Below are 72,089 nucleotides of genomic sequence, written 5' to 3' on the forward strand. Positions count from 1 at the left end.
CCAGACTGACAGTGGGCACACTGGGGGGGGGGAATGCTGCCCTGTCACTAAGCATGCGCTTCCATGCCCAGCCCCAGGCCAGGAGGTTTATTCTTTTATAACAAAGGTTAACAAGCAAAGAGAACACAGTCTTAAGCCAATACCTGGTCCCCAGGCTGCTAGGTCACCCCTTCCAGCTGGTTCTCCAGCTCCTGGCAGCACCTTGTCTCCTCCAGCTCTGCTCCCATCTTGGAGTTGTGGAGTTGCCCCTTTACTCCAGAGACCCACCACAGGAATCAGCTCCACTCCAGTGTGACCTCTGCTGACTGGGGCTCAGCCTGTCTCAGTCCTGTCCCACCAGCTGCCTATTAGCTGCACTTTATAGGCCCAGGTGTAGCCCAACCCTCTTCAATTAGCTGGATTGGGCTCCCCTGCTCCAGTCCAGTGGCCCTGGGCTCAGTCTATCCACAGAAATCAGCGATCCTGTGACACAGACACTGAAAGCCTAACCGAACAGGTGCTATATTTTGAGGATTCCAATCCCGGGGAAGAGGGGAACTGGACACAAAGAAAACAACAGATGTAGCAAAGAAGCCATTTTTATCCTTCTTTATTTGTTGAAAATGTCACTTAAAAATAGTTCAAAATAAAAACATTAGAAAATTGAACTTGCATAAGTAGTAACAGTAAATAAATCTACATGACAAAAGATCAAGTGGAAGGCAGCTGACACAGAGCATCCATCTTAAGACAGACTAACCAGAACCTATTTACAAAGTACTGTAAACAAAGTAACTATGGCAACACTGCTATCCGTTTGACATGGCTTCCTTTCCTTTATTTATTTCTTTTATTTTATTTTTGGCTTGTTACGCTCAGTACATGCATCTGTTCCAAAAACGTACTAGCACATCCTCCAGCACATCAAAAATCCTATAAACATGCATATGTACACAGCATGGGTTCAAATAAACTCTAACTAGATGGATATATTTATACCTTTTGCCCAGGACTATAAGTCACAGTCTGGTTTAGTTCACTTATTGATTACAGTTCATGAGCCAAATGTGGCCTGGGTGCGTAAGTGCATGCCAGCCCAGCGAGTCAGAAGACACAGCTGGCCTGCTGCTGGAGCATGGGGTAGATTACTGCCTCTCCTACTCTGGCTCCCCAAAAATCAGTGGAGAAGTTACTCTGACAGGAGCAGCACAGGTAGGGTGACCAGACAGCAAGTATGAAAAATTAGGACAGGGGGTGGGGGTAATAGGAGCCTATACAAGAAAAAGCCCAAAAAATCAGGACTGTCCCTATAAAATCAGGACATCTGGTCACCCTAAGCACAGGGATGTTACTAGGGAAGTCAGAGAACCAGCTTCATGACATCCAGCGACACACCAAAATTTCACACTTCTGCCCTTCAGAAGTGAATGCATGTTAAAGCCCAGTGCCCGTGCAATGGGGCATGGACAGATTGCCATGGCCAGTGTCAGCTCAGTACATCTCAGCTTCACACACTCGATGCCAAAGTGAGAGGAGTCAGAGAGCTGGTCACTTCAGGGACCACCTACCATCGAGAAATAAGGACAGGGACAGTGAATGTTGGCCAAAGCAAACAGGGCCCAAGATTTAAAAAAAAAAAAAAAAAAAAAAAAAAAAATCAAAATCAAACAAACACAATAAAATGAAAACCCATTTGAAAATGCTCTGCCGCTTTGAATCCAGCTTTTCAGCCTAATTGCTTCTCAACCCCAAATGCAATTTGCACCACTCATGTTGAACTTTAATTGCATTAGGAGGGTAATAATTATTCCCTGTAATATTTCCTTCATGAAGAACTTAGAGTAATGTGCTATGATATGTGTCTACATCACTGTGGGACACTGCCCCTTGATATTCATTCTCACCAGTTAGAATACTCCAGACCTTCTGCTAAAATGAATGACGAATTGCTAGCAAGGAAAATAAAGCAACAATAACAAAACAAGGGGAACCCAGAGCCAGATAGTCTACATATGCACACTGTATGTGTTCTTTGATTTAGCAGGTATTTCTGCCAGCAATTTGTAAAAACTGTATACATTCTTACACAGGAGGGAGATTGACCATTGCAGCTCTTGTCAAAGCATAAATGTAAATATTTCTCCTGTTGCAACAGAATATTGTTTCCTATTATAAAGCCCTTTTTGGGGTGGACGGAGTAATTAGTGGTCATTGTCTTTTTTTCATAACCAAGGTGAAGGAACTACAAATGTTTTAAGTAGGGGAAAAAACCTCTAGCAACCCCTTGTCAAGCCAACTGTGCATTCCATAAAGGGGGGAGCACATATGGCAAAGTAAAAGCACTGGGAAAATATAAAACGTATTCACTACATGGAGGTTTAGAAAGTGAAAGTGTAACAGGACCCAGTATCAGAGGTCACGCATTAGAAACAGGCCTTTGGGCAAAAGAGAAGTTAACTGTTATGTTAACCATTTAGCTGCTAAGAGTTTCATCCAATGTGACTTCCTGATGTGCTAATGACAGAAGAAGATCCTACTGCTCCAAGGAGTTAAATTAAAAATGTCTTAAAATGTTAATTGCACATTTTCATCTGTATAAAGGCCACATGGGAACCACACTATTGCAGGGCACTATCTTGCTACAGACAACTAATGTGGGGTGGGGGGAATATTTGGAGGGGAAAACTTCCATTCTTGATTTTCAGAAAACAAGTGCTAGTTGCTTTTTGGTTTTTACCTGACTCCAGCTCAATAACATTTCCATTTAATAAATTAAGTACCGGGCATGTTAAAAAGCATAAAAAGGAAAGCATAAAAAGTGCTTACATTTCCTTTGTAGGAAACCACTGCCAAACCCCTCTTCTGAGTGGCAGTCATTTGCAGACTTCTTATTTGCTTCCAGTAGCAGGTACAATGAGGTATTAGTTGCTGCAGATGAACTGTGAATCTTAGACCCCTCGCTGACCATTTTAGCTGTTGACTATTTAATTGTTTGTGGTATGTGTTATATCCTTATGGAACAGAAACAAACTATTTTTCATTACCACTTTTTTCTTTGTAACAAAAAACCAAACCCCACAACAAAATACAATAAGGAGCAAGAAGAGGCAAAGCATCCAGTTCTGCTTCCCAAGAACGCCTGAGGTCACACGCAACTGCCAGCAGCTTCGTCCCGAATTCAAGCTAAAACCGAGGACTTGCGCCCAGTCTCATCCCTGGCACATTCATCAGTTTGCGTCAATAGCCTTCTGACTAACTTCTCTAAATCTTTTCTTGACTTCAGCTCTTCTTCCAAACATTGTTTCATTTTTTTACTCTCCTGCGGGGGGAAGAAAAAACCTGCTACATTTATTCTTAGCAAAGTTCAAAAACCTTATAGGCCCAAAAGAGCAAAGTATTTAAATATGTGGTTAATGTTAAATGCATGCCTAATGCTTTGCTGAACAGTAATAGACTTAAACATGTGCATAAGTGTTTTGCGGTAGCATGCCTTAATCGTCACCAAAAAGTGGTGGTGGGGGGAAGCCCCCCAAACCCAAACATACCCAAAACAGGGACAATTGACAAAATTTAGTGCTGGTTTCCAACGATTCGCAGACCAGGTCACTTGTGGTTTTGAATAAACTCAGGGTCTGATCCTGCTCAGCCAGAGCTGTGCTGCTATACCGGTCCACATCGAAGTAACTGGGACTTCACATGGGCATAAGCATCCACCTGCAGGAATCCCATTCCAGGACCAGGACTTCAAGGCCCTCTGGTAGTGGAGTGAGTCAAGAAGATCTAGAACTGGGGTGCAGGGGAGGGGAAGGAAGGATGCTTCCCTCTCCTACCCCAACGGGCATTAATGTTTACATCTGTTTATCAAAATTCTATAACAGGAACACTACGGACAATAGAGACTAAAGGACAGGACAATTAAGAAGCCAATATACAGCTGACAGAGGCTAAACCTGCTCTGCACTCGTCATATACGGAGACAAAGCACAGAGCCCCACGGATCCTGCAGCCACTTGGCACACAGAACTCAAGTTGAGGTCAGGGCTTGGCTACACTAGAGAGTTGCAGCGCTGGTGAGGGGGTTACAGCGCTGCAACTTAGGATGTGGCCACACTTGCAAAGCACGGCCAGCGCTGCAACTCCCTGGTTGCAGCGCTGGCTGTACACCCGGTCGAGCCTCGGGTGTAGGGATTCCAGTGCTGGTGATCCAGCGCTGGTCAGCAAGTGTGGACGCCCACCAGCGCTTTTATTGACCTCCGGGGTATAAGGAGGTATCCCAGAATTCCTGTCCACAACAAACCGGAAGAAAGGGAGAGCTCGGAGTTCAGCCAAACTGCTTATTTAAAAAACAAACACAGCTCCTGTTTGCTGAGCGAGCTGAGGCAGGCAGGGGAATTACTTTGGAATGTTCACAGCTGTTTGCTTGAAGAGAGAAACAGCACTCTCACACAGCGGGGGGGAGGGGGAAGTCCGTGTTCAGCAGTTGCTGATCTGGTCTGACGGGTATTTAGCAGTACATAATCTGCATTTAGTGAATGAGAGAGGAGTGGGGGAAGGGAGTTAGAACTTTTGAAATGATTGAAGGTAGGCACAGTCCTTAGAACTTGAAAGGCAGGGAGCTGAGAACAGTGTCAACTCCAAAAATCCATTCTCTCTGTCTCCTCCACGCTCCCTGTCACATTCCACCCCACCCCCCTCTTTTGAAAAGCACGCTGCAGCCACTTGAATGCTGGGATAGCTGCCCACAATGCACCACTCCCAACAGCGCTGCAAGTGCTGCAAATGTGGCCACACTGCAGCGCTGGTAGCTCTCAGTGTGGCCACACTGCAGCGCTGGCCCTACACAGCTGTAACTACCAGCGCTGCAAAACTGTAAGTGTAGCCATACCCTCAGTGTTAAGTATGCCTGTCAGGCAGCTGCAGGATCAGACCCATCATTTTGAAGGCAGCTGAGTTCTCAAACAAAGATCAGCTAATTGATAGAATGTGGGTAGAGCAAGGCCACCTGTTTAATCACTGCTCCTTACTGACAGCACATGCAGAAATACTCTAGTTACCTGCTTTAATTCTTTGACCTGATCTTTCAGTGCATAAACCGTGTCTACCAGACTTCTAGAAAATAAGCAGAAAATTAAGATAAGAGAGCTGAGGTGCAGTAAATCTACATCAGAATGATGTCTGCATACAAATAGTTGGGGGAGGTGCTGGCAGTTTGTATTTTATCTTAGGCTGCTTATTCCAGCAAGGCTATTAACATTTCCTGAGCTAAGTATGTGCCAGCACTTCAGTGCTGAGGGTCCATCCAGGAGACCTAGTTCTGGAGTCTTAGCAGAGGAGCATTTAAACCTCACAGCCATCAAAATGTAACTCTCTTTTCAAATTTTAGAAAATATTGTTTATCTAGGTCTCAACAACAAAACATACAAGGCATCTACATCGAACGGTATGCATGGAAGATGGATGGATGGATGAATCTGTCGGGGCTTGGCAGGAGCAGTAACGATTTTACAAATAAATAACCTGTAAAAAGGATTTACCTTAGCTGTCACAGTGAAAAATCCAGGTGCAGACCCTGAGCTGGTGTACACTGGCATAGCCTCCAATGAAATGGTGCTGATTTACACCAGCTGAGGATCTGGCCTCCAATTTTAAAAAGAAAAGGAGCTAAATACAAATTGGAATCAATCTTATATTCCTTGCCACCTGAAACTCACAGTGAATGTCAAGGGCCATAGTTTGTAAGGATGCACTGGGCATGTTCTGACCTGAGTACCTATATCCTTCCAATGACATCTACACAGAGAAGACATGGCCTTGGTTTTTAAGGTATCACCCAAAATCCACTGGAATTTATCATAAAGTTTAAAGCATAAACACGCAAACAGGGAAACCTCACGCACTTTTCCTCCGTGACAGTCTGACCATTGCTTCTTGTTTCCTCTATGATGATTTTCTCTTCCTCAGGCAGTAGGACCTGGGGTAGGGAGTCTTTACGAGAGCCTATAAACAAGAGTTGCCAAACAAAAAGAAAAACTGAAACCTGCCACAACAGCTGACACCATTTAGAAATCACAAGCCTAATTGTGAACTAGCTCACCCTAGTCTATATCAGGAACACCTCCAGTGAAGCCAATGAGGATAGATCATTGTGAAACTGCTGAAGGCAGAACTGGGTCGATTCATTATTTAGTTTTTATATGACAGTAGCACCCAGAAGCTCCAGGCAGGATGGGATCCCTGTTGTCTACACATGTCCCCTGCTTAGGGTACGTCTATACTACCCCCTGGATTGGCGAGTAGTGTTCGATGTATCGAGGATCAATCTCGTCTGGACGCGATATATCGATCCACTAATCAACGCCCGTACTCCACCACGGCAGGAGGAGTAAGCAGAGTCGACAGGGGAGCCGCAGCAGTCGACTCGCCGCTGTGAGGACGGCCAGGTAAGTTGAACTAAGATACTTTGACTTCAGCTACGCGAATAGCATAGCTGAAGTTGCGTATCTTAGTTCGAACCCCCCCAATAGTGTAGCCCAGGCCGTAGAGGGTTTCTTCAAAGGCCACGTACAACATTCCTCTTTTGAGCTAACTTGCCATTTACACCTTGATAATCCACTAGTTTCTGCACAAACAACGTACATCCAGGAGTAAAACTTTCAACAGCACATGCAGAGGCAGACAGGCCAAGTCCGCTAACAATGAGAGCAGAAGTGACTCCACTAGGTCCCCACAATGCCTACACTGCAGTACGTTAAATACCCACATGGAGTCAGCACCCAATTAGCTGTGGCCATTCTCAATCCAAGCAGCAGGAATACTGAAAGAAGGTACATTATGGGCAATGGCCTAATTCAGCAAAGCACTAAATCACGTGCTTAAATACAAGCATGTGTTTAAATCCTGTTGACTTCAATGGGACAGCAAGTGTTTAAGTGCTTTGCTGAAGAAGGATGGACTTAAGCATGTGCTTAAGTTAACTGAGGCTAAAGCAGTAAATGGCAAGTTGTTGGAGGCACTGCCTGAATCTAAAATTATTTGATTGCTTATAAATTAAAGTATTTGTTTAGGGTAGGAACCATTAGAAGATACATGTTTCATGGGTCCCAATTTAAAAATGTTTCCTCATCTGATAGTTCACCAATTGACTCTGATCTCTCACCAGCACTGATAAATAGCTGTAGTTCCAGAGTTTCACAAAATGTTAGATACTCGGGTTCTCATGAAGCAGCTTGTTCTTAAACATGCGGCTGATCAAGAGATAATATTCAAGCTTCCTTTCAAAAGCTACCTATCAACCTGAGATTAGCATCAGTTTCTCTTACTCACAGCCACAGGCACAAACTAGGTTTGTTTAATTCCTACCAAGTGCTAGTGAAGTAGCTGTGTACTACAACCCAAAGCGTCTGCCATCTTACCTCCTACTTTCTCATCCTCTGTGATAGAAGAAAAAACAATAGCAAATAAACCACTAGATGTATGAAATGTACTTATCTTGATGATTCAGACACCACGGTTTCTTTGCACAAGCTTGATTGCCATATGTTGCAACACTGTTTTTTTCCTAAGAGGTGATGATCATTTCAGATACCTTGTGAATTATGTAATAGGTTTGTGTGTCTACCTGAACTGAGAGTTTGCTGAAAACCTGCACCAGTGCAATAGGCCTCAATAACTTTCAGAATCTGGGCATCCTCTTCTAGTGCAGCAGTACCTGCAAAACATTACAAATATTGGCTAAAAGCAATATATTTTGGCTTCTTTTTTCTCTTTCAAAACCCTTGCAACAAACTCACTTACGAGGAGAGACAGCCGTGCTTGTATGACAAATAGTATTGTCTCTGGGAGTAAGGCAGAGGTGATAGGGACGGAGAGCTTTGTATGTCACAGGAAGGCCAGTTAAGTGGAGTGGTGCCTACCTCTGGCTGAGGTCTGACTAAAGGAATGATGGGGATACTGGATAGCAAGTGCTGTGAAGGGTGAGGTAGCTACTACCCATGGTATGAAGGACTTGCAGGGGAAATAAGTGCACTTGTTAAGAAGCTGCAGGCTTAAAACCCCACTGCCAGGATCCTCGAGAGAGGTACGACTAAGAACCAGGACGTCCTGATTTCTAATTCTGCCTCTGTCACTGTCTCACTCTGTGACCTTGGGGAAGTCACTCATCTCTTTTAGGGTTTTGTACTGCCACTCTTCATCACAGTATCTGATCCCCTTCCACTTAAAAATCAAAAGTTATGTCCTAAGTAGACTTCATGGAATCTCCAACAGATCTCCCTTAGCATGATAAAAACGTTTTTGGGGGGTGGGGGGAGGAGAGGGAGAGAAGGAGAGTTAGATTTTATCAATTTTTTTTGTTGGCAGGGGTTTAGCAGTACAAGAAGAAGCCTGTATTGGGAATATTACTCTTATGTTGGAAAGCTTTTTTGAAGAGAGAGGTTTTGCAGAGTTCCTTAAAGATGGGCAGACACTGAACTGGCCTGATCTCCTCTGAAAGTTAGTTTCATAGCCAGATCCCCTTGACAAAGAATGTTTTGTCCCCAGCTTTCACTGGCTTCCTTCTTGGGCTTTGTGATCTGCATTGTCCTAGAAGAGCACAGCTATTGTGACTTAACCGCTTTGAAGATTATCATCTTGGTCCCTGTTTCCCTATCTGTATGGTGAGGACAATAACTTCCCTACCTTTCTCATAGTGATTTTGTGATGCTTAAATCAATGGTAAAAGTGATATAAATGCTAAGCATTCCCACAAGAGTCTTACAAAACTAAGATAGATGGCAGCTGTGCATGACATAGTGGGAAGCTTATGAGGTATGATGAAGGCTTTCAAAAAATCTCAAAAACAAAGTACCTTTAGTTATTTATGTGCAACACAGGATGCATTGAACAAATGGCTCCGTTTTCATTTAAAATCTCATGCAAATTACTTTGCAAACAGAACTCCCCTACAGAAAAGAAAACACTTACTTTTTCTAATAACAAACTCCTCATCAGATGCTTTTCTTTCCGTTTTCCTTTTAGGAAGAAACTTCTTCATTGTCTTTGGACTCTTGCTGGAATCCTATAGAGAAACAGACTTTCCTTCTAAATAAGAGTCAAAGGTAGCTAAAATAGCAGAGCAATTCAGACTGATGTGGTTCATTGCATTATGCACTAAACTCCTTTGCACGCAATTATAAAGTTAAGGAACTTCACAGCACTTAGCGCTATTCCCTGCACTAGGTTTGTGTGCACAAATCCCAGTAAAAGCAATGGGAACTGTGCATGTATCTCAAGGAAATGACTGAGGAATAAAACACAATCAGATGAAATATAATCTTTTGGTAAGTGACTCACATAAATTCACTAGAAATATCAGTATGATCAACTTTTCTGTGGTCAGTTATAAAATTCCCTATGGAACTGTATACATGTTAATTCCTATATTACATTTTTGTTTATAATATAGAACATATCATAAATGATACAGTGTTTATATATATATACACACTATATCTGTGTGTGTATAATTATAAATACCTTCCCACACACATATGTATGAAATATAGGCATATACACACAGAGTTAGTGTCTGATAAGATTGTAAAGATAAGAAACAAGTTCTTAGTTCTTTTGTTGAGCCACAATCATTCTGATTGATTTTGAAAGCATTTGTATATGACAGGTTATGTGTAATATAAATATCAAGGCTAAAAGATCTAGTAACTATACAAATAACAGGGGTGTCATGTTTTTCATGCAATTCAGCCTTTGTGTCACAGTCCTAAATATTTTTGGTGAACCTGTTCAAAATGTATATACCAATCAGAATTGAGTCATACTGTAAATTATTAAAAGCAGGCACAATTAGGAAAAAGCAAACAGGAGAAGAAGGATCTGCTTAATAAAGGTCACAGCACAAGCATTCTATGTTACAATAAGCCAAAGAGATGTATCTACCCTTACCTTTAAGATATAAGACATCCTCTAAAATGAATATGTAAAGAAAGAGAAGATGAGAGTGAGTGGTCGATGATTTTACTGACCAAGTTCATTTAATCAATAATTCTAAAACAACATTTAAATGTTAGTGTTGCAATTAATGTGTTACAGGGATTGTCACACCCTCAGTATCAACATGCAAAAGAACCAAAAAGAGCATGGTTTCATGCAAAATTATGAATGTTGAAAAATAAATGAAATATGAAATACATGGCAAGCAGGCATTCATATACTCCTAATACAGCAAAAATAGTGATCATGCTTCAATGAGTAGTAGTAGGATGTCAGTAAATACTGCTTATTTATAACCATACATCTTAGAAATGCAATAAATCACGAGAAATCCAACCTCAATATGCAAGCTAAGGCACCGACTCTGCAGCTGCTCTGCATCCACAACTCCCACCCACCCAGACTCGTGGAGAAGCTGTAGGGTCAGGGTCAGGCTCAGGGGTGTTGCTCTAGGCTCAGATTTGTTTCAAGAACAGTAACCCTTTCTTCAAGTCAATGGGGCTGAGGGAACATTTGGTGTCAGGGTGGCAATGTCCCCTGGCGTGCGGTGAACTGTGTTTTCTAAAGTAGAATGGGACCCTATTCTAGCGGAATTATTTTTTTTTCCTCATCAACGTCCTCCTAAATGAGAGACTGCTACAGTGCAAGGCATTGAAATACACCAGAACTCTCCTCCTACTTCACTAGAAATAGAGTGTCCCCTATAACCATCGTCAATATGGCCCAAATCCTCAGCAGGCACACAGGGCTCCCAACACGGTGGAACCACTGTGGATCTGTTGCAGAAGAGGGCAGAAAGATGCCAGGAGATTTTGCAGGGAGGTGTCCACACACGCTGTATCCAATAGGGTCCCGCACCATGGGTTTCTGTGGTATCCATTTGCTCTGAGGACAGTGTGGTGTGGACAGGGGTTGATTGAACCTCTATTTTTCCCTTCCCTAGTGTGGGCTGCAAAGGCCACAGAAACTATTCTAGTCCTTAGGATGGATTAGCAAAGTAGCTCCCTGGCCTGATAACCTGCTGTCATGTGTTCCCCAGCAGTTAGATAAGTTTCATAGCTGAAGTACTGAGGGCCAGATTTGCTCCTACAAGCAGCTCTTACTACAAATGGTTTTGTGGGGTCTCTGGGAAAGACCCACAGAATCTATATGATATGGGTTTTGAGGCAAGATTCCTCCTCCAGGTGCACTCACGCACGTGATGCCCTCTGACCCAACAGAAGTTGCTGTTTGCACAGAAATATGCTGCTGTAAGAAGAAACCTTACAAGTCATGCAAACCAGGTAATTTTTCAAGCTAGGAAATGTGTGTCACACCCCATTACCCCAAATCCGGACATGAAAATTTACCAGTGGGCACCTGCTCTGTAATTTCAAATTATGACTAGAAACAGAACAGGAAAAATGACCCAGTTTACACTGAAATGGCAACACTGATACACAGTGCGTAAGCAGGGTTCTGGGGTTTCCTGAATGCAGCTAGCTATGAGAAAGAGCACAAAAATCTGTGAAATTCCGTCCTACGAACAAGAAACCAATTGAAATTTCAGTGGATGTCTAAAAATCTCCTTTCTTTCCGTCAAACTCTGCACTATCCCCCCAAGACAATAATGAATTTCTTTCAATTGAAGCTCTAAATTCTCTTTTCAGAAATGGATTTTTAAAATCACTTTTATATGTCTCATAACAGGAACCTGACCTGGTCTGATTTCTCATCCCCATTACATGGTTGTATCCATGAGGTGCAGCCTAAATTTTAAAAGGTCTCATTCAAAGCCATTACTGTGCGCCACGTAATTGTGGGAGGTGTAAATTAAGAATGCATTGTGTGGAAGCCCTTTGAATCACTTAGTGTGTGAACAGAAATGTTATGCCTTTAAAAACGGAGCTGAGTACTGGCTTCTAGTGCATGAACAAAGCTCCAGCTGGAGTTCATCTGAATTTACACAGTGTAACACCAAGATCAGAATGTTGCCTTATGTGTTTAAAATTTACGTTTTTTCCTTCCTGCTCAAAGTGGGTCAATCAATTAGTGCACATTCCAGATGAGTCATGTCGGGTCTGGTTCTACTTGGAATTGGGGTTCTGATTTGCAAAATGCAAACAGCTCTGAAAAGGCTTTAAGCTACAAAATGATGCCAGGGAGGGTCCACAGACAGATCCTAGCAAGTGAGGTCCACTTCCCAAGACCCCTCTTCACAATTGGCGCTAAAGAGTACCCTGCCAGGAACCTCAGTAGAGTGAGTCTGAGCTGAATGGCTCATTCCTAGATCCAATCCTGCCAAAATGCATGTGAGGCATGCTGGTAGGGCAGCGTGAGACACATCAACTACCCATGCTGGGCCTGGTCCATAAACATTAAATAAGTAGCTTTTAATTATCAACCTGACATCTTTCCATGAACACTAGCTTCACTTACACATTTTAAATTAAGGTTTGTGTGGGTGGGGGCTGGGAGCTGCCACCAGAACATTGCCCCTTAGCACCAGTGGCAGGCTAATGATTTTGCTGCCCCTAGGCCCTGAAATAATTGTCACCCCTGGCCCCATACGAACTTATTAAACATCAATATTTTTAATATCAACACCAATATTTTCACTTTTTACTTCACTACTACTTTCAACTATTTTTTCTGTTTCACTATTGGCACTAACTGATACGACAAAGAATCTATTTTGCACATTTTTGATATCATTTCATTTTCCCTTTCTTTCTTTTGTATAGCTTTTTTTTTTTTTTTTTTAACTGAGAACTGCTTAATTTCTTCCTTCCGGTCATATTATTAATGTTTAGTATTCTCGTGAGTACGTTTACTAAATGGAGTTGTGCCATCACTGGTGGTTTCAATACGTGCTATGCGTGGTAGAATCGCGGCATCACTGATGCCGTGATTACAAAAATGCTGCTATTATAAATTTCCCGCCCCTGTAAATTTGTCGGCCTAGGCAATAATATGCCTCTGCTTAGCACACAGGGTATTGCTGACATCCACTTTGTGCAGGGGTTCATTGCAGCCTGCCCCTATGCTCTGTGGAGAGTTTTTCACTGTACGGTAGGCTTTACGCACCAGGATTTGACCCTAAGTCACATGGTCATTCTCTTATCACACAACGGTTGCTATGGAATCACCAATAATAAATTCTCTTCTTGAGAAATCTTAAACTGTTTTCTAGACATATAGTCTAACGTGCTGTGTTGCAACTACCCAGTAATAACTTGTGAATGAGATTCAAAGGGCTGTGGTGTCAATAGTTATATTGGTCAACCTATACATTTTTTGGCCGATTTTAAAAAAATCCATTTATTATTGCAAAGCAGTGATTCAGCCTTAGATTAAAATGTAGTAAGTGGACAACAGTTTGTCATGCAAGTATGAAACTGCTTAGTCAACATTAGGGACTCAGAGCAAGCAAAGATTAAGGGGTCTTAAAACCCAATTTAGTTTTCAAAATAAAATTTCTGAATTTTCTTAATTAAAAAAATCATCTCAATTGACACAGTGATGTCTCAACCCTCCTCCTAAATAATTCACTCCTGCAGCCCGCAGACCCCTGCCCACCAGGTTTCAGAATATTGAAGGCCCTTATAACAGAAAGGTGGCTGACACAAGGCTAGGATGTGTCTAGGACCGTGAGACAGTAATGGTCACACCTTTACTGTAACCGGGATGATTGGTGATTCAGCTGTTTAGTCATCTACTGCTACCGGGAACATTACACAATTACTCAGTTTATTCTAAGGGAGGGAAGGATGGTCTTGTGGTTAAAACAGGGGACTAAGAATAAGACCTGGGTTCTATTATGGGCTTCCCCACAACTTCCCGCGTGTCACCTAAGCCCTGGAAACTGAGTTTCCCCAGGGGAATAATATTGACAGGGGATCCGTGATCTAGCACCAAAAATACACGGTGGAGAAATATAATCAAAATTAATGGTGGTTTCCTTCCCATAACTTTCTGTGTTAAGCCCAGTCTGGAGGTCCTCAGGTACGTAAAACTCTCAGATGGAAGTTTTGTCTAAAGACTGCAGGACTGGAATCAGTGGAAAATATTAACTCTTCAATCCTGCAAATACATATGCACTTAACTTAAAGCACGAAACCAGTTCCATTGATTTGGTGGGACATACATGCTGAAAGTTAAGTATTTGCATAAGTGTTTGCAAGATCAGGGTTTTATTTTGTGGAGACCTTTAATTTAAAACCTATCTTCGTTAAAGGTCATTAACTCTACTCCTTTCTACTATAATCATGCAAAACAACTCTGTGCATAAACGTTAAAGATGTCTATGAAAGGCACAATATGCTGCATGTATCCAAGATTACCTCTTTGTAACCTAAAGCCGCTGATGGTCTGAGCGGAGGAGCAGGTCGGAGACAACTTAAGGTCCAGGGTTTAAGGATTTTGGGCGGTTCCAGTGGTCCACGAAGCTGTCCAGTAGAACTAAAAGTCTGAGAAAATACCTGATGAGATTGTGAAAGCTGTTTGCCTTCACACAGAATCATAGAATATCAGGGCTGGAAGGGACCTCAGGAGGTCATCTAGTCCAACCCCCTGTTCAAAGCAGGACCAACACCAACTAAATCATCCCAGCCAGGGCTTCATCAAGCCTGTCCTTAAAAACCTCTAAGGAAGGAGATTCCACCAGCTCCCTAAGTAACCCATTCCAGTGCTGATGTTAAGTGTCTGTAAAATTTAAGTCTCTTGCCTGAAGTCTCCTCACCATTTTAATTAAATCAGATTAATTACAATATGTGAGAGGAAAAAAAAGGACCTTTCTCCATCTGAACTACTATACGATCATGGCTTACCACAAAGATAGCAAGGGAGATTAGAAAAATGACATGAATAGCCAGCTATAGCGTTAAGTGTGAACTATACAGTCACAGGCCCAGAACCATGACCTCAGTGTGAAAAATCCTGTAGCTCTGTAAACTGGTCTGAAATCAACAAGATGAAATTCAATAACGACAAGTGCAAAGTACTTCACTTAAGAAGGAAAAATCAAATGCAAAACTACAGAATGTGGCGTAACTGTCTAGGTGGTAGTACTGCCGAAAGGGATCTGGGGGTTATAGTGGACCACAAGCTGAATAGGAGTGGCCAATGTGATGCAGCTGCAAAAAAGGCAAATATGATTCTGGGGTGTATTAACAGAAGTGTTGTATGTAAGACACAGGAGGTAATTGTCGCATTCTACTCAGCAATGGTGAGGCCCCAGCTGGAGTACTGGGTCCAATTCTGGGCACCACAGTTCAGGAAAAATGTGGACAAACCGGAAAGAGTTCAGAGGAGAGCAACAAAATGATGAAAGGTTTAGAAAACCATTTAATCTTGAGACAAGAAGGCTGATGGGGGACCTGATAACAGGCTTCCAATATATTCAGGGATGTTCTAAAGAAGATGGTGATCAATTGTTCTCCCTCTCCACTGAAGGTAGGACAAAAAGCAATGGGCTTCATCTGCAGCAAGGGAGGCTTAGGTTAGCTATTAGGAAAACCGTTCTAACTACAAGGCTAGTTCAGCTCTGGAATAGATTTCCAAGGGAGGTTGTGGAAGCTTTAAAAACAAGTTGGACAAATATCTGTCAGGGATGATCTAGGTTTACTTGATCCTGCCACAGCAGAGGGGCCTGGATTGAAAGACTTTTCGAGGTCCCTTCCAGCCCAACATTTCTATGATTCTGTGAAACTGGCTAGATACAAAACCATCTGCTTTTGTCACATTAGGTAAGAAGCCTAGTGACAATACTGAGATGCAATCAATTCAGAAAGGGCTGGAATGGTCCAACATACTTACAGAATGAGCACTCCAGGACTGTGTTTTGGATATTGTCCCTTTGGTTAGCCTTTGCAAATGGTCGAGCCATTCGTGCAAATCCTGGCTGCTGTTACATGACACTGTGATTCGTTCTATCATGTTCCCTGAATTAGAGGATTAAATTACATTCTTTACAAAATGGCATCAATTCACCGAAGAGAGAAATTCAGCCCAATTCATTCTGACAACAAGCACCTCCTGTGTTTGCAATGCGATATGGCTGCAAAAAAAGCACTGCGTCCCAGAGGAGGAAGGTGCAAGCCCCTCTATATGTGCCTGTTCCAAAGCCCAACTAAGTCAATGGGAGCTTTTTTCCTAGGGTCAGTAGGCTTTGGGAATCAAGCACTCTGGTATGACTGTATCTGGAACAGTGTACTCAATTCAGGGCACCTCATTGCCGGAAAGCTATTGACAAACTGGGGGGAGTTCAGAGAAGATCAGCAGAAATGACCAGGGTACTGGAGGGATAAACTTGTGAAGATTTATTAAAAGATAAGTGTAGCTTCAGTAAGTAGTAATTAATGGGGGCCACGATAACAGTCTACAAATATTTACAGGGTTCAAATGCTAATGATGCAGCCAAAGTACTGAGCATGGTACAAGGTTGGTCTAACTAGGAGTCACAGGATGAAATTATGAAAGGGAAAAATTTAGATAGAGTATTAGGAAAAGCTTCCTAGCAGTGAAATGTTTTGGGCTGTAGCATGATCTGTCAAGGGACCCCAAGGCACAAGACATTTATAACTAGAATGGACAAGAAATTAGGAAATATAAATCAGGGAACAATGCTGCATTGGTCAGGGATGGACTGGATGATCCAGATCTTTTTCCATTTCTAGCTCTGATGATATTCTGACTCAATGCGCAGAAGTAGTGGCTTGTGAATAAACTGGTAGTAGATTATGGACGTGGCTCCCAACATTTTCACAAGACAGTACCAACTTAAGCAGACCTTGGCTGTACCCTACACTCTCCTCTTTCCTCAGCATACAAGCTACTGGTAAGTCATAATGGAGTCTGAAGCAGCCCAAACCTAGTCATGGCAGATTAAACTGCACACAGATGGATCAAAAGCAGACCCCATTCTTGCTCAACAAGGGAGCTGGACACACACAACTCAGATGTCACTGTAGCATAAGAACAAGAAAAGAATAGCATATCATGCCAGTGAAAGTGTAAAGCATATCATGTAGCAGCAGCTTGGAACTACTTATACAATAGATGCTGCTCCCACTGGACAGGAAATGCAAAAAGTGTAGTGACCTGTGATTTCAAAAGCATGCTCGGTCCCTTCTGTTCCTTCTAATTTTGTCAGCGTCATTCCTGTTAACGGCAGTTTTCCCTACAAAAAGAAATGACAATGATTCAGACTCTACATCTATCATTTTTAGCCAATTTGCCTTTCTCAGAAATCACCACCAGAAATCATTGAAGGCTTCAGAAAACCAGAAAAGATTCCCCTTCAGTCTGTGGATCTAGTTTTCCCTGTCCTTAGCAGGCCAAACACCTCAGTCGTGTAGTAAGCCCCAAAAAACTCATTGCCTGGAGCATCAAATTATGTAAAATGGAAATTATCAGCCTATGGTTAAAAAAAGGTCATAATGAAAGCTTTTAACCAGTCATCATTCAGATGGGGGTGGTACACGCCACGATACCCAGTTTGAAGTTTCTATTTGGGTTCAGAATGGTAAAGCCATGTCAGCATTTATTGTGCATGCACCAAAGTAATTGCTCAGAACTCTCTGAGTATAAGAAAGTGAGATATTTTAATTCAAGGGCACTCATGCTTGTGGAAACTGTCTAACGACTCCCCATGCTGTATGTATGGTAAGCTAGAGTTCTCAGTTTCCTGGCGGTGGGGGGTTAGCACCACAACAGAGGAGTTTCAGAAAGCAGAGGAATTTAATCTGATTACAGACATTTGGTTTCCTTCTTTACGCCCAAATACTTGCAACTTCAAATCAAATGTGCCTACCTGATAGATAAACCCAGTCATCCGAGGGCTTGCAGACAACATTAGCAGAACATTGGAAAACAACATGAAATACCTCTCTTCTTTCTCCTAAAGTGAAAAATACGTCCATTTTACAATGCATCACAAAGATTTTCCTCAGAGACATTAGTATAATGGGCCCAATCCAGTTGCAACAGAAATCAAAGGCAATGTTCCCAATGATGATAACAGGACCAGAACTGAGCCTATTAATTTGAAATTTCCTTACTTTCTTTACTTAATATCCCTTCAGAGACTATAAACATTCATACATGCATCCTCCCAAGCATTAATTTGCCTGGCAGTGAGAAGTACCAATGCTCTACTAGGTAAATACTCAATCAAAACCAATAAGAGCTACTGTAGTAAGAAATTACTCATATATAATACACACCCACGTACACATATATATGTACTAGAATATATAACACATATATTAATATATACACAGAGAGAGAGTGCATTAGAACTACCACGTCTCACTTGTTTATTTAAAACTTAAAGGTCAAAACCTGCCCTGATTCTACCCACAGAACTTCGGGTAACGGCAACAGGAGTAGTGCATATAGATCGATGACAGAACATGTTTGCTTGACAATATGAAACCAGCTTTTTGTTTGAGAGATAAATGCCAGCCAGATAGGGCATGAGCCTGCATGGTGCTGAGCACTCAGGATCTGATCCAGGGACGCATTTAAGCACATACTTAACTTCAAGTACACGAGCAGTCCCATTGACTCCTTAACTTAAAGTTAAGCAGATGCTTAAGTGCTTTGTTGGGCTGGGACCAGAGCCCTTAGCATCTTTCACAAACACGACCATGATAAAGAAAATTTTTAGACTTGAGCGTTCTTTTACCATTTTAGCATTGAGAGGGAGAGAAGGACTTTTGCCATGTTAAACACCTTACCTCACTTGCCCCACACTGTACCATGACCTGTGACATATAGATTACATTGCCCATGGTTTTGATATCCTCCCCTTCCCATCCTGGAATGGACTCTGAAAGGATCTGCAATTCAAGTTGTTTCCTCTTCCTCAGCTCCTGGCACTGTGACTGTAAAGGCGATATCACAGACAAAAAAAAAGTTTTGTTAAAATGAGAACAGGAAAACTTCAGAATCATACCTGCTCTGACCCACCAAGAAGAGATTTTCTGGCAATGCTCCTATCAGTCTGATGGCTAACTCCAAATGCAGTCATTAGTGTGACCACTTACAAGGAGAATGTCTTTCTATAGGGCAGATTTTTAAAAGTATTTAGGATTTTCAAAGGCATCTAGATATCTAAAATGCATTGATTTCAATGGGTGTTAGGTGCATAGGTGCTTTTGAAAATCTAACTAGGTGCCTAAATACCTTTAAAAATCTGGCCCTAACATTCTACATTGTATATTACTTATTTAGGGTCACATGAATCTGGCTAAAGATTATGGTTTATTGTAACTTTCCCTTAATCAAAAGTATCAAAAATCTGGCCTTAGAGGAAGACAGAAAAGACCAGGCCACCACCAATCATCTCAGTGAGAAATGAACAGCATCACTCAGTTTTATATAACAGAATTCAAGCAAGCAGAAAATCTTAAATTTGCTTTATTTTACTAAGTTTGTTAAAGTCACAACAGTCTGATGAATTACAAAGTCAGAAGATATTTTAAAAATGAAAATTAGAAAAAGAGAAAATAAAAGGGCACTGAGGTATATGTTCTTTTGTCAAACCAGCCCTGTATCTAAGTGAAAAATGTACCCATTTTCTAAGCCAAGGTGGCCACACAGAGTGGGAATTGTGAACTTTCTATTTTTGTAGGTTTTTAATGGGAAAACAGCAATTTTGTCCAAACTGTAAATAAAGTGCAAAACTGCATGAAGCAAATCAGCGAATATTTTCCTATTAAATACTGCATAACAGAAACTGTGAATTTTGCGCATCTTGAGTACGTAGACAGAGGAATAGAATAACTTAAAAGGAATCCATTTAAGTTGATCTAAAACCAGAATATCTCGTTATAGTTCAACAGAATGGGCCAAATGCTCGGCCTGTCTAAATGCGTATAGCTCCAATGAGCAAAATGTGTTGCTCTTCTTTCCTGCTGCCTTAGTTGGCACATGGGAACAATTATACAAGATGCAAATGGAAAAGAAAATGAAAAAGCTGTTGAAAAAATTTACATTTAAAAAACCCTAACAACATCATTATACATTTATTTTTATTAATTGTATCTAGGTTCAGGAGTACTGATTATACATACATGATCTCACTCTGAGGGCAAAGGGCCTGGTCTGAAACACTCTGTAGTCAATGGGAAACCTCTCATTGACTTCAATAGGCTTTGGATCAGGCCCTAACTCCTGAACTCTTCATACAGGATGTACACAGGCAAAATTCCCAGTGAAGTCAATGGAGGGCCTGACTGAGCAAGGATTGCAGGATATTGTCCTAAAGCACACAAACTACTCGGTGGGGCTGTGGAAGCATTTCATTATGGAACCTGATATAGGGTGAAGTTCTGATGACTTGGGAGGAAAAATCCTGCAAGGCCAAGCCTTGGCTCAATTTTTACTCAGTCCTCACACTTGCCAAGCTCTGATTTCTTACTCCATTTTAAACTCAGGATTTAAGCCAGTTTTGTACAAATCTTTCAGGGGCTGTGACCCTTTCGCTGTGACTGAAGGAGGAGCCCCTTTTGGCTGTACCCTTAAGGCACTCATTTTTAGAACCAGAGTTTAGTGGTTTCCTTTTGGTTTGCAAAACTTTGTGCCCAAAGTCATGCGGTACAAGTCACATGGTAGGTTTTCTGTGACCCTGATTGGCTGAACCTGCAGTTCAGGAGATGCAAACCCACATAAAACCTACAAAAGTTTTCTGAAATCCCTATAAACTGAAACCACTGTATTATCACCCTGCTGCTATGACAGGACTACAAATAGCATTTTTGTTAGCTTTGTGCAACCCATACACTGTGCTTGGAAGCATACACTTGACTGATCCCTGACTCCATGAAAGTCATGCATGCATTTCTGAAGGCAGAATTTAACTCTTTGACCATCTAACCTCAGACATATAGTAAGTACACTACAGTGATAAGTAAGAGCCCAATCCTGAGATGTGCTGAGCTTCAGCAAATTCCACTGAAGCCTACAAGATTCGCAGATGCTGAGCCCCTTGCAGAATTAAGTGTTTATCTTACCTTATGCACCACAGACAGTTTAACAATAGGACCTAATACATGAATAGCTCAAGTACAAATCTCCTTACATTACTAGCATCTCTAAAGCTTTAAGCCAGTTTGAAGTTAATATAACTGAATTCCTCCCCATTATCTGCTATAATGAATGCAAATTGTTGAGCTTCTAAGCAAATGTAACGTGACACCCTGTTTCCTGTTTTCTATGAAATTTCTCCTCCCTTTCTTCATCGGCATCACTAATCATTGTAAACTTGCATCTTCTCTGATAAGGAAGGAAGGAAGCTGGACCACATCTGGAGTGGTTATAGTGAAAGGTATTCAGTAGCTTAACAGACACAGAACATAACTTCCTTGATAACTGAGGATTAAACCTTTCTGAGTAAAACGGTCAACCATGTGCAAGGTTTTCTTTCTCCTTTCATTTGCCAAAAGGTTCTAAAGTGATTTGGAATGATTAACTGAAATATGTTCACTATTGATTGCTACTGATTGCTTTACTGTTATTTGTAAAGACACAAAGAGACAGTAGACTAATAACTTCTCTACGTATTGCCATTTCACATGGTGTTATAATGTTTATAATATACAAGGACCTGTTTATTATATGTTTATATTATAATGTTTATAATATACGAGGACCTGATCCCAAGTCCATGGATACCAGTGGAAAGAATCCCAATCAAAATCAATGGGCTCTGGATCAGCCCCGGAATGCATCTCTTTATTAGAAGTGGCAGTTGAGTCATATACTTGCGTTAATCCTTCATAGCTCATTTTAATGAGTAAGGAATTGTGCAATTACATGCAGCAAAAATGACAAAGGTGTAAAGGGGAAAGAGATGAAAAGAAACTCCCCACCCACACGTGGCTTCCTTCTGCGGCACACATTTAAAATATGTTTCTTTATCTAGTTAGGTATTACACTACAGAGATCACAATGCAATTGTTGGAACATGCTGCCAGATGGCAAAGTCAGGCAAAATTTCAAATAAGGTGTCTCCATAACCCATCTTTCCATTCTAAAAGACCTTTTCACAAGGAGACAAATGTCAGGCTTGACTCACTCTTTGTGAAACACAGTACAGAGAAGGAGCACTCTATTTTGAGAATCGCCACCTACCACAAGGGACTTGAAAGATGTGAATGCTTTCAAAACATCTTCATGATCCGGATGTGCCTCCTAGTGAAGGAAGAAATCTTGGTTACTTACGAATAGCAACAGCATTTGGAAATGCAGATTTCCCTCATTACTGCCATGGTTTAAAAGCCATGGAAATTCTATATTGCTATATGGACCTGGGCTGCAATCATTCAGCACAGGGAGGATGCAGTATGGCCCAGGGAACTGCACATCCCAGTGGGATGAAGGACCTCCTCAGATTCTATCCTTCACTCTTCTACTGCCTTCGTCATCCTCATGTGATATAAAGCAACTAAGTGAAGTGCTGATGCAAAACTGTTCAACAAAAGAAAAGGGATCAAGGATAGATACCATTTCAGCTCAACCAAACGTTGCTTTTTAAGAAAACTACAGCCCAGTGCCAGATAGTATAGGGCAAAGTTCTGCTCTCTTGTCCACAGAACAGATCTTGACTCTCGTATGAAATAGTCCACCGCATCACCTCCCATGTATGGAATTCCCATTAAAGTCAGTGGAGCTCTGCATATGCACAGAGAACAGAAGGCTAGAGGGGCAGAGATCAGGGCAGGACACTGCCCTTAGTCTGTGCCTCCATCACTGTATGCATATGGCCATTCTGATATTGAACAGACACACACAACTCCCATCAACTTCCACTGGAGTAGTTCACACAGATCTGTGGGCAGAATTTGGCCTATACATTACACAATCTTTATAACCAGACTCCAGAGCCCAGTCGCTGGACATAGTAGCTGGCCCAGTCATGGGCAGTTGGGCCCACAACAGTGCTTAAATTGTAACAAAAGAGGTGCTGGGACTCACACAAATAGGTGCCAAGGGCTCAAATAAAATGTTTTTACTTTCATAACTGATGCAGCAGGCCCAGAGGCTCAGTCCTGGCAAGCTCCAGCACAAATTAAGCTCACAACATACTGCCACTCCCACTTCTATCACATTTGCTTAAATCAAGGGTATATACACTCATACAGGTATGAGGTTCATATAAGGTGCAGCATGTATAAACCCACTCACCATGTTCATAATCTAGAAACCAACAAAAATAGGTGACCTGTGTCTGACCAACCTTCCAGCTCTTCTCTCACCTTGGTTAGGGTGTTGACCACAGCCGCTGTGGACATGCAGTCAGAGGAGCATGGGCAGTAGTCAGTGAAAGCATTAGGGGAGTTTCTCTTTTCCTCGTTTCCTCTCTAGCCTGGGCCCTACACTAGAAACATTAGCCGTTGCTGACATGCACAGCTGGGATGGTGCTGGAAGGAATGTAAGGGCAAAGTGCAGACCAGATCAAGCCCTGTTTAGCCCAGCTATAGAAAACACGGCTGAGCTTTCCCTGGAGCTGATGTAACATGGAGAGACCCCAGTCATCAGCAGGCAGGATTGAACCTGGGACCTCTGAAACGTCGTGCATGAGCCTCTACTGCATGAGCTAAAAGCCACGTGTCGCTTAGCTAAGGCTGTAGCAGACTCGTCAGTCTCTAGCGGGGGACAGGGTGCCACACCGAGCAGGCAGGGGTTACACCTAGAGGATCTCCCAGTCAATCGCAAGCTCCGGCAGCGCAGTGATGCTGCCGCTAACACAGGCTCCCTGCCTGCCCAGGCCCCACGCTGCTCCCGGAAGTGGCCAGCCTGGCTCCACAGCCCTGGGGGTGAAGGAAGGCGTCTCCCTCCACGCACTGCTCCTGCCTGCAAGCACTGTCTCCGCAGCAGCCATTGGCTGGGAGCAGGGAGCTGGGGTTAATGGGTGCTGCAGGGGTGATGCTTGCAGAGAGGGGCAGCATGCGGAGCCACGTGCCCTCCCACCCCCAGGGGCACATTGGCCCCTTCCGGGAGTGGTGTGGGGCCAGGGTGGGCAGGGAGCCTGCATTAGCGGCAGCCACACTGAGCCACAGACTGGGAGCCTCCAGAGGTAAGTGCTGTCCAGTGGGAGGCCTCACCTCAACCCCCAGCCCTGAGCCCTCTCCTAGAGCCAACATCCCATATCCCCTCCTGCACCCCAAACCCCAGCCCTGACCCCAACCCAGAGCCAGCATCCTGTACTCCCTCCTGCACCCAAACCCTCGGCCCCAGCCACGACCCCCCTCCCAGAGTCAGCACCCTGTACCCCCTCCTACATCCCAACCCCGTGCCCCAGCCTGATGAAAGTGAGTGACGGTAGGGGAGAGTGAGTGACAGAGAGAGGGGGGCATGGAGTGAGTGGGGCAGGGCTTTGGGGAAGGGGCAGGGCCTTGGGGAAGGGGCGGGATAGATCCTGGGTTGCCCTTAAATTCAAGAAGTGATCTTGGGCATAAAAAGGTGGGAGACCACTGGGTTACACAGATTTAACTGGCCTGGGCAGGAACAGGGTCAGCAACCAGATGGATTATCTGTACTAGGCCTTTCAAAGTTTTGAACACAGCGGCTCACCTGAACCTAGGTTAACAATGGTAAGACATTTTTAGGACACTTCCCTGGTGTGAACAAGCTTCTAGCTGCCCATCCAGAGCTGAGCTATATTTTGCATTAAAAAGTCTGGATAAAATGTGTCCTCTGGGACTGAATCCTATCCCAGTGCGGTAACCAGGCGACCGGATCTCCCCTCTCTCACCCCTCTGCTGCTGTCAGCATTCGATAGATTTTGCTAAGGCCAAATTTCCAAATAAGCCAGTGACATGGGGGCTTGTGGGGAACTGCAGAAGCTTTCCAAAAATATAAGTATCTTATTTAGCAAGCCTCAAAACTGAGCCTTCTTTGGGCATTTCTCAGAGCCCTGCCCTGGTGCCAAGACCCTCTGCTGCCTCCTGCGTTCAGCCCACTATGGTGTGGCCCACCATGACTGCCACAGAGCACCACAGCTCCTCGCCAATTCACCTACTGCTGAAAGCACACGGGACAGCAGCAATTCCCCAAGCAGCCACGTGGGAGCTGCCTTGGGCAAACCCTCCGGAAGAGGGGCCTAACGCTGGAGCCTCCCTAGACCCTTCTCCAGAAATCCCCACCCCCCAACGGGTGAACAGCCTCTCCCATCCACCCTCTAGGGGCCTGCTCCCCATCTGGTGCCACCAGGTCTGCTTGCGCCTCAGCAGTTTTCCCGGGGTAGCTCCTCCTGGCCTTCACTAGCCCCGTTTCCACTCTTCCTCTGCCCCACCCTGGTTGCATCCCCTCCTTCCTCATTGTCCTCTCCCCACTGTGTGCGCCTGCTGCCTGCAGGGTCCTCGCTTGCCACTGGGAGGGTCTGTTCATGGATACACCGGGTGCCTGAGCAGAGCAGCTGCCTCAGTGGTATGAGCGCACTTGTGCTAGGAGAAGCTCGGAGCAACAGCAGAGCAGCCTTTGGTTGCTACGCTGGGAGCAGTGGCCTCTTGTGGCCACAGACAAGAATTGCAAACAAAACATCTATTTTGGTCCAGCTCCTCAAGGACACAATATGGGGACCCAGGACAGAGGCCAAAATCTGTCCTGCTCAAAACGAGACTGTTGGCCAATCTGCTGCCTTCCCCTCTTCACCTCCTATCTCATTAGCCTATGTACCCAGTACTTTCATAGCCCTCACTGCCACGGTGTCCAAGAGCCCCCTGCCTTCCCATATCTCCCTCCTGCTGCTGCAGTGTCCAGAGGGCAGGGCTCAGGGTCACGACGCTCCATGGGGAAGATGCTGGAGGATGAGCAGCTGAAAGCTTGTAGCTTTGAGGAGGGAGAGCTGATGCACTAAGTCTCTACATGGGTGACAGCCCAGCGGCTGTGACCCAGTTGGGCCCTGCCCTCACTGCTCAGCTGACCCGTTAGATTAGAGCACTTTGAACCTGATTACGCATCATGATTAGACGCAGCTATAAGGCTTGAGAGTAAGAATGGCCCAGCAGTTAGGCTGCTAGTCTCCGATTTGGAAGACCCAAGTTTAGTTCCTTGTTCTGCCACAAATTTCCCGTGTGACCTTGGGCCAGCTTCTAATTCCTCTGTGCCAGAAGACTGGGGTAATGGCACTGTCCTACCTCACAGGGGCGTGTGAGGAGAAATACGTTGAAGCATGTGGGGTGCTCAGTTACTACAGTAGTGGCTCCCCTGCCCCCCTAGACAGAAGGACCCCGGGTGCAAGCAATTCTCAATGCAGTTTTTTTGGCAGCACAAAACCCCACTTATGATCTGCCCGGCAGACACTATGTTTCATTTACCTCCATGTGCCGCTCCAGTTCTTGGAGAAGGGTGACGTACTTATCCAGTCTCACGAAGGGTTTGCTGAGGCTTGTTGTCAAGATCAAAATCCCTGGGTTGGACGCGCCCTGGTTCTCCATAAACTTCTCCAGTTCATCACTATAAACAGAGACAAGGAAAGTTCACCAGCCTTTAAGGGTCATGTTTCACTAATGCCTTCACTGCCCAAATAACGGTGGCCCAGCTTCTTCTACATTTGCCAGCTGATGCAAACACAGGGGGCCAGAGAGGGCCGGGATGGGGTTCTGGCAGATCAAAGCCACTGCTCCCCAAGGAGAGCTTGTGGGGGGCGGGAGAATCATGCCTCTGGGAAACCCTGGTGCTATGCAGGCATGTGCATGCTGTGCAACCACCACAGGTAGGTACAGCCACCTCCACACACTAGTGCACTGGCCAGCTCTGCAGGGGTAGGAAACCAAGTTCCTCTGGGGTGACTTGAGTCCCAGAAAGACTAGGAAGAAGCAGTATCTGTGCTCCCCCCACTGCAGCTGGCCCTTGCACGGAGTCCCCAGTGAGAGATGGCTCCTAGCACCCTCCCCCCCACATAGCTGTGCCAGGACACAGACACAATGCAGGCCCAATGTACAGTTCCGGAGAATACATTTGTAATGACAGTTGCTCATGTTAGATGGCAAGTAGGGACTGCTGTTACAAGCTGCTGTAGCGTAGGCATGCCAAGTACTGTCAAGGCTCTGCCTACCACTAGGCCTCTCTCCTGTGGCATGAGGCCTGGGCACCCTGGATCCACTTGCTGCTGGGTGCCTGAACAACCCACTGGGAGTGGTAAGCAGGATTTCCTTTCTAGAGAACACGCTTTACAGAGATCACTAAGTTACCAGTGACCACTGCTGGAAGACTGTGTCCACAATTCAAGAACAATGTTGCTATATTGGAGAGGGTTCAGAGAAGAGCCAAAGAACGATTAAAGGGTTAGAAAATGCACCTTACAGTGACAGATTCAAAGAGCTCTATTTAGCTGAACAAAGAGGAGTTGAGGAGTGACTTCATTACAGTCTATAAGTACCTCTATGGGAAACAAAGACTCTTCAATCAAGCAGAGAAGAGTCTTTGTTTCCCATAGAGGTACTTAACATAAACATAACCCAGCAGACACAATCCAATCTAACACAATTCAATGGCTGGAAGCTGAAGCTAGAAAAATTCAGACTGAAAATAAAACGTAAATTTTACCCAGTGAGGCTAATTAAACTTTGGAAGTTGTTCCAAGGGTCGTGGTGGATTCTCCACCACTGGCCATTTTTAAATCATGATTGGATGGTTTTCTGAAAGTTCTGCTCTAGGAATTATTTTGGGGAAGTTCTATGATCTGTGTTTTACAGATCACAATGGTCTGTTTTGGCCTAGGCACCTACTAATCATGCACAACATGCTCAGCTTTGGCTCACAACACTTTGGAGAGCACATTTTGTGTGTATCAGCATCTTCACCAACACAGACCAGTTAAATGCACATTTGAAACATTCTCTGGCTAATGAACTGAATGAAGGAGTCACTCACAATAGCCAGGACTGTAATTAGGCTAAATTACAGTCAGATGTGTTAAGAGAAACATTTGAAAGGCCTTGGGCTGAGGTCACTGCTTTCACAGCTGTGTGCAGGAGAGCTAAGCAGCACTGGGGGGGAACGCAGCCGTAGCCTGCCAGCTCAGAGGACTCTCTTAGTTCTCAGTTTACAGTATAAAGCTACGGCACATGCAGGTGTCTGCCCAGGAGTCACACCTTGAATGAGAATGTTGCCATGATTAGTGAAATAATGTACAGAACTGCGTGGCCTCTTTGTGGTTTGCTGAGCAAACCTCTGTTTCAAGCCTCTTCAGGCTGTATTTTGGGCCTGATCCTGAGAGGTTTGGAGCACTCTCAAGTAAGTGAATGCAAGTTGAAGGTGTCTGAATCTCACAGGATCAGACCCCTGATATTAGCGTGTCAGTGTCATGTGGGATGCTTGTGTGTCCTTGCAGTGGAGGCAGGTGAGCACAGGTTGATCTGCATGGTGGCAGGTTCCTCTGCACACACACGGGGTCTTTGGAAAGGCTCCGTGCAAACATGTTGCCTTTGGATCCTGTTGTCGAGATCCCAGGCAAAGGCCCTGGCTGGACTTGGCATTGTTAAAAAACGGATGGTTTGCCCTTTTGACACAAGTCGTTCCTGACCTGTGTTGGGTTAGCACGTTAACAGCGGAAGGGTGGTTAGCGCAATACGTGAGGTACAGAGATCGGAACTGTGGCATCAGGTTCATAAAACAGCCTCCCACTCTCTGCTGGTTCTCGGGAAGCCTGCAAATATAAGCAGCAACATCTTCAGAGCATGTCATTGAAACAGGAGTTAATGAGCCAGGTCCTCAGACATGACAAAGCATCAGTGAAATGGACACACTGTATTTCATAACCAGCCGTCAGTGCTAGCTGTGGTAGAAATTCAGCTATGTAGAGCAGTGGTTCTCAACCAGGGGTATATGTATCCGTGGGAGTACGCAGAGGTCTTCCAGGGGGTACCTCAACTCATCAAGATATTTGCCTAGTTATAAAACAGGCTACATAAAAAGCACTAGCAAAGTCACTACAAATTAAAATTTCATACAGACAATGGCTTATTTATACTGCTCTACATACTATACACTGAAACATAAGCACAATATTTGTATTCCAATTGATTTATTTTATAATTATATGGTAAAAATTAGGAAGTCAGCAATTTTTCAGTAACAGTGTGCTGTGACACTTTCGTATTTTTATGTCTGATTTTGTAAGCAAGTAGTTTTTTAAGTGAGGTGAACGTGGGGGTCGCAAGGCAAATCAGACTCCTGAAAGGGGTACCGTCGTCTGGAATGGTTGAGAGTCATTCATGTAGCCCACAATAAGACAGAATTCAGAATTCTAGCTGGGGTGCTGTAACTTTAGCTGGTCAAACACTCCATAGCTGAGGACACACATGGAAGTGCCTCTCAGGTCTCTGCTGTGGCAGCTTAATGAAGTGTGAGTGTTCTCTCTGACATCTCTGGCCTGTTGCTTTGGGCCAAAGGAGCCCCTGTCCTGCATGGCTCCTTCCCTCAGAAGCTCTGTGCAGTACTTGAATAGGAGATGAGAAAGAAAGCCCAGAGTCTGAAATGATTCTGCTATTTTGACAAGCTTCCCTCCACCCCATCCCATTAGTCAGCTTTCTTTTTCTCTTTTCAGCTATCCCCAGTAAGAGGGATGAGACAGAACTATCCACTTCTCCCAGTTCCAGCCCAGGCTCTGCCCTGGTCACATTGACAGCTGGGGATGGTACATTTGCTTGGGATGAAAGGAAAAGATTTAGGTTGATACTGTACAAAAAGGCTTATGAGAGTTAAACACCTAGTTTCCCCTGACTTCCAGTGGGACTTGGTATCGGTCTCCTAAAGGCAAATGCCAGTCTTAACTTTCTGTTTATAAGCAGAGCAGTTCAGAAGACACCGCAGAGGTACACATGTCACTATTTCTATTACCTTCTCTTACCCTCTAAGCACTGATGACAGCCTTCTCTAGCTCCTCTTTCTTCTATATTAAAACAAATGTACAGACAGTAGCTAGGAGCAAGGTTAATAAATAGGCCTTTGTATTATTTTTAACCACAGGTTAGTAACTCATCACCCTTAATTGCAATGGCAGGTGCTTACTTTGCACATTCTTCCAAGGCTTGATTCAGTGTTAGCTGAAATGAACATATTTCTTCAACATTTCCCAGTAAAGATGCAATATCCACCACACTTAGCCTGAAAGAATTAAAATACTGAATAGTACTTGATAGGTACTTTGCAATGATTCAAAACAATTCTCTTATTAAAAAAACAAACATCTGAGAACGTCTCCATATAACCTGTGCAAAATATGGGTGATTTAAAGTATTTGTTCCAACAGAAACACAAATTAATGTAATGAAATACAAACCAAAATTCATGATACACAAATAATACCTTATAGAAGATGTTTGCTATCAAGGATTAACCGAATTGTATTTTAATCCTGTAATTGTCTCACATTGTTTAATTGTTCTCATCGATATAGACAGGATTTCTTCTGGAGGCAGAGGAGGATGTAGACACAGAGATACGGGCAGAATAGTATTCACAGGCAGGCCAACCCTGACTCATGTTGCAAGATCGGAGCGTTAGATTGTAATCTCTTCCAGGAACGGACTTTGTACAGCATCTAGCACTTAGGAGCTATTGCACACGAATTACAATGACAATGTCTGTGCTCCCTGCACTTCCTACTAGTCTTCCCATCATCATCTCAGCACCCTCGGTCATTTCAGCCTTTCTTCCCTTTGTGCTCTCTACAGTTTTGTGATAAATCAGACTTCTAGATACGATTGTTACAGCAATATGAGAAAGTCACACCACCTAGTGTTGTGCCCCTGGATCCCAGGATAAGAACTGTGACTAAGAAGGCCAACATGCATCCTGTGGAGAAGAAAGGCTGGGGTCTTGAGACTTTTCCATTGCTGAATTTATCCACACAAATATTTCCAAAGGTTTGACGAATCTAGACACCATGTGACTTAAAAAACAGAAACTTTGTTCCCATAGAAAATATGAAGGGCTTGAGATTCTGCCCTCAGATCTCTCCAAACTGGAAAAAGGCTGTGTTTGACCTCTCTCTGCACTTATAACCTACTGGAGTTCTACTTTCTCCTCACAGTATGCAGTACCAAAATCCAGAGATACCGCTACTCCACGGGTACAACTGCACAACTTCTAAAGAGGGGGTGGCTGGCTCTACTAGATGGAATTATCCAAGCATGCATGTTGTGCCTATTTATGCTACTACCTAGGACAAAGGACTATAAAGCCAATGCAGTAAGCATAAGAGACAGGTTACTGAAACTGGAAAAATTTATGCACAGTGAGACTATTGATGTGTAGGCAACCGAGAGATATCTATATGCCAGGGCTTGGACAAATGAAAGACAAAGGTTTGATAAAATCCTAAATTTGTGATTGGATGTAGATGGAATCTGAAATTTTCACATAAGCTTTTCTCATGATAATGATGGAAAACATTTTGGTCTATGTCTTATTTCTGCACCTAGACCCTGACAATGACCCTCTGTTGTCCATACATCACTTTGGCTATCCATAACTACAGGATGATGTGTAGAGAACAAGAAAACACTTCAAGCAGATCAATGTACAGAGAGCGGGGCAATGCTTACTAGTTAGCAAGTTCAGAATAAACTAACCATAGTTAATGCAATTCCCAGATCATAGCCTGGTCTAAATAATGTCCACTGAAGAAATGACTAGGAGGTCCCACCTGAAGTTGAGCAGCCAAAATAAGGCACATTGGAGGAGAATACACATGAGAGAACAATTCCATGTATGAGCCTGTAGTGATCATATCTATCAGAATCGCATATTTAATAATCCATCGCACAATCAGATGTCTATGCAAAAATGCAGGAAAAGGAAGAGTCAGAAGCTATCACAAGCTTTGTTTTCCTGATGATTCTGAGGTTTTGCATGAGTACCTTTAAAGAGCAGAATTGGTCCCTAAATATTCAAAACTGAAAAGGCTTTGAAGTGTTGTGTCATCACAGACTGACTTGGGTCTTACTTGTCATAGGATTGGAGGGGTCTCAAGTAAGTTCCCAGAAGTGACTGTAGTTCCTTAGCATAGTCACGTTCTGTTTCCAGAATACTTTGCAGTACCTACAGTGAGAGAGAGAACAAGGAGCAGATCTCAGCACTAATGACTAGGTGCGTGACTACATCAGCTTCCAACAACAGAGCAACCTGGAAACATATTTTAAATCCACCTCTGACTTTAAAACACATGCTAATGCAAGACAGAAACTGTGCAAAACAGGAATGAGGTTTCAAATTACAGATTTGATCTCAGAAGGTGCAGAGTGTCCCAGGAAAGCAGTAAAAATAAGCCTTAGAAGCTGCTCCTTCTTGACTTCTCTTTTCTGTTATCCAGGGCCGGCTCCAGGCACCAGCACAGCAAGCAGGTGCTTGGGGCGGCCAATGGAAGGGGGCAGCACGGTCGGCTCTTCGGTGGCAAGTCCCTCAGTCCCTTTCGGAGGGAAGGACCTGCCGCCGAATTGCCACTGAAGAATGAAGCAGCGGCACTGCGGCAGTAGAGCTGCCGCTGAAGTGCCGATCGCAGCTTTTTTTTTTTTTTGCTGCTTGGGGTGGCAAAAACACTGGAGCCGGCCCTGATGCTATTGGAACATAATGTAAATGCACAGGCAGATTAGGTATTTGCTCCCACAAAAGGCCATTTGCATGCATAAGTGGCTATTTGGCTATGCCAACACTGACTGGGGAAGCATGCAGGCACAGTAACTACACACAAATCACATGCCACTGGACTAGTGCTAGATGAAAACAGTGCAACTGCAAGAGTAGACAGGAATAAGCCCAGTTCAACACAGTTTCAGCCCGGAGCACGGTTCAGTCATCACTTGCTGGTTGGTTCACGCCTCGCCTGCCTACCTTGGCAGTTAATCTCTTTTCAGCACTGGTGCAGCAAGACCCACTGCAGTCACCCTTTGTTAGTGAAACAGCAGCTTTCTTACTGTAGATCAAGCTCTAGAGACAGATGAGGCTGTTCCTAGTCGAGGTTTTCAGCACCTGGGCATGGGCTGTTTCAGTTGGTTTGTACAAAATATATTTTGCCACACTGACAAATGCATTTAACCTCTGCCAGTCTGTATGTCCAAATGCAGACGTTTTAACTCTCTCTTATGCCATGGGGCAATGCTTATTTTACCTCTCAGTTTAATTTGCCTTGCTCCATCACAAACCCGATTACTTTCTGACATATGAAGGTACATAATTTACATCAGGAATAATAAAATGGAACAAAGGCAAATTATGTTTTTTTAAATACCAATCTCGCAACTTACTAAACTTCCATCTTCACTCTTCCGTCTGGGCTCTCTGTTTTCAGTCTCTCTCTCTCACGCACTGTAGCATCTTATATGTGTAGTTCATCATCTCAATAGCCAAGCAGATATCTTGAACCAGTGAAGTCTCAATAGTTAAATTTAAACACAAACTGCCAGATCCTCAACTGGCATAAATTAAATTAGCTCCAAGGACTTCAGTGAAGCTGCAACAATTTATATCAGCTGAGGACCTGGTCCAGAGGATAAAAATAATACTCTGTTTATTAAAACACATGATCAGTGCTTTAAAACTTACCACTGTATAATAATTCTTTGTAAGTTGAGGGCTTTCCTGTCCTTTTAATGCTTTGGGAGAGAGTGGTTTATCTGAACAAAAAAAAACAACAAAAAACCCTGTAAATTATAAAGCAGAACTGCTATCATCCTATCAGGAAAATCCACATCTGTATCTTGTCCAGCAGACTGCAAAAAGTCACATAGTCACAGAAAAAAGAGAAGCCCAATTGCAGGGATTTTTAAATGAAACCTGAAGCAAAGGGAATGCATGCATGAAACTGACAGCTGTGTAAATCTGGACAGAACTGCAACACAGCCATTCTATGATATTTACAAGTTTTTTTTCTAAAATAACTGGCAACCGTGCAACAGCTGGGGGGTTTGCAGCAGGGGTTTTGCTTCAGCCAATCCGCAGAATTCAGATTTCATACTCCTAACTCCGGGGACTTCTGAGTTTCTGGGTTGCTGTGGAGGATCTCTAATTCATGATTTATTTAAACAAACCTCAATAAGTAGTTGCAAGTTGAGGTTCAACCCTGCAGTCCTTTGAAAGGCAAAATCCTCACTGAAATTAAGGGAGTTTTGAGTGAATAAGGAACAGCCCAAAGCTGAAAGGCTCAAAGTTCAACCTACAGTACATCTTTCTCTTCCATCCATTTGCTAAGATGACTCACAGTAGCCCCTTTTATCCATTTGGTCTGTCCCCTCCCCCCACACCTCCCAGTCACTGTTGCACGGCTCTTTTCCCTAGAAAAAGCTAACTATGCCAACAACGTGCAGGGATAAATTGCTGTGGGTTCACAAGGAAGAGAACAATACCTCTGCCTTAAGCTGCTCTTAACTTTCACGGCCTAAAAAACCACATTATGACTGTGCAATTCATGCTAATTGCCAGGAGGCGTTTCCATTTGGGGCATTGTTTCCTCTGTCTAGAAGAACGGGTTTGATGGTATGCCCTGCTCCTCCACCTGTACAGGTAATCAGCCCACACATGGGCTGCCCACGGGCTCATTTCTGCATTCCTTTGGTGTACCAAGCTCCCCTTGGTGTTAGTGGGAACTCTGAACATATAGGAAGAGCTTGAGAGTTGCCAGGCAGACTAGACAGTGGTATTTTGTCCTGTGTGCGCTCTTCTTGCAGTCTCCAAAGCACACTCACAGTCACACAGACAATAGGGGAGAAGCTGAAGTTGATAAATTGAGCATATTTCAGACTGCAGCTTGTTGTATTTTCTATTTACTGCCCTTGCAGCATTTCCTGTCTCCTCCACAGAGGGTCCCCGTGCATCACTTAAAGCATTTGATGATGCTTTACTCCACACCGGCAGATATTATGGCCCCAAAATATACTGAGGATACAGGGCGAGCGCAAATAGCATCATGCAACTGAAGCACTGAAAAAAGGTAGAGCAGCTCTGTTGTGCAGATGCAATCAAACTGCAACGGTAACTGAATCAATGAGAGTTAATGTCTGTGTTCTAACATCTGCTGTCGTGTTATTTAGAGACTTTAATTATAAACCTGCAGCAAATTTATCTACAGCCTCTATTAACTTGGCCTAGGGGGCTTTGGTTCAGGTCCTTTCTGAGCTTTAACTTGCTTTAGGCTCTGAGGGCTCTAGGTAGGAGGACCAGATAGGAAATGTGAAAAAAGGGGTAGGGGTAATAGGAGCCTATATAAGAAAATGACCCAAAAATCGGGACTGTCCTTATAAAATCGGGACATCTGGTCACCCTAGAGCCTCTAGGGGACAGGGGTGCAGGTGTATCTACTGACTTTTTCCGTCGGGATATCAGAGTCCACGTCTTCGCAGACGTCACAGGTAAAGAACGTAGGCCATTTTAGTGCCTTCCCCTTCTGTGCAGACTGCAAACCCTCCATGAAGCCTGGTACAACGAGCAGTGCCTGCGTGACACGAGAGTGTCTGTGCAGGGTCAGCCCTGCAAGACGTTAGCAAACAGTGGGCACAGGCCCTGCCCAGAGCTTCTGGAACTAAGGGCGCTGGGGCTGCTGCAACCCCCAGGGCTTGAAGTGGTTTCCATCCTATCAAGGATTTAGTTTGGTCCATTGGCTCTCTGTATAAATTGGGCCTGTCCATGCTGGGCCATTGTCAAGCCTGTGCAGAGGGCCAGCACAAGGTTCATCTATCTCCAAAATAGGGAAAAATCCATGGTAACAGCTGGTGCTCACCTCCAAAATACTGGCCACAAAGGGCCTGGTTCACTCCACTAAAGTCAATGGGAAGATTTCAGTTGACTTAATGAGAATTGGAGCAGGCAGGTGCCTAAATATGGATCTAAGGGCTTAACTTTAACTCCCATCTTTGAAAACTTTCCCCGCTATTTAAAAATCTGCTGAAACCAGATTCCAAAACTCAGCGCACGAGGAGGGAAAGCAGCTCCCTGAAACCACCTCCACCTCCACTCAAATGTCACAAGCCAGTCTGCAGTTACCTGGCGAACAGGTAACTGCTGCCTGCTTGACAGCCCAAACCTGCCCCCTCCTCCATATGCCTGGAGGCCCTTGCCAAACACAGCCAATCCCTTCTGCATGCCCAGCTCTGGAAGGGCTCCTGGCATGAGCACATGAACCAGGGCGCTGGGACTGGAGGGTGTCAGGAGGCAGGGTGAGGTTACAGGTTCAGCAGCTACGTGGATTCTCTAGTCCATCTCCACCCCCAGATATGGGGGAGGGGAAGGGGAGCAGGGCCTAGAGTAGCATACAGGCTACTTATTACTGCTGCTCTTGCCCTGCAGCCTTTGCCCAGTGAATTCCTAGCTCCCCATGGAGCTACTTGAGTTGGGCGCTAGAGGGAGGATTGGAGGTGAACAGATTTACAGCTCAAAAGGCTGTCATGCTCCTCTTGGGCTCACTGGGAGATTAGCTCCAGTGTGGCCCCCTCCTCTTACTTTATGAAACCTTCATTTTTCTGCTTCACGTGACTGACATTTGTTTGCCCACCACGGCCTTCCCTGATAGACTCATTCTTTGAAAAAGCTGCAGCAGCAAGTCTCACAGTCTTGGTCAACTGACTTGGGCTCACGGGGCTCACACTACTCAGCTAAAACCAGCAGTGCAGACGTTCCCGCTCAGCTGGAACCTGGCTCTGAGACCCAGCCAGGAGGGTGGGTCTCAGAGCCCAAGCAGGAACATCTACACTTCTAGTGTTAGCCCCATTGTACAAGCCCGACTTAGTTGACCCAGGCTCTGAGACCCGTTGCCCCTGGGGGAAGGGGGAGTTGCAGTGGAGACAGACCCTATGACTCCACTGTAAAATCTTGGTGCAGCTGTTACGTTTTCCTTAGACAAAGGGAAATAGCGGAAGGACTGATCTTATGGCCATGTTTATATTACTGGTTGTAACTTGGCATGTATCAAAGCGATGAGTTCTCTGTATCACTACTTGCACCAGTAGTGATATAAACTCATAGATACACGGAGGCAGTGTTGGTTAGTGGACCAGGCACTGAAATGGGAATAAGGAGACCTATTTCCAGCTCTGCCACTGACCTGCTGGGTGACTTTGGGCAAGTCACTTCCTCACTTAATGCTCAGCCCCTCCCTCCCACAGTCTATTTACATTGTAAGTTCTTCAGGGCAGGGACTGTCTCTAACTATACCTATGTCCAGCCCCTAGCACAATAATATACTGATCTTGGTTAGGGCTTCTAGACCCTGCTGTAATCAACAATAATAATTGAAAGGTAAAACTTTGTTTTCAAAAATACAACATTCGTCATCACAAAGTGGCTCCAAACGCGTAACAGATCTAACATGGGGAATTCTATTTAAATGGACTTGAAACCACAAGAGGGCAGTTAACCAGGATGAGTTCTGACGTCATGATTGTTGCATAATTATGAAAAGTTAGATTTCTGAATATTTACAGGAAATTCAAGGCAAAACTGAAAGGAGTTAAGATTTCATCAGACAGGTTCTCTTCTCTTATGCTGCCTGCAGCTGAAGATGCATCTAGATAAAGCATACTATGTGAAATCAGCCAGAGCTCCATATAAACAAAGGAATCGTTCCCTATGGCCATGTAGTTATTGCTGCCTTCCACGCTGAAATTGTGAGCGTTCACGATACTGCTCCCAGGAATGGCTACATCAAAAGGAAAATATGCACCAGACACATAGAAAGGTCCTCAACAGAAAGCGAGCTCTGTGATTAGAAACTGGAGAGACCAATTGGCCCCACTTAAAATTGAAGGCAAATGCCATGGAGTCAACACAGCATGCTCTTCCTGTTTCTAAAGCCAGGGAAGCTACTCTGCTCCCACTCTGTGCTGTTGGGGCTGTGCAGTTTCAGATGGAGTGCTGGCTTGAGGTGGGTAAAAGCTGCAGAGCAAGGCATGCAAAGAGCGAGGCTGTCTCCTTCTATCCCTATTCCGGTCACTATTTCTGGTACAGCACTGAGCACGCTAACAGTGCTTAACAAACAACTGCAATTCCTGAAAGGCGTCAGGGGACAAACTGCATTATCCTGTTATTAAATGAGCCACTGAAGATTTGCTTACCGGCAGACTTGATTTCTTTGACATAGTTACTGGGGAACCAGCCTGTTTTTCCATTCAATGTACCTTCCCACCAGCCCCCTTCTTCAACTCTGGTGACATAAATAATGTCTCCTTTATTCACCGAGAGCTCATCTTCATTGGTCTGCTTAAAATTGAATCTGGCCTTTACCACCAACTGATAACTACCATTTTCGACCATCTCCTAAGGAAACAAACATTAAAGAGTATTAGAAACCAATTCAAGGGGTAACCAAAATTATACTAAGGTCATGAGGATACTATTCTTTGCATTTTTATGTCACCAATAATATCACCCCTTTATCTAAAACCTTCCATCAGAGGATTATAATGTCTCTTACAAGCAATAATTAACCTTCACAATAGCATGAGAGGCAGATAAGTATTAGTCCTTTGACTTGCTCAAGATCATATAGCAATCCAGTTGCAGGGCTGGGAAGAGAACTTAAACTCTGATTCCCAGTCCCTCTGCTCTCATCACTAGAATGTGTTCCCTCTGTCTATGATAGATCAATGGTTGTCACCATTAGGCTTGATATAAGATTTTAAATCAAGAGTACCACAGGTTTCGACTGCCTCCTTAACACTCTTGAAGTTATAGATGTTGTCCCCTGTAAATTAGTCTGGGAGCTGCTGGCAGCCGCGCTATGAGATGATAAACGTGAACATGGCCTTTCTGATGGCTGATCTGTTGAAGGAAAAACATAAACTGAAATGTAATCTGTGTTTTACAAAATTGTCTCTATTTCCTCACAATTAAGAGAACAAATAAATGCAGGGAACTATAAAGTCTCCAAATATTTAGGGGCTCAGAGCAGACAGCTGAATGCTGCAGTGCTTATTTTGACTGGAGCAATGACATTAACCATGTAAATAAATAGTTTAAGATGTGTTACATTTTAGCATGATAAGAGATTATGATATGTCATCCTCTAATGACTGACGGAAAACACAGGAAAAATAAATCCCTACAGACAGCTAGTGGAGATTCTTCCTCCGTTCCAACAGACAGAGCTTGCAGTTTTGGAATTTAGTTCTTGGTCTCTATTCTCAATGCCACCTGCATAAGATGTGGGAGATAAGTGGGTGGCTGGTATTTATGGCTTTATTTCATGACCAATAAGTTTACTTGTTTCTACTCTTGCCACTTAAAATATTTGTCAAGTGATAAAAACCTGTTGGTCACTACAGACCTGAGCTCCATTTAAACCAGAGGCATAAGTATTAGAAACTGCTTAACCCACTATCAATCCCATGAACCATCCGGTCCCCTGCACAACAGAATTTTCACTCACATGCTTTCAAGCAGAGAAATCACATTTTAAGAAATTATCACTCTCATTTACCCTCTGCTACTGTGTCACGTTTCCATGTTATCGGAAAAATAATCAAATCATGTTAGTTTCATATGTTGTCATTTGCAAATGAAGCAAAGGCAGATGTTATCATTTCAAGAAGCTGTAAAGTACAGGGGATTTAAAGGCTTGCTGTAGGTACTCTTATTCCATTTAAATATAACATAAGAACGGCCATACTGGGTCAGACCAAAGGTCCATCTAGCCCAGTATCCTGTCTTCCGACAGTGACCAATGCCAGGTCCCCCAGAGGGAATGAACAGAACTGGTAATCATCAAGTGATCCACCCCCTGTCGCTCATTCCCAGCTTCTGGCAAACAGAGACTAGAGACACCATTCCGGCCAATCCTGGCTAATAGCCATTGATGAACCTATCCTCCATGAATTTATCTAGTTCTTTTTTTAACTCTGTTATAGTCTTGACATTTACAACATCCTCTGGCAAAGAGTTCCACAGGTTGACTGTGCGTTGTGTGAAGAAATCCTTCCTTTTGTTTTAAACCTGCTGTCTACTAATTTCATTTGATGACCTCTAGTTCTTGTATTATGAGAAGTAAATAGCACTTCCTTATTTACTTTCCCCATACGTGTCACGATTTTATAGACCTCTATCATATCTCCCCTTAGCCGTCTCTTTCTCAAGCTGAAAAGTCCCAGTCTTATAAATCTCTCCTTATACGGAAGCCATTCTACACCCCTAATCATTTTTGTTGCCCTTTTCTGAACCTTTTCCAATTTCAATATATCTTTTTTGAGATGGGGCAACCACATCTGCACACAGTATTCAAGATGTGGCCATACCATGAATTTATATAGAGGCAATATAATATTTTTGTCTTATTATCTATCCCTTTCTTAATGATTCCCAGCATTCTGTTTACTTTTTTGACTGCTGCTGCACATTGAGTGGATGTTTTTAAGAGAACTATCCAGAATGACTCCAAGATCTCTTTCTTGAGTGGTAACAGCTAATTTAAACCATATCATTTTATATGTATAGTTGGGATTATGTTTTCCAATGTGCATTACTTTGCATTTATCAACACTGAATGTCATCTGCCATTTTGTTGCCCAGTCACCCAGTTTTGTAGCTCTTTGCAATCTGCCTGGGACTGAACTATCTTGAGTAGTTTTGTATCATCTGCAAATATTGTGACCTCACTGTTTACTCCTTTTTCCAGATCATTTAAGGCTATGTCTACACTGGTAACTGAATGACAAAACTTTTGTCGTTCAGAGGTGTTAAAAAACTACACACTCGAAAGATAAACATTTTGCCAATGAAAAGCGCTGGTGTGAACAGCGCTTTGTCAGCATGAACGCTCTCCTTCTGACAAAGCTACCACCGCTCATTGGGCGTGGAAGTTTTTTGTTGGTGGAAGAGCTCTCTCATGGTGACAAACAGCAGCTACACTGCGTGCCACCTTATCTGTGGCAATGTTCATGAATAATTCTACCACTCCTTCTTGACTGAATTATTTTCCTCACCCCCATGTAATCAAATTGCCTGATGCACACAAAGTGAAATCTAATTCTTAGCTCCTTGAATTGTACTGTTGGTAGCAATAACTAACAGGATGAAAACCCACTTTGCAAAGACAGGGTGTTTTTCTCTAAAATGTACTGACATTTGATCAGACTTGTTTCAGCTGTTTTCAGTGTTCTGAGGGTGGGCAAACTGGCAGGACTGGCATGTGGCCAATTTTAGATGTTTTTCCACATGATTTGTTTTGAAAAGACAGAGTACATAAACCACAAGTCTCTATTCCTCAACCTATCCAAGTCATGAACAACAGTATCAAGAACATTATTTGGTTACTGTAGATTTTAAAGTTTTACCTCCTTGTATTACTAGTTCGGGACGTATGTAAATATCCAGGGACAAATGTAAAACTGACTCTGACAGTTTGGCAGTAAAACCTATCATTTATAGTACATCAAATTGACATCCTACTTTACGCCTGCTCCAAAATGGAATGATGCTGCATGTAGCTCACCATATGTTGTCAAAATATGGTTAAACTAGCTGAGTTTTCTGTTCAGAGCTGGATGATACTATTTTAGGCATATCATCAAAGCCTGATAGATCATATTATTATAGCCTGATTTTTTCCCCTAAAATGAAAGCCTAACACTTGATATGCAATGCAGAGAACTCCGGCATTCTACCTTTACACACTATTATGGATAACCAGAGTTACCTTGCACGATAGCATCCATGAAGTCAACATGCATGTGGGCTTCACAAATATACACTGGACTGGGTGTGCAAATGCATTGAGGGCGAGCACAAAGTCCTCTGCATGAGGAAATGGAGCGTGTGGGGAAGTATGTGCTCAGAGCAGCCACTAAGAGGAACCTCTGTTATCCACAGGACAGTCAGGCAGCACCAGGGCAAGCTTCCCTGCACTGTCCCATTAAGATGACTCAGCTCCCAACTGGAGGGACTCCAGGATACGGAGGCGTTTCACCCCAGTGCTCCACTCAGTCCTGGGCCTCTCTGGTGAGACCACACACCTGGAAACCAATCTGTGCCATCTGTGGCAGTGGTTTCTGGGACAAGGTCTCCTGTTTCCTGGGAACTGGGCCAAGCCGCCAAATGGTTTGACATTTTAGAACTATAGCTTTTTACCTCTCTCCTTTTCCCAAAGGTTTTCTCCCTCTGAGCAATTAATTATGTCACAGGCATCAAGCTATACTAACTTTTAACAGAAAAGGCACATGTTCAAACTGATGTTTCTCATGAAACTTCCTCTGATCCCAGTTTCACCGGCCCCTTTGGTAAAGTAAGAACAGTGACTATTACACAGCAGAGCGATGCTCCAACTTTTACAACAACTGTACGAACAAAGTCTTCTGTTACCATGTTCATGCAGGCTCGTGGGGCGACTAGCTTCCAAAGTGGGTGAATGCCGCAATTGTGCTTTGGCACTTCAGCTGCATGAGCACAGATGTGAAGGGAAAGTGAGACAGCTTACCCCCAGCAAGCAGTGCTCATGAAAGCAACAGCACTAAAATTCACAAGACAAAACAGATTTTCACTGTTATGCTGCCTACTGCATTCCAGATAGTTGGTGCCCTCTTCCTTCCCCACCCCCCCGTGGATGCATTTCCGATGCTCTACATGTAAATAGTTTGTATATAGTTTCGGACAGAAAGGTGCTATATCAATGTAGAACTATTGTTATTACACCATAAACACTGTAAGGATTGGTGCTCTGGAAATACCTGAGACATATACAGCAGACAGACAGAGATTATAATAGTCTTGAACGATCTCCCAAATGTATTAGGCAGAAACCTTCTTTCCTAAAACATCTAATTTGCTGGCAAATAGTCCTGTTATTTACATTTTCATAATAAATAATAATAATGATGATAGCTAATGCAACAATCCAGAGTATAGCATATATCTCTAGCTCTATAATTATATCACTTGTTATGAAGTTTGCTGACACTACAGAACTTTTTCCAGTTACATTATGTTTGGTAACATTTCTGCTACCATATCAGACTTTCTTCCTTTCCAATTCTGAGATGTAGGACATATGCTGATGCCATATGGGAACTATTTTGCTTGATGTATGTTGTGTACATCCAAAGGCACTAAGGAATTAATGGGTACAGGAGATGGTTTCAACTGACTGAAAACAGGATCTTTTGTTTCTTAAATGTTTATCTGTTCCTGAAGTTCATCCCTTAGCTGAAATAAATCTTCATTTGTGATGGTCATCATAATTTCAGAAGCCAACCAGTCAATATCAGAGAGGATTCTGAGTTCAGGTGGGGAAAAGCACCAGAGCAGATGAAAACTGAAAACAAAAGATCCTGTTTTCATGCAAATTTGCCTTGCATACCTTCCAACTGACCTGCATTTTGTACTAGCATCCCATTGGCCCACAAGGATCTTCTAAATTGGCCCCATGAGATCTTCTCATTTAATAGGCCAACTGAGAAGATGCACTGAGGATGAATTGCTGATCGTGGGCTTCTCCGACAGCTGACTAACCAGCTGAAGCAGTGGATCAGCTGGAGACCTGGAGGTAAGAACTTGTATTTTCTTATCTAAGAAGAGCAGCATTCAGGAAAGGGAGACTTCTTTTAAAGGGGCATTGTCAGGTCAGCTCAGGCCCAAAAATTAGGTTTTGTATATATGTGGTTTTATAAAACCTCAGCTCAGCAAAAATGTTTCTATAGCATTTGAATTCCAACGAGAAGGTTTCTTCCTTGTACGTCAGCGTTTCCCTGCAGCATTGCACTAGTGACAGCACAACTAACTAGGCAAGAATGGGCATATTGTCCCTTCCCACCCTGAGAGAAATGTGAATAACCTAAGATGCAATTTGCAACATAATAAGGAAATATGAGAGGCTTTAAAGCATGCCATTTGTAACCTTGCAGAATTCTCTGAGACCCGATCCTGCCACTGGGCACAGAGGTCTGCCTGTGTAGATCCAGTTGCAAGATTGGGGCTGTAACTACCTTCCTGCCTCCAACCTCTTTTCAGATCTGTGAAATGTAGCTCTCTCACCAAATCTACCCACTAAGGCATCCTGCTCCTCTCCCTCCTCCCGAATAGACTGTGCCAGGAATGTAATTCCTTCCTACGGTCAGTACGGGGTGCAGAGAGTTCTACCTAATAAAGTTAGACTGTTTCCCCACTCGTGGTGTTTAGTGGTTTGCTTTTGAACCTTCTCACTTTATATCTGATTTGACAGAAAATAAGAATGAGGAAAATGTGAGAGAACTGCTAAATATGGAGAAGGGACAAACCAGATTTGCTCTGCCTGGATGACCTGCTCCTGCACTGACCAGAGCAGACAGTACTGTCAGTGGCACAGTGCATATAGCGGACATCTGATTCCTGATCAGGGACACACACTTCACAGACCTACACAAGGGAAAGCAAAGGTCATTGACACATTGGACTGAGTGTCTGGCAATTCTGTGTGTTTAGACATTTGACAAATGTCCAATGCAGATGGGTCTACTTTTTTGGTCAAACTTTAAAATGTACCATTTAAAATTCAATGCTTGCATTTGTTGGGGCTAGAGTCTCATTTATATTAAGGCCCATTTATGCTGATGCACCTGAAGGTCCATCTATACAGCCAGAACCATGTAAAGGGCCATAATGTAAACAAGATTTTAACCTCCAAAATACCTCTGTCAGGTAGCACATTTCAGTCTTAAATCACTAGAAATGCAAATGTTAATCCCACTGTACCACACGCTCCAGGTGGGCAGTTCTGTCTGCCAAACCTTTGAAAATAATTAGAAATCATGAGTTACTAAAAATAGCAGATCATACTTAGAGATAGTATTTTTTTTTAAAAGATAAAAGTTTTCATACCTTCAGTAGCTTTGTTTACAGCTGCTAAGGTACTCAGCACCTTGGAGAAATTTTCTCCGGCATACAGATCGCGTGCATCAAAGAGCTGTAAAAAAGGAACTATGTCAGTTTAACACAAAACATTTTATAATCCCAGTCTTACTGGCTCCTTCTGGTAAGCAATGACAGTGATTATTAAATGGTCAAAAACCCCTAAGCATCTTTGTGGCATTTCAAATATAGGAAGAGTTTTGGAGTTGATTTGCTCAGCTTCCTTTTAGCTTAGTGGGGTTAAACTGGCAACAGATGTTGGAAAAAGGTGCATGTACCCATTCAGAGCAGGATGCTATGGACATGAAAGGAAGAACTGTGGGACGTTTGCAAATTAGGGTCAGATCTTGCTCCCCTTGAAATCATTCAGAGTTTTGTCACTTGCTTGGAGGAAAGGAATGATTTCATTGCCATTTTAGTTATCTAAGCTAATGGGACTGAGAGTGTAAATACTTTAACAGCGAAGGGGCCAAAACCAGGATGTTCTGCACTTACAACCTGGCATGCAGTACACCTTTACAGTTATCCCAGGCAGCAGGCACTCACTATCCAGTGTATAAGACATTCCATTCAAAAGGATTCATTGCTCCAGTTAGCAGGTGGAAAAAATATATATCAATGGGAAGGGCTTTATTTTCATGCCAGTGACCTGTCGGGTTCAGTGGATCTTCTGGACCTGGCCTATTAGAAACCATCATCACCATAGAGATAAAATTCTGCATTGTAAGTGGCATTCACTGTTACACATCAATCCAGTATAACAGATGAGATGCTTTTGGGGTTTTCAAAGCACTCTAGCTCACTCTTTGATATGGGAGAAATTCACCTTAGTGCAGAGGGTCTGTGCAAATCCTTTCAAACCACTTGAGTGGGGTTGAAGAGGTACAAGAAGCCTTGTGTGGGGACACCACCTGCTCATTCAGAGGTATACTTTGACTGGGGCTAGAGCTATAGTTCTGCAAAGCCAATGAGCACGGAAGGCCTTAACCACTGTCCAGTCAGACACTATTCACTGACAGATTCTCCCGGTGTGCTAAAAAGTACTTAGTGAAAACAAGCACAAGATCATTCCTTATCTTAAAAAACTCAAAGAGGGGTTACTCTTAAATGGGGCCCTTTTTCATTTCCTGCATATAGTCCCTCATGCACGTTTACCAAATTCCTAATTAAGTCAGAAGTAAAAAGTGCCTTTGCCCTCCCCCAAATCCAAGTTTCTATATTCTCTCTGCCTAGATGTATGTGCCACATGCATTGCAGAACATCTGAGCAGTAGGCATTATACAGTAGGTGAGGAAGACAATAATATGCAGTTCTCAGTTTTAAAAATCTATATAATCACTTGGATCCTTGCAATCAGGCATTCTAGCTGAATATCATCTGCAAGAAGAGGTATTAAAGCCACCCCTGATAAAACTCTAATAAGTGGAAGCAGAAGCCTCCCCATTTAGAGTTGTATGAAAGAGTGTGTTAAACTTAGTAGCTCCCTTTTCAAACGACACTACTCCAAACTACCCAGACTTATCCCTTTGATAATTCTATAACTCTGTAAGATTGAAGGAAGTTTCCACATATATATCGGGGATACTCTAAGCAGATCTTCTAATGCGTGTGCTGAATCTATTCTTGGGTTCGTTTCTGTCAGACTCCAACAGGAATGGGCCATACACAATCCACTGGTGTCTGAAGTAGTTTTTCTGCAGTAGGTGCCACTTAAGCAAGGGTTTCAGCTTTAAATAGCAACATTAGTTCCTCCCTCAAAAGGCAGGCTAGAAGAGCTCATGAGTGCAGTGACCCCATGGGCAGTGACTAGTGTATGTGATGTCACATTAGCACGGCTTCATTCTGCCAAGCCGAAGATGAAAGTAAACACTGGGATTGCAATGTTTGCTTATGTTTTCTCTGCTGTGTCATTTTCTGGGTCATGTCCTTTTCTTTCCACTTCAGCAGTCAAGGAAAACAAGTCCAGACTTGCAACGGTGGCATCAGTATTTTTTTTTTAAGGAGTGATTGAGAACAATTCTTCAAGAAAGCAGTGATCTCTCCAGACCCAGAATGAATGGGAGCGCTCATCTTCATTAGATTTATCCTGTGTGTGTGTGCACGTGCACATGTGCAAAAGAGATGGTGATGGAAGGAAAGAAAACAACTTTCAGATTTATCTACATGGAAGAAATTGACCAGAATAGTGCTCTGAAATAACTGTGTCCACGCAGGGAATTATTCTGAAATAACTACTGCACTTAAAATTCACTCCATACTTTATTCCAGAATAACTTTCCGTGTAGACAAGCCCTTACCTGTAAGATATAAACTCTTCTCCTTCTGTTTCTCCTGTCTCTAATTTTGTTCTCTTAATTAAAGATGAGCTGCAAATCCAAAAGGAGAAGTGTGTGTGGCACTTTCTACCAATACTTTATGATAGTAAAATACAAGAGGCCAACTCCTCAGCTGGTGTAAATCAGTGTAGCTTCACAGAAGTCAACGGACCTATGCCAATTTACCCAAACTGAGTCATGGTGTTTTTCCTACATTAGAAATAACAGATCCTGGCTTCCTCCTATGGAAACATGTGGCCGCACTGGTGACATCATATTAGGATAAAATCAATTGCAGCTTTCCCAGTCCTCAGCTGTAACAGGGAGAGAGGAAGTGGATAGAGGTGGGAGCTTGGAGGGAGATTAGAAGAGCAGCAATCCTTTCCTGTGGATCCAGGTGCTAAAGGAGCAATCAAAGAAGACAAGGCCATTGTAGAGAAGCTAAATGAATGATTTGCATCAGTCTTCACTGCAGAGGATGTGAGGGAGATTCCCACATGGGCCATTCTTCTTAGGTGACAAATCTGAGGAAGTGTCTCAGATTGAGGTGTCAGTGGAAGAGGTTTTGGAACAAACAAACAAATTAAACAATAATAAGTCACCAAGACCAGATGGGATTCACCCAAGAGTTCTGAAGGAACTCAAATATGAAATTGTAGAACTACTAATTGTGGTATGTAACCTATCATTTAAATCAGCCTCTATATCAGATGACTGGCAGAGAGCTAATGAAATGTTGATTTTTGTAAAAAGGCTCCAAGGGCTATCCTGACAATTGCAGGCCAATAAGCCTAACTTCAGTACCAGGCAAACTGGTTGAAACTATAGTAAAGAACAGAATGATCAGACATACAGATGAACGTGATATCTTGGGGAAGAGACAACACGGTTTTTGTAAAGGGAATTCATGCCTCACCAATTTCTAAGGAGGTCAACAAACATGTGGACAAGGGTGATTCAGTAGATATAGTGTACTTGAGAAAGCCTCACCAGAGGCTCTTAAGCAAAGTAGACAGTCATGGGATAAAAGGGAAGGTCCTTTAATGGATCAGTAACTGGTTAAAAGACCGAAAACAAAGATGGGAATAAATGGCCAGTTTTTTTAGAAGGGAGAGAGGTAAATAACAGAGTCCCTCAAGGATCTATACTCGGATCAGTGCTGTTCAGCATATTCATAAATGATCTGGGAAAAGAGGTGAACAGTGAGGTGAAAAAGTTTGCAGATGATACAAAATTACTCAAGATAGTTTATTTCAAAGCAGACTGCGAAGAGTTACAAAGGGTTCTCACAAAACTAGTGACTGGGCAACAAAATGGCAGATGAAATTCAGATGATAAATGCAAAGTAATGCACATTGGAAAACATAATTCCAACTATGCAATTAAAATGATATGGTCTAAATTAGCTGCTACCATTCAAGAAAGAGATATCGGAGTCATTGTGGATAGTTCTCTGAAAACACCCACTCAATGTGCAGCAGCAGTCAAAAAACCTAACAGAATGTTAAGAACCATTAGGAAAGGAATAGGTAATAAGACAGTAACTATCATAATGCCACTATATAAAACCATGGTACTCCCACACGTTGAATAATGTGTACAGGTCTGGTCGCTCCACCTAAAAAAGATATGTTAGAATTGGAAAGGATATACAGAAAAAAGGAGAACAAAAATAATTAAGGGATGGAATATCTTCCATCTGAGGAGAGATTAAAAAGACTAGGACTGTTCAGCTGAGAGAAGAGAAGAGATGACTAGGGGGGGTTATGATAGAGTCTACAAAATCATGAATGGTGTGGAGAGAGTGTATAAAGAAGTGTTATTTACCTCTTCACATACCCAAGAACGAGGGGTCACCCACTGAAATTTATAGGCACCAGATTTAAAACAAACGGAAGGGAGTACTTCTTCACACAGCACACAGTCAACCTGTGGAATATGTTGCCAAGGGATGTTGTGACCAATATATAAGTGCGTTCAAAAAAGAATTAGACAAATACATGCAGGATAGACTCATCAATGGCAATTAGCCAACATGGTCAGGGACACAATCCCATGCTCTGGGTGTCCCTGAACCTCTGACTGCCAGAAGCTGGGACTGGATGACAGGGGATGGATCCCTTGATAAATTGCCTGGTTCTGTTCATTCCCTCTGAAGCATCTGGCACTGGGCACTGTCAGGTGACAGGACACTGAGCGAGATGGATCATTGCCTGACCCAGCCTGGCCACTGTTAATTTCTTAAGGTCTGCAGAGGCAGAGACATTCCACTCATATTATATGAGAGCTGTCGCTGCTCAGCACCTCTGAAAATCAGGCTCTAACATATTTAGCAAGTCACTAACTGAGAACAAAACCTAGGGATGTGTGTGAAAGTTTTGGAATATCTGGATTTATTATAAACCCAGTATGTGAATGAGGTTCACCAAGGGTTAAGACCCTTATAGCAAACTGGAAATAAATTAGGGCTTTGGAAGAAAGAAGGCAGATTTGCATGGTTCCAACAGGAAACCAGCAAAACTCAGACCATTAGCACAAGCTCAAAACTCAAAGTGAAACAGACAGCAAGGATATAGACCCATGTGATCAAAAGAGAACAAAGATTTGTGAACTAAGACAACTGTACTCCCACCTGCTGCTCTAACTACTAGGCAGTCAGTCCTTTTCAGCAATTAGGACCCTAATCCTGCTTCCACTGAAGTCAATGAGAGTTTTGCCATGGATTTCAGTGAGAGCAGGAACAGGTCCAAACTTCTGTATCTGTGAAAACCAGCAAAACTGAGATATGCCAGAACAGTGGGGAATGTTTTTATCAGCACTATCCAGTCCTTGCTCTGATGAAGAGAATTTCCTCAAGGAAGATTCTGCACAGCACAAAATAGCTGGTCCCCCAGTCTTAGCAGCACTACCTTGGTCACACCTCCACCTTTCCCAACACCCTCGGTACCCGCCAGTCCTTGTGCATTGTACCACTTCTGCGCATGGCACCTTCTCCTCATAAAGAGCAAATCCGTTTTCCAACTTGACCACCATAAATGTCACTTATGCAACTTGTGCTGGTCCAGAGACATTTGGGACCCTGGTATTTCTTGTTTGCTCGGGCCCCACCCCCTCCTATTTTACCCAGTACCCATCACCCAGAGCTGAGCTCAGGGCCCCGGTACAATTGTTTCTGCTCCCCACCAGCCTTGGTTGCATCCTCTCTCCAAACATAAATAACAGCGAACTTTAAAATATGTAGACGGCGGCTTCAGTCAGTACGGGGCACGGACTGCCCTAGTTCCGCGTGCACTCCGCACACGGGGGGAAGCCGGGCACAAGTGGCAAGTCGCTTTACCGGCTGCCACGGAAGGTCAGAGAAGGGTTTGCAATGCCAGGCGGCGAGCAGGGGACTTGGTGGTGGAGGCTGCCACTGAATCAACGTGCGACCGTGCTCCGGGCTGCTGTAGGGACGGGACACTTCCCACGCGCCCTAGCCCCGAGCAGTGCGGGGCAGAGGCAGCAGGGCAGGGGGCACCGGGCACTCAGCACAGGGGCGTGCAGGCAGCGCAGGGCACGGAGGGGCTGCCAAGGGGCACCCAGGACAGGACTGGGGAGGGAGCGGCGCGGGGGCGCCGGGCACTCACGGCAGGAGGAGCGGGCACTCAGTCTCCACGCGGCGCAGGGCGGCGTGGCGGCCACCTCCGGGGCATGACAGCGGCCCCCGGGTCTGTCCGCGGCGGAGGCGGCACTGCTGGGTGCGGAAGGCGGCTGCTGGCTCTGACCCGGAGCCGGATCGCGGCGCTAGGAAGGGGAAGTGACAGGGAGCGCCTCCCCCCAGCCCGCACGCTGCGCCCGGGTCCGGGGAGCGCACGGCCAGGGCGCCCCAGCCCAGGACGAGCAGCGGCTGCCCCCTCCCCTGACGCTTTACCGGCGGTTCCCGGCGCACAGAGCTGCTCCCCTGCACTGCCGCCCCACACTCAGCGCCCGGAGATGCCTAGTGCCCAGTGCATCTCTCGCCAAAGCGAGTGTATCCAGCTTGCAGCCTCACCAAACGCTCGGTGCGTCGGCTAGCAGCTTCTCGTACCAGCCCAGCGCTGGAGGCAGCCCTGGGAACAGGTTAAATAAGGGAGAAACTATGTCAGTTTCCCTTCTGCCAAAGGAAAAGGAGCTCCCTCACTTCGCCCTGGCTGGTGCAGAAGCTCACTCATCCTGTTTCCATCTATTTTAATGACTACCTCTAAAATATTGTCATCCCTCTGCCCAATAGTAGCATATGTCAGGGCCTGAAGTCAAGGTGTTTTCTTAGTGTAAGTTGTTTTATTTACACGATAGGCATCAGTCCTGGAACAAAGGTGGTCACAAAATCAACCAGGGAATCCTTGCGTTCGGGATTCTCCACCCAAACGCCAGTGCACGGTTCCCAGAGAGCAACTCTGCCCCAGGAGAACCAGCTCTCCTACTGCTTGCCACAGCTCCCTCAAATAGAAACCCACCAAACTGATACTGCAGCTTTTCCCCAGAGCCAGCCAACAGTGCTCCTGCGGTAGGAAAAAGAACTTGTCAGACTATACGCAACAGCACAGGCTGGTGCTCTCACTAGCACAATACCTTACCATGAAAAATTAGTAGTAGTAATGACCAACAGAACTGTCAGAAATATCAAGAGAAGGTGATAGAAACCAATATGGATCTGATATCTAGGTAGGATAAAGGCAGAAAAAAATCCAATAAAAGCCCAATATCAAGAGAACAAAGGCAAAAAGACAACAGACTGTTAAAATGAAAGCGTCTCCTTTTCTAAACTTTTTGAAAATAGAGACAAATTGCTATGCAGGGCCTTGTGAAAGAGTCACAATTTAATCAAGGAAGTGACATTTTAAAAATCAAAATGTAATTGCCACAAGATAGCAAACTCAGAGCCTCCTGGCTCTGTGTGTCCCATATGTCCAATTACAACCCTGCTTCCACTAAGTGTGAAATTCCCAATACACTTCAGCAAAGTATTTGGCTGCATTTTGGAAAGGAAAGCATAGAATCATAGAATCTTAGGGTTGGAAGAGACCTCAGGAGGTCATCTAGTCCAACCCCCTGCTCAAAGCAGGACCAACACCAACTAAATCATCCTCATGGCTCATGGAAGTATTGGACTGAGATCTAATATAAAACACACAATTTTGGCCCCAATCCTGCTACACACTTCTGAACATGTTTTACTTTAAACCAATTTGTAGTCTCTCTGAAGACAATGAGACTAACTCACAAGCTTAAAGTTAAGCACATGCAAAAGTGTTTACAGGATCAGGGTCTTAGAACCTGCAGCCCAGATTTCCAACTGCTCAGAACTGCAGCATTAATGGTCCATACTCTACTATCTAAATATTGACTATACGATTTAATCCAAATATCTGATTAATTTTGCAGGTACCTGGCTTGGTTCAGAAATCCAGCCATTTGCAGGAACTATTTTCTCACACCAATAACCATTTTACCTTGCTAAATAAAGTTCTCCTTCTTGTTAAAATAAACAAACATCCAGTCAAATTCAGCCCTCACATATGTGTGCATGCTGGGAGTTGCATATAAGCATGTGAAGGTAAAATTTAATAATCTACTGGAGAGGAAGGATGGCCCAATGGCTAGGGTGCAAATTTGGGATTCAGGAGACCCAAATTCAATTCCTTGCTCCATGACAGGTGTCCTGCATGACCCTGGGCAAGTCATTCAGTCTCTCCCTAGGCCTCAGTTCCCTGTCCGTACAATGAGGATAATAGCATTGCCCTCTCACACAGGGCTGGTGTGAGGATAAATACATTAAAGTCTGTGAGGAACTCAAGGAATATGGTAATGGTTGGTACCAAAAATAGATATTGCTGTTGATTCTCCACTTGAATAAACTTATCCTTGATTTGCTTGTGGTGTCACTATTACTGTGGAAACTGATATGAAGTCACCAACAAAATGTTATGACATGAGGTAGAAAGAAAGTACAGAAGCTGATGACCTCAAAAGGAACAGTATTTCAGGAGAGGGGTTTGGAGGGAATGGAGATGGGAAAAGGGATAAGAGACGCTTTTTATCACTTGGTCTAGCTTAGACTTTTAAGTGTGTCCTTGAGCATGTGAGTATATAGTATCTGGTGAGCCTGTACAGGAGCTTTCTCCTTGCTTTGTATCCCATGGCATCCTAAAAAATTGTCCTTTCTACTGCACCTCAAATTGCACCCAATTTCATCACAAATCTTTTGGTCCCACTGTAAGTGGTTCTTACACAGCCCTGCCTCACATCTGAATCATGGTGAGTGAGGAAAGCATTTACACTTTTTAACTCAGATAAAGTCAATAGTGACTGTAAGTCATGACCACCTGACGACTCTCCAGCGCTCTGTGGAGGATCTCCAGTGATCTGTTGGTGGTCTGAGTCTGGTTCATGGAGGTCAGGTTCACGTGTTACTCCACAAGAGACCACCAGTGTAATTCGCACCCAGCAGTCCCAACAGAGAAAATAAGGAATGTGCCAATACCTTCTTGCTCCCTAGAAATGGTCCTTTCAGAACAAGCTTTGGGTATGTTGCGGTGGGAGGGAGTTTATTGTAGATTACGTAATACCAGATGACATACACCACCATCTTCTTTTTTTTCTTTCCTTCCTTCCTTCCAGTTTTTAATTCTCTTCAGTTGACCTACCTTTCAGTCAGGTAGCTCAGGTTTTCCATTGTCTCACCTGACTTTCTCTCTCCTTCCTTCTCTCCATCTCTTCTCTGTATTTTCTATCCTAGGCTTGCTGTTTCCCTCATGCCTGAGTGAGTCTGAGCTTTCCCTGGGGAGAGCAAACCCTCCCTACATCTCACCAAGTTCATTCATTTCATCTCCCTCCCTATCTCTCCCCACTGAATACAGCTGGATGAAATTCTTCCAATTTAGACATAATATTGAAATTGGAAAAAAATGGGGGAAATGATTTTTTTTTGCTAAATTCCCATTTTTTGACTAACTATAGCGCTAAGTTTACATTGTTCAAATTTTGAAGTAAGTGCCAGTTCTCCTATAGGCCTCAGAGACGATACTTTCCATAAGTAAAATTCAGTGGCAGTACCTGAGTGAGTAAGGCTTTGCAGTATCTGACCCCTTTGTGCTAAAGTTAAGGAAAAGCAAAATTCTTGTCTTCAGAGATGTTTTTACAGTATGACTGTTTCTGGTATTTCTGATAATTACGTGAAAACCAAGAAATTGTTTGTTTAAATAATGGCTTTTTATTAATGCCATGTGCTTCAATTAATATACAGACTAGCCACCAATCCAGTGGTTTGGGCATTTATCTGGGATGTAGGTAATCCTGGTTCAAGTCCCTACTCTGCCTGATTTGGAGTAATTCTTCCACATCCCAGGTGAGTGCACTTGGATATTCTGGTGTGGGTGTCTCGTTCTCCCTCCTTTTGACCAGAAATTCCATCCTGGACCCGGTAGCCTCCCAGAAGAAAGTTTGGTCTAAACTGACATGTTTCTGCAAATCAGCATTTTCTGACAAAAAAAGTTGTGTCAAAAAATTCCCAACCAGCTCTACTTATTTCCCTCAAATAAACTTCCATAGTAAGATGTCATTGTAACTGTGTGAAATAAGAGGCTTTTTTTTTTAAAGGCTGTTTTAAATCAACTCAAGGGATGCCACATGACCAATCTGAAAGAACACAGCAAAATTAGCTAAACTTCTATTTTTAAGAATCAGCAAAGGCCCTGATCCCACAACCTGTCGTGTGTGGGCATACCCTTCCACTCACATTGGGGTTAGGCTTGGACACAGAAATCAGCTTGCACTCATTGGGACCATATAGAAGGCCCATACCGCAACTCCTACTCATTTAAACAGATGATATTTACGTAAATAATCTCTTTGATTTCATTGACTTTTTTTGTGTGAATAAAGGCTACATCTATACATGCATATTTTGCAGAATCAGGCCCAATATTTGTACAGCATTTTAGGATCCTGTTGTAATAACTGGGGTCTATCAGGCCAACCCCAAGTTTAAGTTTAGCTATTGGAAAATAGGTGGAAGTTTATAACACTTTCTTCCCCACTAAGAAGGGCTGTCTGACAAAATAAGACTAATATATGCTCTCTGTGAAAAAGGGATTTAGATAGTTTCTGCTTAAGTTTGTTCTGTTAACCAGTCAATTTGAATTCCAAAATGCCTTCTTCTGATTCTTTTTTCTCCTGTGTATCCTGATCAATGTCTAGACTTTGGCATGAATTTTCTAGTATGTTTGCCATGGGATTAAGTAGGCCAAGGTCTCTGTTCTCAAAACCTGAAGTTTTATTTAACTGTTTAGTGTTGTACAGAGACAGGGTCATGTTCATACCTTTGACTCCCTGGAACCATTTATTCTATCACAATTAACACAATTGTGAGGAAAGACCTTGGATAAATGTAAAGTAGTTTTAATATTACTACAACATAAAGCCAATTCAAGCAAGGCTGAGGATTGCATGAACTTTTCTTTAGTACCAAAATATCGTCAACAGGATCAAACTGCTCAGCTCCCTCTAGAAAGAATGTTATTTTTAGTATATGTTTCTATTTCAACATTTAGTTTCATCTCAAAGACTTGAAAGGTAGTCTGTTCAACTCTGAGACCCTGTATTACATTTGCATCATCTCTCTGAATCCCTGTCCTGAATATTAAGGAATCCAGACTCTCATGTATTTTACTAAAACAAGAGATCATCAATGATCAATTTAATTTCCTGCTATGTGGTCTCGTTTAGGAACATTCACAAGGGAAACAGATTAGCAGAATAATAATTTTAAAAAGTGTAATGGAAAGAAGTTGAATATCTTACCTCCACTTTAAGTGTGGCACAGCCTTTTAAGAACTCCTGAATATTACTGATGCAATCTGCTTCATTTTTGGGCTCCAGACAATACTAAAGAAACAAAACCCAGACATGATTATTGTATTACCATCAGGATAGTCTCTGCTCAGCAGGCTTGCATGGATATTTGACATGTGCATCTTATTCTGAATTAGGGAAGCTTTTTATGGGGAGGTATGGGGGTGGTTGGCAAGCTGTTGAACCAGGAAGAGCCACTGGAGGAAGTGATGCATAAATCTAAATGGTCGGCATATTGTTTTGAATGTCAGCATATAACACTGCCCTAAGTGATAGTGAGAAGCTTGACCTTTATCAGCCCACTGCCCAAAACCACCACTACATACATAAATGGAGATCTATATCCAGCTAGCTCAAGTTATTTTTTTTAAAGGTTCCTGTTCCATAGAATGGAGAGGAATGTTTTTTCTATCATTTTACTGACAGCCTGTCCTCTGTGTTGCCATTTCCTATCTCTCATCAAGCTCCTTCCGCTTTTCTGTTTGCAGTTACTTATTGCTGATTTGAACTGACTGCCTACGTACCAAGTAAAACTATAACATGATGTACTGATTTGGTTTAGCAGCTTCAAAACACTGCAAATGTATTGGCCAGATCAAATAAAAACTGCCACTAACGAAAGGTACTTTTATTCCTAGTTGAGTCCCTTCTCTATCTTCTTATTTTTCCTGATTAGCAAGATATTAGTACATTCTTTATGGAATTGTCTTGAAAATTCAAGCATTATATTTACAAATCATAGATACATTATCTAAAACTTGGAGATTTGACCTCTGGTTGAGTAAATAAATATTTCTACTTTAAATATAAGAGCATACATGAAAGTCATGGCAGGACTTACGCCATGCATGCATAATTCAGCCAATTCCAATTGTAAATGCAAGCAATATGCTTTTGTGATTGTTTGTTTCTTGTTGCTGACAAAATTTCTCTAAGAGATTACACATTTTTAAAAAGCTACAATCCAAATTTATATTTTACTTATATCCAACTAACAATACAGTATCTTTGACCCAAGATAAATTACTGAAGTCTCTCTGAAACTCAGATGGCATCTTTCCTTGCTTCCCTCCTCTAAAAAGTCATTAGAAACAGTGCCTGCTGGTAAAATATCATGCTTTGGTTTCTCAGAGTATTAGAGACATGCAGCAGTGTGGCAAGATGCTCCTGCCATAGTGACTACCAAAATACTCTTAAGAAGTTACCTTTTCCACATGTCCTGGAAGAAGCCGATTAACCAATTTGCAAAGTACTACTCCATCTTTCAGAGAAACTTTCAGGAACTGCTCTGGATCACCTATCATCTTTTTGGGGGAATTTAAAACTCCTAATGAAATAAGCCATGTCACAATTCGCTCTTCTGGATTCATAGTTAAGAATTCTGCCTTCACTGCAGAAGTTTAGTGCAGCTACGAGCTCTAACCCACATCCGTGATTGCATCTTCCTGCCTCTTCTAGTGACTGCCGAGCTAAAGTTTGAAACAACTTTTAATTCTGCATTGAAAACCTCTGAACGTGTGATTTTTTAAAAAACAGAAGTTTTGCTCATTCTAAATGAAGAAATAAGTTTGTGGCTGTATAAATGGTTTCAGGTCCTTTATTATTGTGCTTAAATATAGTGAAAGTAAGTAGAACTTTTGTGTTGAATGGTTGCTTGTAAATAAAAATGAATATCCTGTTTGGATATTTATATCACACCCATCGGTATCTTATCTGAGTACTTTATCCTAATACAGGGGAACAATCCTGCAAGTTCTTAAGGATGTGAGTAACTACCCTATGTATATGTTAAAGTGTTTGCAAGTGTGCGCAGAATCAAGTATCTTAGTACTTTATCCTAATAATAATTAATATATCCTTTATCCTAATAATATAATATCCTTTACCCTAATAATATCTGAGTACTTATCTGAGTTTGCAAGCGTGTGCAGAATCAGGTATCTTATCTGAGTACTTTATCCTAATATAGGGGAGCAATCCTGCAAGTTCTTAAGGATATGAGTAATTACCCTATGTATATGTTTAAGTGTTTGCAAGTGTGCACAGAATCAGGACTGCAGTCAACAATTAAGAGCTTGAAAATTTAATTGAAAAAAATCAATAAAGCATTTTGAAATAATTGTTTAATTTTTGTGACTTTTTTATAAATCTTACATAAAATGTTTATAGAACACATTGAATTTTTCCATTTTCAAAATCTTAAGTGTTTAAAATGAGTTTTTCAGGCAGTTTAGTCACATGGTGAGATTTCTTCTGCCCTCTCCTCCCCTCCCACCCCCATCCCCCTTGTTTAAAATATCACTGTTGAAGTTATTTTGAGTACAGAAAAATGATAAATGAACATTTTAAATAAAAATATTGATAACATGAAGTTTCACAAAACAACATAGAAGAAAGCACATTTTCCATTGGAAACAGAAGTTTAAACTATTTTCAACAAGTTCTACTCAGAACACACCATTCTACTTTGGAAAGTTAAAAGAAAATCTGGCTACTGCAGTGTGAATAAAGAACTCACATGAGACAGATCTGGGAGAAAATAAAGCCCATTCATTCCATTAGCATAGGACCTCGTAGTAATTTAGAACAGGGCAGCTGTCCTTTCTTCTGTTCTCTTCAGAGCTTGCACCAGCAGAGCCAGAACCTGCATCTTAGCTAGTAAAGAGTTCATGGTTCAAAATGGCAGAGAGAATCTGGCTCATCAAGGAAAAGTCAGTTACAAATGGTCATCTGGATACCAGTAGCTATCTCCTTCAAAACAATAATTGACAGCTCAGCTGGGGAGAAACATTCATCAGGAATAAGCTCTATTTGAAAATAAAGTTTTAATTACTAATTGGCAGTTTGAGGCTTACTACTACAGGTGCCATTTTCAGGCAAAGTGTGACCTTATTTGAACCACTAAGGTCCACGTGCAAAAACGTGCATGCAGTTACCCAAGCAATTGCTGGTACACAATTGCACAACCATTTCTGCATGTGGAACTTGTACCTCCTTTCTTGTTTAGCTCTGAAAATATGGGAGTCTATTCTCAGATTGGAACGTTAACAGTTAAATGGATCCACAGTGGCAGTGAAATGATGGCACAACAGTCCAGTAGCACCAGCAGCTCTACTATTGGAGTTTTGCTCTTCCCTTCTCTGTCATTGCTTCCCCCCCCCCCAGGTTATTTGGGTACTATTCAAAACTAGGCAGCACCACTCTCTAGCAGAAAAAAGGGTTAATCTCTTGCAATGGCAGATAGTACTGTGCATGACTGATCTCACCTTCTTCAGCAGGGGACTGAGGCTGTTCCAACCAAGCCTTTGCAGCAGTTGAAACAAAGTTGGCTATGAAAGGCTGCCTCTTTGCTTCTTGCTATTAATTGAGAAAGAAGTTGCAACACTTCCACTTCTCACTGGGTGGAATCTCTCTTGGAGGGAAGAGAGCAAATGAATGTCTTACAGTGGAAGCCTAAATTGGAGAGGGTGGGGGTGACTGGACACAAGTTTCTGCATAGGAAGCCAAGCATTGGACAAGGAGTGTTGCCCTGGGGAAGAGTTTGCATGGAGAAAAGTGGACTGCTTGTTGTATCTGGAAGATAGGAATCCAGCCACCAGCAGTCCTTGCCTATTATTGAACGGTAGAACTTTGTGGCAGATCTAACCTCTGCTGCATCTTGGTCCTCTGATAACATTGAGACTGAGACAAAAATAACAAGGCCCAGGAGTCATCTCTGGCTCTCGAATATTCAAAATGCACATCCCCAGATATCAAAGAGGCCTTGTTTCCACATTCCCTGTAGGCATTTTCATGGTAGGAGAGGGGGCAGGTATTTCAGTAACTATATATTTCTTCTGTACACTGGAATTTCTAATGTGAGCTCAGACTCCCCATCTTTTCAAAAGTGTGATCCTCCCTTGGAGTAAACCCCCATTCTACTGCCTTTTGTGATCTTGTCAGTTTTAAGTGTTATTCCATTTCCTGTTTTATTTTTCAAAGGTCTTCTGATAACCACAGAACCAGTAAGCAGCAGCCAAGATCTTCACAGGTGACTAGTAGTTTGGGGCATCTAATGTACAAACAATGCCCAACTTTCATGAGGGGCCTCAGCACTTCTCAATTTTCAACACCATTATAGGGGTTTGATTTTTAGAACCCCCCAGTTAAGGATCACTTCTGAAAATTGTGGCCTGTATTCCTGCACAGACTCCTGGCTTCCATGCAAGTTAAAGGCATGCAACACTTTCCTGAATCCAACTTCAATTTGAAACAAAACTTGGTATCTAAATACAACTTTTCCAATTTGTGGACAATTTTGCATAAGCATCCAATACCAATCTATCACACTGAAGTCCTGTTGAAAGCCCCAGGATTAGACAGTTGGGCACCTCACACAGCTAATAAGTCTGAATTCTGCAGCACACAAGGGGAAGTTTTGCAGCACCTTCAGATCAGTTAGAGCAGTAGATCTGATACTGTTTTACTGGCGAGCCCTTTCAATTCGCAAGCCTCTGAGTGTGACACCTCCTAATAAAATAGTTTAATATATTTAACACCATCTAAATGCTGGAGGCAAGCGGGATTTGGGTAGAGGTTGACACCTCATGACCCCCTGAGGGATTCCGCCCCCCCAGTTTGAGACCACCGCAGTTAGAGCCACTGTACCAAAAGGAGAGCTCTCATCAGTGTAATCATCCACCTCCAGAAGCAGTAACTATGTCGCGGGAGCTTTCTACTTGACATAGTACTGTCTCCAGGTCAGTATAACTACATCCCTCAAACAACGTAATGATACAAATATAGGCCTGTAGTATAGACCTGGCAAAGAAGTTATCAGAACCTTCAGTTTTGGCAGCTTGGTAGAGGCTTTTGACACCGAAAGGTGTGGCACTTTGGGATAAGCACATTAAACTAGCAGCAAAGAATCCTGTGGCACCTTATAGACTAACAGACGTTTTGGAGCATGAGCTTTCGTGGGTGAATACCCACTTCCTCAGAGGCATGTAGTGGAAATTTCCAGGGGCAGGTATATATATGCCAGCAAGCAAGCTAGAGATAACGAGGTCAATTCAATCAGGGAGGATGAGGCCCTGTTCTAGCAGTTGAGGTGTGAAAACCAAGAGAGGAGAAACTGGTTCTGTAGTTGGCAAGCCATTCACAGTCTTTGTTCAATCCTTGAGCTGATGGTGTCAAATTTGCCAACTACAGAAGCAGTTTCTCCTCTCTTGGTTTTCACACCTCAACTGCTAGAACAGGGCCTCATCATCCCTGATTGAATTGACCTCGTTATCTCTAGCTTGCTTGCTAGCATATATATACCTGCCCCTGGAAATTTCCACTACATGCCTCTGAGGAAGTGGGTATTCACCCACGAAAGCTCATGCTCCAAAACGTCTGTTAGTCTATAAGGTGCCACAGGATTCTTTGCTGCTTTTACAGATCCAGACTAACACGGCTACCCCTCTGATACTTGACACATTAAACTAGATGTCTTTTCTTAAGACATGAGCAATGAATAATTCAGTGCTGATTTTTATAATCAAGTTTGAATTCACATTCTATGGCTGGTATCAATGCAATAATTTACAACTGGTTTGCATTTTCAAGGTTATTTTTCCAGCACTGACCACTAGACAATTTTAAAAAGGCACACCAGCTACGAGTCTCAGGGAACATTAGTCAATGACTCCCCCTATGGACTATTTTAAAGATGGCATGAATTTACTTTCTAATCAACAGCCCTATTTAACCAGTAAGCCTTAAGACCACAGGCACACAAAGTATTTTAATCCTAATAATTGTCTAACACACTGGTGGGGGAAGGAAGAGATGTTTGACAGAGGATAGCTGTTTTGGAGGTTTGCAATATTAAAAACAGGTTTAGTAGTAGCAGTACTGAAGCAGATGACCAAGCTCGCAATCTAAACTACAAAAACAGTAAAATTTAATCATATGCCTATTGCCATATAAACATATAAACTGCAAGCTTCAAATTTGGGGCCCATTACAAGGCCTCTCTCTCACAGATGTGATCCTCAGTTTTATTTTTTATCTGTTATGGACAAGTGTAGTATTTAGGTTTAAAACAGTAAAATTATTTACACCCTTTTTTAATCTTTGGTGTTAAGACATTTTTTCTTCCCCTGAAAAACCTATACTTGGAACTTAAGGTAACCTGACAATGCTCCTTTGTCTAAGACTATTCTTCCACAAAAATAAACACTCCCCTGGTTTAGAGAATCATCAATGCCTAGCGAAAAGAAGTTCAGTCTATTTTAAATGTAAAAGCAGCAAAGAGTCCTGTGGCACCTTATAGACTAACAGACATATTGGAGCATGAGCTTTCGTGGGTGAATACTCACTTTGTCGGATTGCATGCATTCACCCAGGAAAGCTCATGCTCCAATACGTCTGTTAATCTATAAGGTGCCACAGGACTCTCTGCTACTTTTACAGATCCAGACTAACAGGGCTACCTCTCTGACATTTTAAATGTGTTGTTCAAAGGGAAACATACCTATCTGTAATTGTTTCTCCAGAGTTAATATTTCCAAACTAGATTTTGCATTTGAGGAAATGTAGTACCCCAGGAATTTAGACATTTAATACTTTTTTTAAAAAAAAATTTTTTTAAATTTTTTTAAACAGAGCAGTGCCATGGGTTTTTTGCGGACCCCATGAGTTTGTTTTTCAGTGCCTATTGGTAATTTACATCCACAATTACCATGATTGCCTGAATAAGCAACCATTCCTTCATGATTATTTGCATGCAACTGCATGTTTTAAAAATAAATCAGACCCTGAATTTTTATAAAGTTTTAAAAATAACCTGTGCAGAGAAAAATAAATTGGTGCCCTTTCTTTTATGATAAAGGCAGCCTGAAAGACTAAAGCAAAGATTTAAAAATTAGTGATTAGTGTGCCACCTTTATCTTTCCATGAGTGCTCACCCCTCTCTAGCAAAGAAAACCCCACCAGCATGCCTCAAGTTGCTACCTAAACTAGTGATATGGATTCTTTGGTAGCAGAATCCTGGATACTGAAAACACAGCTACTGAACATAATCAAGAGTCCATTGGGCTGACTTTGGTGGTCAGCTGACAAGGTGAATTGAAAGGGGTGTGGTATAGCTATTCATGTTAATTAAGACTGTTGCCCAACTCCCTCATGTCCTCTTTTTATATTATGGTCAGTTTTGTTAAACAGCTTTACATAACTACAGAAAATGTGTATGAGAATAGAAGCAGGTATAGAACTAAGCTGAGGTATTATTTGGTAGTTAAGAAACGTGTTTAAAATCAGACATTTCAAGAGTTCCGTTAACCTTACACTTCCTTAACAATTATGAAATACTAAGCCTAGCACCAGAATTTAGACAATTACTTGTAATGTACATAGTACAAAGGTTCATTGTATAATATGTAACTGTAGTCAATCCCATCAGAGATCAGCACTATTCCAAGCAAAAACTGGATTTTGTTTAATATTCCAGGAGTTATGCATCTTTAATATACATATCAATATAGAAGTCTACAACCTATGCACAATATGGTAAGCAGGACCTAAAATTCTACAGCAGCACTCTTACTACAAATTATGTAGACTCAAGCTCAGTCCACCATCCAGAACTTCCTGGCACACTAGTCACCTGGCCTAGTTTTTTGCATCCACAATCCCTAAATCAACTGTAGAAGTGGAGGGAAGCTAGTTAGATACTGGGCACCACGGAACATACACACTGGAGTTTGGGCGCACAGGATGAACACTAGGTGAATATTCTGCTTAACCTTTAAGTTTTAGAATTAGTCCCCCCACCCCAACTGAATGAACAAAATACCACTACACTTGTTTCTGTAAGATCTAGTTAAAATGCAGTGAAATTTGTACAGTACTTCACACACAAAGTTAGCATCTTCATTTAAAGCCATCCTTTGTCTGGATAGCTGGGTCAGGGACAGGCACGAACATGTTCAATGACTGTATTTGTACACTGAGGCTTAGCTGCTTCACTTACACCACTTTGCATCTATCACACGTTCAGTCAATGTAAAGTTTATTAACCATGACACTGCATTTTCACAAATGAGAAAGATGAGGGATTGCATTAGAATTTTTGATGCTTGAAAACTGGATTTCACTTCTACCATATATTGGCAAAATAAGCAATAAACTTACGTAATACAGAATACAAATGCAATAGAGACAACCTGGAGATGTACTTAAAAGACAAGATTCCATACAAACTAATTAGCTCTATCTTAGAAGGTTCACATCATTTATGAAAGATGCTAGCTGGTACAAGGGTACTGATAACTCCAAGGATGGATTTGAACATTCCCCAGAAGTCCTCTACACCTCATTTTAGGTTTATGAATATTTTCTCTGACCCAAAAGGGAAAAATCTATTTCTGCTCTCTTGCAATGTCCAAAAAATTCACTTTAGAGGACAAATGCATTTTATGTTAGGTGGTAGACAACTCCCTACAAAACCGCCACCATAACTCATAGGTCATATTGTGGCATGTAGTATGGAAGAACTCTCCGGTCTCTTACCCCCCAAAAAGATCTAAAGGTTGGAAAATTAAGTTGCTTATGCAGAATACCCTGAAACAAAAATGTTCTTGTGCTTGCACGTCCTCCCCCTATTGTGAGTGGGCAGTTGCTTTTGCTTAAGTGACTTGTCATTCTATTTTCACTCAGAGGGACAGTTTCTGCAAACTGTTCACTAAGGCTATCTACACTACAGAGTTTTATCAATGAAGTTATGCCACTTCAATTAAACCACTATTGCGTGTCCACACTATGCTCGTGCCACTGGAGCACATCCACACTGGCCGCTCTTGTATCGAGAGAGAGCACTGCACTGTGGGTAGCTATCCCACTGTGCAACTAGCCACAGGGTGCTTTAGGAAGGATTTGCAAGGTCTCATGGGTCAGGTACAGAGCAGCATCACATGATGCAGGTTTCTCAAGCTCATGGTTCCTTGGCCACTCTACTAGACTGCCATCTGCTTTTTAACTGAAGTGTATGGGGGGACGCGGGAGTGTGTATAGATGGGTTATCTTTAAATTCAGACAGCTGCTGGAATCAGACAGTCCTGAGGCAGGGAAACCCTCCCTCTTCCCTCCATGCATACATCAGCTCCCACCTGGCTCTGCACAGCAATTTCTCATACATACACACCTGCCTCTATGTTCCTAGCACAGAAGACAGCAGCATTCCACATTAATGATTTACTCTTTGCTGCTGGAGCTTAACTGTCAGAAATTCCTGGAGCTCTGAAAGGGGAGGGGCACATGCATGCAGGGCAGGAGAATTCCAAACAGTGAGCAGATCAGTCACCATGGGCACTGATAAGATACTGGGGGAGGCCAATACTGGCGATCTAATGAACAGCAGCATCTACACTGACACTGTTGCTTTAACTTTGCCACCAAAAGTGGCACTGCAGTGTATACACCTCCACAGTTTTGCAGACAAAGGCTGCCTTTTCTGGATAAGACTGCAGTGTAGACAAGGCCTAAAAGTAGCTCAAGAATGTTTGTTCTGCTGCAGCATCAACATGGGCACACCCACACTTACTTCTTGGAAGTGGACAGTTACAAAAGCCAGACAAAAGCAACTTAATTCACACTTTTCATCTGTAAAGGAGATACTCCCATCAGATGTTACCATTAGTAACCTTTCATGCAGCAATGCTCCAACAAGAAGAGCTCTAAAATAGTAATTAACTTTTTCTTCAAAGCGAACATTAACATCTGCACATGCTGAATGTGGCCAAGACCACTTTTAGAGGTGGTTAAAATCTGTGTTGCACTAGTTATCCTTTGATTTCCCAATATGCATCCATTGTTCCATCGCTTTCTTCCAGTCACTCTGTAACTGAGGAAAGGAAATGTGTTAGTACATAGTGTATTGCAGAACAATGAAATAAAACAATTTCTTCTCCTTAAGTGGTAACTGAATATATTTAGGCCTAGGCTAGACTTCAAGAAGCAGAATGCTCTTCAGCACCCTTTTCACACTAGAATAGATGATGGCAAAAGCCACTAGGTTGGAACATTTGAGTGTGACCCAAGACATGCTCAGCTCTTGCACTAATTGTAGCTGGAATGTGCAAACGTTATGACTTACTGAACTAACTAAGACATAGCACAAAGCTTTCAGACCAAACTGAACTGCTGATACAACTGTGGGAACAAAAACATTAAAGTTACATGTCCATCTGCTAATTCACTCCCCGCACGTGAAATGATCCACATTTGTTGCAGGGAACCAAAGTCACTTGCTGATCATTAGGACCATTATGAAGAATACCAGTGCATTCTGGGACAATCATGACTACAAGGAGTGATGAGTATATCAGCTGGATCATCAAGACACTGTTTATAAGAAAACTGTTTCAAGTAGAGGCAAACGACTTGTTGCATTAATGCCCATTGCAATGGTTTACTCCATTAGCACAGCTTCCATTCTTGGAGGAAAGAATTAGAAAAATAATCTACAGGTTGCAGCAGACCTCACACAATGCTTACATGTAACATCTTTTGAACTACAACTGGTCCAGTACACAGTAGATGACAAGTCAAGAAATTTATTGACATAAGCATCAGCTCCATTATCCAAAACATTAGGAGTTATACTCTTGGCAATTGAACAACTGTTCATTGCAGTAACTGAATTCTACCAGGGCATGACAATTTTTGTAATACATTTAACGTAGCTAGAGAATTACATCTATTAAGCCAGATGATTACACGAAAGATGAAGAGAAATGAGCTCTGCCAGCAAGATGCCTTGGCAAAAGCCTGGCAAGCAGTCCAAGCTGCACCACTTAACTTGGCTCCTTCCTCTTGATTGGGGAATTCACGTTCTGATCAAGGCTCTGGCTTTTTGTAAATTAAGCTTCACCTTCCCTAGCAGGAATAAACATACCGTCTCTTCAACTCCCCAGTCTTCTCACTGATGCAAGTGGGAAAGACGACTCAGCAAGGAAAGACATTTGCTTCTTAATGAGGGGGGTGAGTAATTTATAGGGAAGGATCAATGTCTACTTTTGCTGATGTTTGTAAGCTTTCCTAAACACCGTCAATTTAAGAGTTTGTTCGCCCAGAAGGCTTGGAATTACTGTCACTGAAACATATTTAAATGTCAGTCTCACCCTAGAGATGCACCGCAAAATGGAGCAGCAGTTGAGTACTTCTCCAGATTCTGCAAACCTACTCTGATTTACTTTTGATGGCTGTATTAACAGCCGTTAAAGCTAGGAATTTGTCTTCCTATTTGCCACTGGCAAGATTTTTTTTTGAGCCCTAGACTCAGATAAAGTTAATTCTGTACTAAACCTTCCATGAGAGGATTTCAGAACACTCGACAAACAGTTTTGTCATTTACCCCCATGAGGTTAACTTTTATAGGTAAGGAAACAAAAGTGGAGATTAAGTGGTTTGTATAATGCCACAAAAATCACCTGTAGCCAATCTGGTAATAAAACTGGGCCTCCCAGTTCCCAGATGGTCCTTAACCCTGACCCTGGGCTCCAGTTAGTGGTGGTTTAGAGCAGTGGTTCTCAACCAGGGATACACAGAGGTCTTCAGGGGGTACATCAAGTCATCTAGGTATTTGGCTAGTTTTACAGCAGGCTATATAAAAAGCACTAGTGAAGTCAGTACAAGCTAAAACTTCATACAGACAATTACCTGTTTATATTACTCTATATACTGAAACGTAAAATATTTATATTCAAATTGATTTTATAATTATATGGCAATGAGAAAGTAAGCAATTTCTCAGTAATATATAGTGTGCTGAAACACTTTTGTATTTTTATGTCTGATTTTGTAAGCAAGTAGTTTTTAAGTCAGATGAAACTTGGAATATGCAAGACAAATCAGACACCTGAAGTAACGTGGAAAGGTTGAGAACCACTGGCTTAGAGATGTTAATACTAATCCTTAACGGCAAATCGAGATGGAGATCTTTTCATTAATTTTACTTTTCCAAAGTCACATATTATTGATAAGGAATAGGAATGTATGCTGGCCAAGACTTTTTGTTGCATCCACTATATTGTCCTAGATATGGAGTGGAAAAGTGTAAATTAGTGCAGGAACAAATCCTAGAATAAAACAGTGTTCTAAATTAATACTGCATCCAAGTTAGTAAATATTTTTCTTCTTCATATCAAAATAGCTTTAAGTAGTTACAGTAAGTTACAAAGCAATATTATAACATTCTGATAGGAAATCGAGCAGCTATGTAAGCCCCTGGGGGCTGTACTTTTAAATGACAATTCCAACAGAACAATAATGTGAAAACACCCTACACAGTAAGAGTCACACTGGTATGTGACATGCTCCACCTTTGTCAGCTAAAAGCTCTTCAAAAAACTTTCATAAAACAGTGAAAGTCACATGCATAAGGCAGTACCTGCTTCCCTATTTCAGTTTTTTTATAGCAGCATTTTAGAAAGCAAACAAGACGACAATGTTTACTGCAAGTTCTCTTTTAGAGTATAGATTTTTCATGCAGTTTCTTTTAAATGGGAATGTCTCATCTTTTTCTATGTTTTATTAGGTTTTGAGGTTCACTCAACATCCAAGCTAACCCACATCTTTGCTACTGCAACTGTTTGGTTGGAGGCTTTTTGGTAAAATTGTGTTAACAGAGCAATAATCCATCCGCTTTTATGGGGGGGTGAAGATATTTGTTTCAATGATCCTTTCATCCTTATTCAGTTGTCCCAGCACACTGGAAACATCTGTTCCTGTGCCTGCTGGGCCCTTGATTAAAGGGAATATGCACTGATGTGAAAGAGGTAGGTTTTGTTGTGCTAAACAATAAGCAAATGACCTACATAACTTGAGCTGTTTTGCTTCATTTGTTATTCCACAGTTGAGTAGGAGAACTTCAACAAAGGCAAACTCAAAGATCATTAGATATTAAATTAAGCTTAGTCATATGATTTTGGAACAAATCTCCATAAAGAAGGTAGTACTGCTTAAAAATTAAAGCTAAACTGCAAAAGCAGCATGGCCATTTTCTTTCAAACAGGTTTATTTGGGCTTAGCTTCACTAGCTCAGGAGTAAATTTAAAGCTAAAAAAGCCAACTCAAAAAACAAAATAAGCATCCATACAGCAGTTTCGGCTAGTTTAACTACTCTTTACTGAACTCTTAGCCAAGCTAGTGCATCACACATAGACAAGGCTTCTGTGTATGCATGTGGTCCAAGTCCCTTCCAGTTATCCTTGCCACTTCCTAACCTACTGAAGTATACTGTTCAAACATCCTAAAAATTTTGCTTTCAAGCATAAAAACAGGCACTGTCTCACCCTGCCCTCCCCCCCCCCCACAAAAAAGTGAGATCAAAAGTTTGAGCATGGGAAAAAAAAGGAAATTTCTGTAAAGTTACAATGCTATTATATAATTTACCTTTCCTTCTGTTACAGCTGCTGTCACTTATCCATGCAGATGTGTCAGAACTGTACTCAGACCATCATGCCTTTGAAGGTAATCAACCTGCAACGATTAAAACAGAGATGACAGAGCTAGAACAGATTTAAAATGGTTATCCAACCTATAACTGTCCCGGTCCCAGAAAAGTCACAAGCTTGGGTTTGCAGATTAATGTGTTTCAAGTTCTACTACTTCTCTTTAAGTGGTGGAAGGTTCACTGGCTTGGAATGGACTGGAATGGCTTAGTGACAGGTTGCATGGCTTATGGATTCTCATTCCTTTCCAATGGTGCACTGCCATGTTAAATCCATAAGATGAACGGCAAATTTATTTTGAGGACTAGAGTAGTAACAACGTTTTTTTTAGTTGGAAGTCTTCAAGTCTACTATATTCAAGAGCATCTTTTGAACTTCATGGCTCTACCTGGGACATGACAACTCACCACAGGTTCTGCCACTTGTACTAGAATTTCCCCATATAATGCAGTTTCACAAAACTAAAATAAAGTCAGGCATCCAACTAAATGTCAAGTTTGCAATGGCTTGCTTGAAAATGCCCAATATCCGAGCTGATATATTTGGCAATCTAAGCCAATTCCTGATTTCATCAGGATTTTAATATTTGTTAGAAATATAGTATATGCAGCTTGTTTTAAGTGTCTTCAATGAAACATACTGAGCATAGAATTCCCCCTCCCAACCCTACTTTGCAACATATTTTGTCTACGAGCTGCATTCTTAAACGCTTTAGTTTCAAAATTGATGCCATACATGCTTTATATCCATAAGAAGAAATGTTGAATTTGGAAGACTTCTAATGCTTTCCAGCACTGCTTTTCCATAAGATATTGTTTTAAATACAGAAAGCACTTCCATTGCCATGACGTACAGCATGTCTTACTGTACTAAGAGGAAGGTAATTTGGTTCAATTTTGACAGACTGAAAAACTAGTTTGCTTTGCTTACCCATCTTTGCTGTTTCACAGGCATTTGATGCTTTAAATCTGTTGTGGAATGCTGAAAGATTCACTTGTTTTTATGAAGTCATAAGCCTTTGAGAAGTTGGAGAGAAAGACTTCTTTGCTTATCTTATTTTCTCCATTTGCCTTTGGAATCAAAGATGTTCCTTTAAAAGTGAGACACTACACAGAGTTGCAAAAATTTGAAACAGTATGAGTAAGCATCGTTTTGTAGCTTCTTTGATGGAATTGGTCAAACCTTTTATTTACAGTATTCTGTAGTTGACTTATTACATGTAAATGGTTTATTTTGGGGGAGAGGTCCTTGCAAATTCCCAGCAAAACAGTAGGAAGGCAAAGTATGGTCAGCATTATCCATTTGCTGTTTCTGGTTTAGTGACTGAATGGAATCCTTATTTTTTCTTTACACAAGGATCTGAAGAAATTTTGAACTGGGAATATTGTGTGATTTCAGAACCAAGAGGAAACTGAAATTATAGTGTGGCACATCCCCACCACCCTCCACACAAGTAACTAATTTGTTTAGAATGAGAGTTTGAATGTGTAGAACGATCCATCTCCATTTTAGATGGCTAGATGTTGTGTGGAAGATCTTAGAACTGCTTGTTCCATTCATGAGGAAAATCAGATGGGAAGTGTGGAATTTCAGGGAAACTTTTACTTTGAAAGTTACAACACTAGTACACAGCTCAACTTTTATACATTTAACATCTGCTTTTTGAAAGAAATGTTAACAATTTTGAAATGAAATTAAACATTTTTTTAACTTTTCCTCACAAAAGCATAAAAATCATGGAGGGGAAACTTAACAGGCAACAATAAAAAAAGGTAAGAACAACTTTTCCTTTTAGTAGTCCTCTGATAGTAAAGATAGAACAACTTCCACTTGGGTTTGTGAGAAGTAATCTGTCTTGGTCCAAAAGTTTATGATTGTTTTTCAGTATCTGCTTCTGCCTCCACCCCTATCAGATCGGCTTCCTCCACGGCCACCACCTCTGGGTGCTCCGCGGCTTGAACTGCTGTATGAATCACGGGGAGGAGGGTAACCCCTTTCCATGGAAGGGGGAAGACCTCTGTCTTGTCTTCCAACACGATCACGACCACTTGAGTAGACATCACTTCTGCTGCTTGAATAACTTTCTCGACTTCCATATCCATCTCGTGTACTGCCGTAATCATCATAGCGACTGCTTCCACCATAAGATGGCGGGGGCCCTCGTGCAGGTGGAGCACTACGTGAGTTACCTGCAGGGTCAATGGTCAGGTAATATGGCAACACTATAAGTTATATATAACAATTTAAATCTGAATTTACAGAATTGCTGTACTAAAGTTTACTGTTACTCTTTTGTATGAATTGAGACGTTCTTAATATAATCTGCCATGTTGGGACATTTATAGTAGGGGCTGTGTATCAGGCAGCGAATGAATTTAAAGACTGTTTGAAAGGACTGAAGACGGTGTTTATTTCAAGCAGGCTCTTTTGGGGGATATTCCAGAACAGCTTGTTATTTTTAGAGAAGAAACTCAGCCATATTTTCCAGTGATAGTTGCAATTCTGAACTGTAGACTTTGCTTCGTTAGGTTATGGTAATCATTTGATCATCTTGTTAAATAAACTAATAATTGCATTCTCACTTTCACTGTGAGGAGAAAACTGAGTGTGACATTCCCCCCTAAATGCAAGCAGCCTAGTAAAATCAGGATTAGGAAGCCTTTACAAACTC

At 42.4% G+C, this 72,089-nt stretch overlaps 2 protein-coding genes across 8 annotated transcripts in view; both read right to left on the reverse strand.

The window, feature by feature from the left end:
- Positions 1-573: 573 nt before the first annotated feature.
- Positions 574-57,402, reverse strand: ARHGEF6 (Rac/Cdc42 guanine nucleotide exchange factor 6). Of its 5 annotated transcripts, none has more exons than XM_050964851.1 (22): positions 57,149-57,401; positions 55,893-55,976; positions 44,728-44,812; positions 38,579-38,706; positions 38,001-38,202; positions 33,502-33,572; positions 31,907-32,001; positions 29,968-30,063; positions 28,481-28,603; positions 26,271-26,409; positions 22,084-22,143; positions 18,687-18,833; positions 17,759-17,845; positions 17,047-17,125; positions 15,763-15,887; positions 14,289-14,426; positions 9,919-9,939; positions 8,941-9,034; positions 7,598-7,687; positions 5,877-5,976; positions 5,034-5,088; positions 574-3,298 (listed from the first exon to the last, which is right to left on the reverse strand). In XM_050964851.1, the coding sequence occupies exons 1-22, from the start codon at positions 57,311-57,313 to the stop codon at positions 3,158-3,160; spliced, it is 2,325 nt and encodes a 774-aa protein (XP_050820808.1). In that variant the 5' UTR covers positions 57,314-57,401; the 3' UTR covers positions 574-3,157. The 5 variants fall into 5 exon arrangements, with proteins under 5 accessions (XP_050820808.1, XP_050820809.1, XP_050820812.1 ...); XM_050964852.1 differs by having other exon boundaries at positions 14,289-14,414; positions 57,149-57,399; XM_050964855.1 differs by lacking the exon at positions 28,481-28,603 and having other exon boundaries at positions 57,149-57,402.
- Positions 57,403-63,961: 6,559 nt separating this feature from the next.
- Positions 63,962-72,089, reverse strand: part of RBMX (RNA binding motif protein X-linked) — a 21,278-nt gene continuing 13,150 nt past the window's right edge. For all 3 annotated transcript variants that reach the window (XM_050964861.1, XM_050964863.1, XM_050964862.1), the window contains exons 9-11: positions 70,349-71,607; positions 69,360-69,446; positions 63,962-65,808 (exon numbers count right to left, since the gene is read on the reverse strand). In XM_050964861.1, the coding sequence (XP_050820818.1) occupies positions 71,300-71,607 (308 nt within the window). In that variant the 3' untranslated portion in view covers positions 63,962-65,808; positions 69,360-69,446; positions 70,349-71,299. The remainder of the gene's footprint in view (positions 65,809-69,359; positions 69,447-70,348; positions 71,608-72,089) is intronic.

Source organism: Gopherus flavomarginatus, chromosome 8 (genome assembly GCF_025201925.1).
Source record: "Gopherus flavomarginatus isolate rGopFla2 chromosome 8, rGopFla2.mat.asm, whole genome shotgun sequence".
NCBI classification, from domain to species: domain Eukaryota; kingdom Metazoa; phylum Chordata; order Testudines; family Testudinidae; genus Gopherus; species Gopherus flavomarginatus.

Bases quoted from the DNA above. Each gene is read 5' to 3' on its own strand.
- ARHGEF6 (XM_050964851.1), bottom strand. From the start codon at position 57,313: ATGAATCCAGAAGAGCGAATTGTGACATGGCTTATTTCATTAGGAGTT. The intron at 38,203-38,578 runs GTACTCTTGATT...TTGTTTCCTTAG, and splicing joins GGAGGCAGTCGAAACCTGTG to GAGATGGTCGAAAATGGTAG. The intron at 3,299-5,033 runs GTAACTAGAGTA...TTCCCCCCGCAG, and splicing joins AGGTCAAAGAATTAAAGCAG to GAGAGTAAAAAAATGAAACA.